Source organism: Anastrepha obliqua, chromosome 3 (genome assembly GCF_027943255.1).
Source record: "Anastrepha obliqua isolate idAnaObli1 chromosome 3, idAnaObli1_1.0, whole genome shotgun sequence".
NCBI lineage: Eukaryota > Metazoa > Arthropoda > Insecta > Diptera > Tephritidae > Anastrepha > Anastrepha obliqua.
The window spans coordinates 39329281-39401036 of NC_072894.1; the positions used below are offsets into that span (position 1 = coordinate 39329281).

Consider the following 71756-nt stretch of genomic DNA (forward strand, 5'->3'; position numbering starts at 1 on the left):
TCTCACAGGGCAAATAATTTTATGAATATTTGCTGAAAACAAGTTGAAATCAAATTATAATTTCTTTTATTTTCATGCGACTAAATGTCTTTTTTTGCCCCATTGTGATATGGATTTAATTTGTTTTCATAACACAAATGTTTTTGCTTTTTTTTTTTATTATTAATTTTTTTTGTAGAATATTGGGAGAATTTTATAAAAAAGGCCCAGGAAGGGTTCTACAAATATTGAACGTGGATTAACAATAACGCTTAAACTTACACTATAGCCTTAGCTTTAGGTGATACGAGTATTATAGTTGAATGTCATGGCAAAGCATTGTCGCGCAGAATAATAACTTAAAAAAACGTATAAATATTTACTTGTTTTAACAGTTGAACTTTTTTGTAACTTCTTGTATAGTGCTCATAGTTCTGCTCTCAATTGAGATGGTTTTGGTCTCGAAAAACATCAAAGAATGACATTCGGAAAGAATACGAAGATCAGAAATTCCAGCTAAGATCATGGCTGTAAGTTACATTTATGCACTAATAGATCTAGCAACTCGATTATGTAGATATAAAGGATGATAAGTTTAGATATATCGGATTTTAAATTGAAATGAAACAACGAAAATTCATTGATTGGACAGTCTTTATTATTTCTGTGTAGAACCATTCATCACAATTATTTTGTAAAGATAGACCATTCCAAATGTTGTCCGCAACTGCGCCGTAATTCGGCCATCCGTAAACTCCAATTATGAATGACTAACAGGAGGTATTCGGTCGGTATCCCGAGAATAAATTTAGTAATATTAGCTTCCAATGTCTCAATCGAAGCAGTTGGATTTTAAATACCTCCACATATATTATAAAAGTCCAAAGGTGTGATATCGCACGATCTTGGTGGCCAATACACTGGTGCGAGACGAGAGATAAATTTCTCACCGAAACAACGACGCAGTAAAACCATTGTTTCACGGGCTGTGTGACAAGTAGCACCGTCTTGTTGGAACCAAATGTTGTGGAGATCTCGGGCTTAAATTAATAAATTAATTAATTCGGTATCAAAAAGTCATGGCACGATAGCGTTTGCCATTCACTGTTACATTGGCGCCAGCCTCGTGTTTGAAGAAATATGGGCACATGATTCTTCCAGCCCATAGGCAGCACCGAACGTTTGTTTTCAACAGATGTACCTATGAGCTGTTCTTGAGTGGCAGAGCGTCGATTTTCGTAATACAATTGTACGATTTGTAAACGTTGTTTACAATAGGTCTGTTCATGTAAAATTTATTTAACATCTTGCCAGTAACTTAATTTCCCAAAATTCGCTCTCAAAGAGAAAAATATCAAAAAAGTGCATGAACGCAAAACCAGTAACAATTTGCAAGTTTTACGATCAGCTGATTAAATTGTTGGCGGGAAAAATCAAGAAAAATTTTTTTTTCTCGGTTGAGCTACCTCGTATTAAATTAAAAAAAAAAAATAAGTAAATAAAATGGAAAATAAAGAGGTTAAAATCTATGATTTTATTTTGTCCTGAAGAATTTCTTCCATTCCATCATCGCTGTCAGATGAAGAACATTTCATTAGCAATTGTATTGTTGTAGCAATCATAGCTTTTTTATATTTTCCTTCCTTCCTATTGCCAAATTAGTTAATAATCAAGAAGTATAAGTATAAACACACAAAAGTTACCTTAAATGCTTTCGATTTGTATTTCGGAAACTGCAGCAACGGTGACTGGAGGCTGTGGTTCAGAAGTGCACACCTCTATATCATTGGCCGATTCCTATTAAATATATGACTTCAAATAAGCTTTATAAATTTTATGAAAAATATATTTACTTACATTCTCCATTTTCACCATTTTTATTTAAATTTAAAACTTTGACTCGATTCGAATTTTCTCTCACTTGTAAATTCATACAAGTAAAAATGTATACAGTAAGAACTTCCCCTCAAAATGAAATGTAATTGATCTCTATCACTTTCTCCTACTTAGAGATTTTTTTCTATCATTTTCTGTACTTGGGTACATGAACACGAAAACTTGACAATTTATATCAATTGTTACAAATTATTTATTTCATGAATATACCTAATGAATACTGAAAAAAAATGTATTTAGTTTGACAGTAGTCACCAGTGTTGCCAATTTAGCGACTTTGTCGCTAGAAGTGACGACTTTTGCTTGAGTCTTGGCGACAAAAAAAAAGTTTTGACGACAAAATTGATTTAGCGACTTATCTGGCGACTTTTGAAGAGCAAATCAAAACCGTTTTAGATACTTTTCTGTCAACTTGATTACCCGTGAATGCCCTTTACCTTCCATACTCAGTAACAATTTACTGACTATAGATAAAATAACGCACTACCTATTGGTGTGTTATCGTCGATAAATTATCGACCTTGTTTCACACAATTGTAATGAGTAACCAAATTATTTTTACCACTGATCACATAAGAGCAATGCGGTCGGGGAATCCCCGGATTTTATTATGTTCTGTACGTGAAGCAATTGAATTGATATCGGCTCAGTTGATTGTTTACTATCCTCTAGCGTCCTTTTTAATTCATTTTAAGTAAATATACAATAAAATATGGATTTACCTCTGAAAAAAAAGCAGTACGTTCAAAAGTATCGAGATGTATGGGAAACACAGCCTGAATTCAAGGGATGGCTGAAACCAGTCTTTGGAGATTCAACTAAAGCAAGATGTCAAATATGTGTAACAGAATTTTATGCTAAACTAAGTGATGTTAAAAAACATTTAACGCTCAAAACCTATCTGCTGTTCTTGTGAATTCTTTGAAAAATCTTAAAATCCCCATCGCTAATATGGTAGGAATTTGTACTGATAATGCCTCTGTAATGGTCGAAGTAAATAATGGTCTTTTCGAACTGCTCAAGAGAGAATATGGCTTATCACATTTGGTATTGATTCGTTGCATAAGTCATTCTCTACAACTTGCGGCTTCACGCGCGTCAGTAAATACTATACCCAGACACATAGAATTTCTTGTACGGGGAACCTACAATTGGTTTTCGATTTCTCCCAAAAGGCAAGGAGAATATAAAAAAATTTATGAAACGATAAATTGCGGGAAACAGCCGCTAAAAATTTTGAAAGTCTGTGCAACTCGTTGGATTTCAATTGAACCAGCTGTACGCAGGATTCTGGAGCAATGGAAAGAACTAAAGCTACATTTTTCACTTTCAAGAGTTCAAGAAAATTGCCACACAGCTGATCTTTTGTACCAGATGTATTGTGACGACTTAAGTCAACTTTATCAGATGAGCATGAGACTGAAGAATTATTTAATTTACTAAGTGAAGACGATGAAGATGAATAGCACACATGTTTTTTGATCTGATGTGAAATTGGAATTTAAAGAATTTATCTGATCGTTACAATGATCATAATATACTTAATTGAACATTAGGCATTAGATGTACAAAAAGATTTGTTATGTATGATTTCTTAATTTTATGCTAATATATAATTTTCTTATTTTCTACATATATTCCACTTAATTGACAGGTAGGTAAGTTAACAAATAATTTATTCTTCTTTAATGTCCGATGAGTCCATTCTCTCATCATTCCATAAAACATCTTCAAAAGAGATTTCTAATTCTTCACTGGAATTATCGTCTGTTAATTCTTCGACCTCAAATAAAAACAAACTACAACGAACGTACTTAAAAATATTTCCTACAAAACATTAGAGTAACAAATTTGGTTAAATAATTAAATATATATTATCAATAGGGGAAAAATGACATGAAAAAGACACCTTTATTTATTTAACAGCTTCCGAATGAATTTTGTAAAAGTTTTATTACATTTTTCCTCAAATTTCAGTAGAGTTAGTATTACTGGTTTAATTATTATTCATCTACAAATTTTAAGTCCGCACCTGGCCTCTTGGGCACCTCTCGAATGAAATTTTGGATCCGCTCCTGATGGAGTTAGCGACTTTCTAGCGACTTTTGATGTTGGCCCTAGCGACTCAGATTTTCTGGAGTTGGCAACAGTGGTAGTCACGCGTGATCTGTCAAAAACCCCCTATTGGAAAAATTACCTCCAAACTGATCGCCCTTTGCTACAGGTTTTTTGCCTAATATTTTAATTTTTGGTTTTAAGATATTTAGTTAAGTAAAGTTTTTTATGTTTCTTTAGTAATGAAATCTATTTTGGAACACATTTTTATTAATAATGGCCGATAAATTTTGCTTTGCTGCTAGTTGACTCAATTATGTACTATAATAATAAATATAATAATAATTTCATGTAAATAATAAATAAAAATTAATACATAAGAAAATTATAGATTTGTAAAACAACAAAAAAAACATGGTTCTTCCGAATTATCGATTTTCTTAACTCAGCGATTCCAGTACCGAACGAAACCATTATATTGCAGTAGTACAGAGTAACACCTATAAAAGTGAAAGTAAACGCAACCAAAGATAGACTTCTTTCAAACACCCACGCCGCTTAAAGCAATGTTGTTTCGTCAAAATGCATTTTTAATTACGCCATTTTCAGGGTGTGACACCGACGCGTCTTCAAATAGTTGCTATAACTACGTAATAATGCTATATTTCTGTCTAAAACTTGTACACTTTGCTCTCAATTTGATATGCTTTAAAAATATTTAATTACAAATTAATTTAAAATTTTTTTAATTAATTCCTTAATTATTAAATTAATTTTTAAAATAATTAATTTTCTAAGGTCGAAATACCAGGCTGCATTCATAACAAATAATAATTTTTTTTTACATTATTCCTAAAAATTTCGATTGGATATTTAACAATAAATTAATTAATTTGTTAAAATCCTTTTGCTGTATACTACACTACTGTGTCGACCACATCGACAATTGACCGTGATATTCGTATGCATGCATATCCTTGAGATACTTTTAAACATACACAGTTATTGCACTTGGCTTACTTTTGTTGCTTGTCATAGACTCAACAACACGGCTGTTCGTTAGTGCAGTTTTTCCATTATTTCTTCTATTCTACAATTCGTTCGATAACTCACACGCACATATGCGCATATACGTGCATATAAACGAATGTACATAGATTTGCCTCCAACCGGCCATTCATGCGCTCGTCAATTGTTGCTTTCATACAACTACTTGCATTTGCCTTTGTGGGTATGCATGAATACAAATTCATGTATGTATGCGTATATATACACGCGCATATGTGCGTTTAGAGTTAGATAAAATACTTGCATGTCTGGATTTTAAATGCGTAAAGCAATGCAAATTAAAATGCAAATGCAAAATTCAAAACATACAAGTAATTGAATAAACAGTTAGCTAGACATACAAACGAGTGAATTGGTCTGCTGCAATACAATGCACGAATGCTCATTTAAAGCGGCATTCCGACTTCTCAATGTCGATCACACAACGCCCAATGTCATTGCTAGTACCACAGAAACAAGTGACATTTGTTGCTGTATTTGCATAAAACTGCATCCGTATGTGGCCAAGTGAACTCGGAGAGGCTTACGTGCATGCCCTCCAAGAAGTACCCGTATGGAAATCCATATGAGTCATTCGAATCCGTTGGACCATGTAGATTAATGGCAACGTAGGTATGTGAACTTTAATTCTGTCACCACAGTAGTGTAACGTTCGTGTAGCCTTGACCATAAACCGAACACGTAGTGGGTAAGCAAGCTGTTTTGTGCGTTGATGTTTTTGTGAAAGGAAAGTTCTATGCTAAAACGGTGGCGTATGAGTAACCATGGGAAAAACAACATACTCGGCACATATGTATGTACGTACACACACGGACAAAATTATTCACACAACCACTAATTTTTCATTCTATAAACTGTATCTTGAGAAAAAATTAATATAATCGAAAATGTTATTCTAGGAAAAACACACAAATTTATTCTTTATTTAAAACTAACTTGAACTTAACAAAATTTTCAAAACAATTTCACAAATAAAATATTAAGCTCAGTGAAATTTTAATATTTGGTAGGTATTCCTTTTTGCCTGATGACTTCATTAAGTCTATTTGGCGTACAGTTAACAAATTTTTTAGTCACATTTCGACTCAAACTTTGCCATTTCTGTTGGAGTACCTCCTTTAGTTGGGTTTTGCTAGTTACGCCTAGGCGAGTTCATCCCTCAAATGTTCGATGGGATTCAAGTCTGGAGACTGTGGTGGTGTTGGAAGAATGTGAGGGACATGAAAATAAAAATTATTTCCGACACACAGTTTTTGCGCACTTTCATGCAAGTTTTCTTTTAAAATATTAAGTAAAGTGATTTAGCTTTACGACGACATAGACATAGCGCAGCGAATAAAGTTCCAGCGGCTACGCTGGCTGGGTCATGTCGTCCGAATGGATACAAACGCTCCGGCTCTGAAAGTATTCGATGCGTAGCAAAGGAAGAGGAAGGCCTCCTCTGCGTTGGAAAGATCAGGTGGAGAAGGACTTGGCTTCACTCAAGAAACGACTGGCGTGCTTTGTTAAATTCGGCCAAAATCGCGTAAGCGGTTATTGTGTCAATTAATAAGAAGAAGATTTATCCATAATCCCGCACCATCCGTATGACCATACTTCACTGTACTTACACGACACGTTTCGAAGCCCTGTGAATTGTTTCCGGATAGACTGTTTTATTAATCTCTTCTTCTGCGTTGCTGCAATTTTTTTTATTTTTCTTATTATGTGGCGTCCATCACTGTGGGTCAATTTGCGATGTCCTCCAGTATGAGGTCAAGATTTGTTTCCCTTTTAAAACGCTTTATTATGCCATAAATAACAAAACCACTTCGATTCACCGTTTGGCCCATTTCTGCACATTTTCCCTGATTACGAGTATGCAAAATTATTTCTTTTTCAGCTTCAGTTGTTTCCGACCCATAATGTATTAATAACGCGAAAGCAAGACTTGAATTCACCAAATAAGTTGAGTTTCGAATGTTTGAATGCTCATATTCTTAACGGGACTTATTCGACAGCATATATTGCTTTGTTAGAGAAATTAAATCAGTTAAAATTTATATTCATATTCATAATTTGTGTGAATAATTTTACCCCTTAAAATATGAGGAATCGTAAGATTTTGGTTAATATTTTATTTATGGCGTAAAGTTTTGTTAAGTTTATGCTTTTTTTTATTCCTTTATTATTCCACTTGGGAACATAGGGCTTCAAAAAAACATTTAAATCTTATTCTGTTAATCGCTGTTCTCTCCCACGTTTGGTTAACTGTTTCTAGTTCTCAAAGGTTAGAACGCCTCCAAGTATTTCGTGGACGACCGGGTTGTCTGTGTCATTGTGGGTTCCATTTCAATACTGTTGCTTTTCCTGCAAATGCTTTTCCTGTCCTTTCTGAGAGTGTGCCGGTCCATCGCCATTTACGACCACTTATCACCTTTTGGATTGGATCTTGCTCGGATCCATATTTCGAATAGTGTTCGGCCAAAAAACTTTACATATTATCCGAAGGCATTTATTTGTGTAGCTTTGTAGTTTCTGCGTAATGCTTCTCTACATCAGCCACGTTTCACTGCCATATAAGAGTGTGGATTTTACGCATGAGTTGAATACTCTTGTTTTAGTTTTCTGCGATATTTGTCTATTTTTCCAAATTTTCTGTAACCGTCCAAAGGCTGACCTAGCTTTACGCCGACCGTTTTCTGCGTCTTCTTCACCTCCACCATTTGTTGAAATCATGCTCCCGAGATAGTTAGTTTTAAATAATACAATATAAATATATGCATATTTCTTAGCACACCATTCTTAATTATATTAATTTTTTCTAAGATGCAGCTCCTTGAATAAAAATTAGCTGTTGTGTGAATAATGCAAAAGTTAACGCAAAACTGTCATTTCCTCAGCAATTAGACGATACTTCTCCTGAATTCACTCAGTTGATTTAATTCAAAAAATGTCATTACCAAATATCATCGACGGTATTTTTTCGACGTTTATTCTCAAAAGTACAACGTAAAAAGAGCAAAAGAGAAAGACCAAATTAAACATGATGCAAGTATCGAGGAAAATATGTTCTAATTTCGCAAGTACTGAGTACGCAATGAAAAAAAAATTGTCGCAATTATCGAGTATGTGCAAGTATCCAGGAGCATCAGTTGTTCTACTGGTGATATCTGTTCAACGTGCCTTGGTTTCAACGAACTCCTTCGTATCGTAAATTTTGTGGGACGATGCGATAAAGTGTTGTCGATTTATGTAGATTTTAAATATTGAATTTAACAAACGTAATGCCAAATCAGTCGTGTCAAGTATTTTTAAGTCAAATTCGCCAAACGCTTTGAGGGTGTATCAGGAATATTTTCTAGTGTCAAGTAAATTTTTCAAGAAACTAAAGGTTTTTCTTATTTCTCATGACGGACATCAAAACAAACAAACAAATGATAAACTCACGCTCGAAAAATCTGCATAACTCATACACATGATACATACATACATACATACTTGCATGACTATGGTATGGTACAATATGACTTATATAACATTAATTGTAATGCTAATTTTTTCGCCAATCTCTTCTTTGTGTCTTAGCCGGAATTCATTCATTCTGAATGCCCATTTCGGCTGTTAAGAACATATGTATGTGTATTTGTATGTGTAAATACACATTTTACTTTTCATATTCGTACTAAATTCGTGAATACAAAAGTAATTTGCATACGTGAGCAGAAGCATATTTGTCTAGTGGTTCGTTTTTTTAATAAAGTGATAGCCTTGGCAATGAATTAAAATGAAGTTCAAAGCCATGTATGGAGATTCAGATGTGAACGTGATTGTGTGTAACATATGAAAGTGTAATGAAAATGTCTTAAAATTTATGTATATCTGTATTTATGTATACTCGTATATGTATGCAAGAAATAGACACCAAGAAATTGCATGAATTTCATAAAAGTTCAAAGTGTCTAAAATGTAATTGATTTCGTGTTTATAAACAATACAATCGGGCACACCCGTCACTATACCGTAAGACAATTCACTCCGCAACTTTTTTACTCAGCTGTTGGAGTTAAAAAGTGCGCATGCGTTCGTTGAATTGTGATGTCGTTAACGTGAAGTTCATGGATAATCAAATATCTCATTTTGTACTAATGGCTTCAATGTTTTGTATTTTGATTTTATTATTTTGTTAAATAAATGTTACATTATACATACGTAATTATGAGCAGAGACTTTGCTAATTGTCTGCAAATGGAACGAGCATTGGTGCTTCCGCTTTAGCTATTTTGTGCTATGTGTACGGGCATACATAAATATGTACTTGTAAGGGCCAGTTTATCAGTGCTATGTAATTTTACTAAAAATGATTGAGCGCAAGATTGGGCCTTCCCAAGTGCTGTGACGTAGGTATAGAAAATATATAAATAAAAAGAAAAGATAAGCGAAAGTGAGTGGCAGGCCATGAATATAGAATGAATCGTGCAGAGATACATCGGCACGTGTATACATTTATTTCCTGTACTGACACCAGTGAAATGCCGAATTCGCTAATATTTTTTATATTTTGTTTTTAGATTTCTTGTCTGTGCATTCTCTTTTTTATATATTTATGTAAAAATTGTCTTTTAACCGCAATTATCATAGTATTGGGTTGGCAACTAAGTAATTGCGGGTTTTTATTAGAAAATCAAAGACAATTTTTTCATGGAACTAAGTAACTTTATTCTGTAATGTATTGCCCATTTTGATCAGTGACCTTTTGCCATCTTTCAGGCAGCATCATAATCCCATGTTCATAAAACTGCTGGTTTTATTAGCAAAAAACTGAATCAGGTACGATTTGACATCATCATCATTATCGAAATTTTTACTACTCAAGATGTTTTGTAAAGATCGGAACAGAAAGAAATCAGATGGTGCAAGGTCAGGACTATATGGTGGATTTGGCAAAACATCACAACCAAGCTCCAATAATTTTTGCCGAGTGGTCAAAGATATGTGTGGCCTTGCATTGTCATGATGATTTTTCTGCAACTGCATTGTTTAATATCGTTAGTTGTTCAATGTAGACATCAGAATTGGACGATCGGTTGAATGGTAAGAGTTTAAAGTAGGTAATTCCTTTGTAATCCCACCAAACTGATAAAAAAACCTTCTTTTGATGAATATCAGCTAATGATGTTGCTTGAGTTGGTTCACCTGGCCTGTAAACAACCCATTTTTCATCGCCAGTTATCAGTCGTTTTAAAAATGGATCATTTTCATTATGTTTCTTTAGCAAATCGCAGCTGTTAATGCTTTGCATTAAATGCGTTTCTTTCAGTTCGTGAGGAACCCATTATTGAGTTTTTGAACATAGACAAGTTGTTTTAAGTGATTTTCAATACATGTATAGGGTTGTTCAATAGGTGCGCTTCAACTTTTTTCCGATAGGGAAGGCGAACGACGCAATATTTTTTATTTTTCGCTTGTCATTTGTAAACTTCATTAGTATACATTTCATCATGGAACGCTACACACTTGAGCAACGATTGCAAATCGTGCAAATTTTTTATGAAAATAATCGTTCTGTTGCTGCTACTTTAAGAGCATTACGGCCATTTTACGGTCCATTTAACAAGCCGTCCCGTTTTGGGGTTATGTGAAGTCATTGGTCTACAGTAACAAGCCGGCGACGATTTGTGAGCTCAGAGCCAATATTGAACGCGAAATTGCTGAAATTTCGGCCGATTTATGCAAAAGAGTGGTCGAAAATTGGGTTCAACGATTGGACTTCGTAAAACGTGCACGCGGTGGTCATACAAAAGAAATCGAATTTCATACTTAAATGTATATGTTCAAACTCGATAATAAAAAAAAAATTAGTTAAAAAAGTCAAACCGTTTGTGTTTATTAGGGCGTCATCAACTTCGACTGGACGACCAGAGCGTTTTTCATCTTTTAGTGAAAAATCACCAGATCGAAATTTAGCAAACAAATTTTGACACTGCCGTTCTTTTAAGGCTTCGTCACCATAAACAGCACATAACTTTTTATGAGCTTGCGATGCGGTTTTGTCTTTGCGGAAATGAAAAAAACAAAATATAACGAAAATGTTCTTTTTGATTTTCCATTTTTCAACGAACGCCAAACGAAAACTACGCAACCGATCAAAAAACTTTTTTTACTGATTGACAGCTGAATTGCCAACTATCAAATAACAAAATGTGTTTTACATTTGTACTACGTCTGCAAACCTAAAAATTCAACTGAAGCCATCTATGAGTGAAATCCGCAATTACTTAGTTGCCAATCCAATATAATACTCTGAAGTGTGCCTGCTAGTAATCACATGTGAAGTATCCTTATTTCCAATGGGTTAGTTATTGCTAGATGTTTCATTGTTACAGTTTTTTCAATACACGTATAAAATAAAAACATATGTGGGCATATATAAAAATTTTATTAATTTTTTGCTTAAATCATTTTGTTTGAATGCTCCTTTAAAATGCTTGATTATAAAATGTAAACGCACAGCTTAGTAAAATTTGAGTTGTAGACAATGAGAATTATAACTTCTAACGCCAGATGAACGGATGGAAATCTTGTCTTAACATATCAAAAGTAGACGTGGTTATTATCCTATCCCAATAAGATTTTTGCCCGATTTAAATATATATATATATATAATTGGCGCGTACACTTCTGTTAGGTGTTTGGCCGAGCTCCTCCTCCTATTTGTGGTGTGCGTCTTGATGTTGTTCCACAAATGGAGGGACCTACAGTTTTAAGCCGACTCCGAACGGCAGATATTTTTATGAGGAGCTTTTTCATGGCAGAAATACACTCGGAGGTTTGCCATTGCCTGCCGAGGGGCGACCGCTATTAGAAAAATGTTTTTCTTAGTTTTGGTGTTTCACCGAGATTCGAACCGACGTTCTCTCTGTGAATTGCGAATGGTAGTCACGCACCAATCCATTCGGCTACGGCGGCCGCCCGATTTAAATGGGGTGGGTATAAATACGTGTACCAAGTATGGGGAGTTTTATTAAGTGGTTATCGAAAAAACGAATTTACCCAAAAATAGACAAATTTGTTTTTTGAAGTGAAAACTTCTTTAGAATCGTTGGGAGTGATTTGAGAAAAAGTGAAACGAAAAAAGCGACACTCTTGGCTACGAAGCGTTATATTATATGTTGATATAAACGTAGCGACGAACTAAATAACTTTTAGGCCAGCGCCTACAGCATGGCGCGGTAGCCGAGCGACTAGCAATGTGAGCTTCCGATCCAAAATCCTTGGTTCGAATCACAAGAAAAAATTTTTTTTTATACAGTTATTTTATTTTATTTTATTTTATGATATGTTTTTGAGGAGCTTTTTTTCATGGCAGAAATACACTCGGTGTTTTGCCATTGCCTGCTGAGGGGTGAGCGCTATTAGAAAAATAGTTTTCCTTAATTTTGGTGTTTTCACCGAGATTCGAACTGACGTTCTCTCTGTGAATTTTGAATAGTAGTCACGCACCAACCCATTCGGCTACGGCGTTTGTTTAATTTTACTGATGCAAAAATGAGGGAAAATATTTGAATAAAGTTTGCTTACTGTTTACACATTTTCCAAAGGTGACGGAGAACCAAAAAAAAAGTCGATTTTCAAACAAATACGAGTGCATATGTGTAATTGTGTTAGAGTTTCGGTCACGACCCAGCAAAACCTGCGTGCATATGTGTTTGTAACATTCAAAAAAATGTAATTGTGTTAGAGTTTCGGTCACGCAGGTTTTGCTGGGGACGCTCATAATAGCAACCGCGTGTGTATTTTTATATTCGTAAATATTTTCATTTTTAAATATTTACCGCAATTATGCCGAAAAATAATGCAGAAAAGTGTTGTGAATATCGACAGAAAAAAAAATCAATAAATAGCATCACGGAATTCATTCACGAAAATTTAATAAAGTATACACCAGAAGTATCGCGGATACTTAGAAAAGATTACAATAAAGTTCCAATGATTTTAAGTGGCGATTTTAACGTAAATTTTGCATTGGACACAGCGGTTCCTTCAATTGACTTTCTCAATACAACATTCAATTTAAAAATGTGTAACAATCGCACTGAATCGACAACACGATCAAAAACAACAATTGACGCGGTATTTCAAAGATATGTTGACAACATCGAAACCAAAGCATTTGTATCATATTTTAGCTATCATAAGCCACTCGTATCATTTGTTGAAATTGAAAACATTGAGGATGAATAATAATAAAATGAAGAAAATAAAATATGAACTTTATAGCAATATTATAATGAACCTATAATTATCCCGCCCCTAATGCTGCTTTCGTCTCATTCTCTCCCAGTTTGTTTTACGGAAGGTTTCACTTCTATCGCGTCTAACCGTTAGACTGGTAGTTTTTTTTTTTTTCATTTTACTTGCGTGCTATATCTTTTTTGGGGTTAATTATTTATACCAAATATGAGTAATTTCTTTCTTTCTTGAGAAATTCTCTTATGATAGAAGAGTCAACCTACTTTGAAGCAATATGTGTACCAAGTTTCTTTGAAATAAATAATATTTTTTATTTATTATTACGAAGAAGAATGTAATAGTTATGAATTAAAATATACCATATACGAGTATTCTTACTATTTTATCCATAGAAATAGTTTTGATTCATTTGATTTCAGATATGATTTTTTCCGTAAAATCTTAGAATTTCATATAAAATTAAAACATTAAGGTGGCATAAGACTAAAAAAATCACTAATACATATAGTCCTTTTTTCCATATCTGAAAAATACTCGCAGACTCCAGAAATATAACTTTTTTTTATTTTATTGCACTGTGTAATTTACATATTTTATTTGTCAAAAATCCGATTGCATGTTTGCGACAAAAGAAAGTTTTTTTATAAAAACCGTGCACCATTCGGAACGGGCATTTTCTTCTTTGTTATGGGCGATTTTAGCCAAGCTCAACAAATCGGGCCAGTCATTTCTTTCTCGGCTAACTGATGCCAATTAGAAAGTCCAATTCCTTCTAGACTTAGCTTTTCCATTGCAGTGACTAAGATACCGCCACTACCACCCTCGGCCATCGTATCGAATACTTCCAGAGCCAGAGCGATCGTGTCCATTTATATGACTTGATCCGGCCAGCGTAGCCGCTGACACTTTTTTGGCATTGTACTTAGAAAGAAATTAGAAAGTGTTGCTCAACCTACATATTTGGAAGTTATAAGCACTACACTACTGGTAAGGTAAGGATCGATATCTTCTTAGATAGTTAGACATTTCATAGATATGATTTATCATTGCACAAATATTTTACCGGAAGACTTTTCTGTATAATAATCCAAAGGTCGACTTATCGAAAGTGGACTTTAAATTGTTACTTATTTATTATCATCGAAACATTTTACTGTTTTAATTATTAAAGTTTACAGAAATTTTAATATTTCATAAGTTCACAGGCTCGAACATACCGATGGTTTTCGAGAAAAGCGACACAACTTAAAATTAACTCAAATTCGGAGGTTTGCCGTTAAAAGCAAAAATCAACTACAGAGTTTATATATTTTTATCTGGAAAAGCGTCATAAGCGAATCTTGAAGCAATTCTGAGAGATGGCGTTAGTGTCGTTTTGTCAGGTGATCGAATTGGTGCGTCACTTATCTAGAAAACTGACGCAACTCAGTATTTTGAATTTTTGAATTATGTCACTTTTATCGAAAACCATCGATACATACCTATACCATATATTTTATAGTTAGAAGGTATAGGTGAGAAAATAAATCTTTCAAGGAAATAAATCTTAATCAAAATATACTCATACAAAATATTTACGAGGTGTGTTCAAAAAGGTGAATTTTCAAATTTCGTGGGATACGTATATTCGACTTTCGACTATTTTTTTTTATGTTTCTACACTCATCTCGAAGATATGTTTAGTTAATTTGTGAGAGGCATAAATAAGACAAGTGTTTTGCGTGTTCAGTGATTTTCTGCTATCGAATAGTTCTTTCATTAAATTTTGTGTAAAAAATGGAATTAAGTGCTCAAAAACACTGGAAATGTTGATAGTGGCGTACGGTGAGAGTACTCTGAGTCCAAAAAAATTTTTACAAGTGGCACAAGCTTTTCACAGAAGGTCGAGAAGATGTGAATTACGACGCTCGCTCTGGATGCCTCAGCACATCAAGAACCGATGAAAATGTTGAGAAAGTGAAGAAAATTGTTATGGAGAATTGTCGAATCACAATTAGAGATGTTGCTGAGGATGTCGGCATACCGGTTGGCTCATACCATGCAATCTTTTCGGAAATTTTGGGCATGAAGCGTGTGGCAGTGAAGTTCGTTCCACAATTGCTTGATCAAAAACAACGTCGCATGAGTATCGCTCAGGAATTGTTGAATGACGTCAACGAGTATACAGATTTGCTTAAAAGGGTCATAACTGGTGACGAATCGTGGGTATATGGTTATGGCATCGAAACCAAAGCTCAATCGTACCAATGGAAGAGTCTAGGAGAGCCAACAGTCGATAACACAAAATCGCCGAACACGCAAAACACTTGTCTTATTTATGTCTCTCACATACAAACTAAACATGTCTTCGAGACGAGTGTTCAAACGTACCTACGTAGCCCGCGAAATTTGAAAATTCACCTTATTTTTTTAACACACCTCGTATATATGAATACGTGCTTAAAATGTGACAAAATATCGCTCGTTCTGCGAAAGTCGAAATTGAAATTGAATAAAAAAAAAAACAATAATTAAGAAACATTCTAAGCCCAGTAATCTAGTAATTCTAGTAATTTTTTGTTTCACATAATTATGGATCACAATATAACCAGTCGTACAATATTTGCCTACGAATATGAGCTGCCACAAATATAAGCCAGGGTCTTATTACTAGAGATTTGTAATTTTTTCTTTTTAAACTTATTCGTAATTTAAATTCAATGCATTTGAACTGAGGATATGGTTGATCTTGATCTATATAATTTTTTCACAAATTGCCAACTGTTCGATACAAAAATAATTGCAGTCATTTATGTGCGTTTTTTTTAATTGACGCTTTCTTGATAGATTATATGAATGTTTGTATAAAATGTATATATGTATATATTTTACATAGGTGCATACGAATCTCCAGTGTGCATATGTACGTGTGCATATGTTTATGTTTTTGCAACTAATTGGTTCTAAATATGTCGCAGTTGATGATTAACAGACTATTAATTGTTTGCATAACCTTTCTTGTTCACGCTTCAAACAAATCAATAGCCCATGCGAACAATCTAACCTTTCGTAAGAGGTCGGTCATAAATGAATTTGTAGAGAAATGAATTATGTTAATGAATTCCAAAAATAGCAAAAACAAAAAAATAAACAAAAACTGTTTTATTATATGTATATACAAATGTATGTAAGTAAAAAGATAAATGTGATCATATGATTGTAAGAACAAATTCAAGATCAGCGAGATCATGTTTGAAGTTCTATATGTAGGTATGTAAGTAAGCCTGTGTGTAATTGATCAGTTATTTTTATTCGTACCAACATTGAAGTTACAAAAAGATTGCCACCACACAACCCTAATAGGCGTTGCGTTCACTACTCTGGGTCGCCATCCGTCAACTAAAAACTCGTGCACGAGCTAAAAGAATCAACAATTTAAGTTTCAAGTTCCCCCATCCGGTTGCTACCAGTGAACTTGTAGAATTGCTACCAGCTGATTAACTGTTGCCGCCCCTATCGTTGCTGTTTTTCGGAGTTATGCTGTTGATCTCCTCTGCCGCTGCCAACTTTGTTACTGCTGTTGCTGCCTCCTGTTCATTGACTGTTGCTTTGCTTTAAATCTGTTTTGTTTTTGTTTTTTCATTGTACAATAAGCATTTTTGCTTTTACTATTACTCGCTCAAAGCTCAAAACGTTATGCACTAGTGTATGCTATGTTTGTGTTTGTTGTTTGTGTTGTTCTTGAGTATGGTTGTTCAGTATTTGTTTTTGTTTTAATCTTTTTTATTTTTATTTCTCAAGCGCCGCGTATTCGCGCTTAACATTTTAACTGATTTAACATAAAAGATCGTTTCGTTGTTATTCTAAAATCAGTTGTAGCTCAAACGTCTGTTGTTTTGCATTCAATATAAAATTCTTTGGTGTCTATTAGTGGATGTGTTCACCCCCTGTGCAAAGGTGTCAATATTTTTTTTCGAAATAAACTTATTTTCAAAAGATGATGTAAGTCTTATAGTGGTAGTGTGTGCAAATACTAACTATGACGTAAATCTGATACGTGATAAAAAAATTCAAAATAATTCATTTGGTAAAAAAGTGAAAGGATTAGATACAATTAGAAGTTTACAGCTGATGCAGATAAAACATAAGACAATTGTTAAAAAAATTGGAATATTTAGCGTGGCTCAGTATCCCGATCAACTCCCACTTAACGCACCAAATAATTGGTATGGTTGTTGATAGAACTGATATGAAAATTCTGTTTTGGTAGTAATAATAAATATAATTGTGTTTATGTGATGTATTCTCCACAATATTTGCAAAATATAATATATATGTAAAATTTATAAATTTTCAAGAGAACGGTATTCCAACTGAAAATCGGCGTGTTTTGCCGTTTTGCCATAGTAGTTATTATATAATGGCATGGCATTAACAGTCATTCAACATGAAATTTATATCTGAAATAAAAGCTCTTATTTCTACTATATTTATGTATATATTCACTCGTCAGTGCTACCAATTACAAAATGCTATGCCGTAAAAGTAATAATGAAAACCAAAACGAATAGAACGAATTATAAATGGCGCCAGATGTCCATCAGGACTCCGTCGCTGTTGTTGCATGCGTGCAAGATTTTTGTCCGTATTTTAACTATTGAAACACAGCTATTGTGCAACGGTACCTACAGTTAGATAAATGATAATGATAAAAATGGTGGCAATGGTATTTGAAGTTGATACTTCAATTGTACATATATATATATATGTAATTGGGGCGTACTCCCTTTTTGGGTGTTTGGCTGAGCTCCTCCTCATGTTGTGCGTCTTGATGTTGTTCCACGAATGGAAGAACCTACAGTTTCAAGCCCACTCCGAAAGGCAGATATTTTATTATTTTTATGAAAAGCTTTTTCATGGTAGCAATGCACTCATAGGTTTGCCATTGTCTGCCGAGGGGCGACTGCTATTAGAAAAAACTTTTTCTTATCTTTTGGTCTTGCACCGTAAAAAGTTTAATTATGGCATTTCCTCGACATGCAATGACCAACCCTATTGTGTATGCTTCTACTGAAACTGGGGTAATCCATTTGTACGAATAAATCAATACTTACGTATGTACAAAGAAAGTTAAGTGTGCCATATTATTAGTACACACATACTTTGGCAATGAAGTCGAACGTCAAAAATGAACAAGCAAATCGGGGCTTAAGTAAACCTCGCCAAACAAAAATTTAAATTTAAGGGAACGTTTCTGTAGACCATAAAGTTTTTGAATTCTAAAGCAAATTACTTATAAATAAATTTAAAACCTTCGCGATAAGAATTCGTGTCACAGTTCTTCGAAATCCATTCAGTTTTGAGATTTAGGTGTAATATCTGAAGGTATCACGAAATATTGCGTTTTTTTGCATAGAGAGTTTTTTGCGCCGATCTATACAAGTACATTGTTAAAATATAATAAAATGAAACTAACCGCAGTCGATTGTATTAAAATAGTGGTCCAACATTTGAAGGACGTTGAGAAAAAATTTCAATTGTTTTGGTACAAATGTTTGGTAATATTTCTTATTGAAAAATATACATTAAACAAAAAGCTCAATGCCAGGACATTTTTTGAATTTACAAGCAAAGTCCCCATTTTTTGGTGGGATTTAATTTAATAGCCTCAAGTGATTAGAAGTAAACAGCGGATGTTTTTTTAGCTGCATAAGAAATGTCGATATCAATAGCTATGGTTGGACAGCTCAAAATGGCAAACTGTGTTGACATTTCTGTTCAGTAAGTTTTGGCAAGTCGTTTAACGCCACAGCAAGGCTTCCTAATTGTGAAAATTTACTTCGAAAAAAAAATCTTTTCGGGAAGTTCATAAAGCACGGCGGCATCATCGGTCCTTATTTCTTTCACCGTTACAGGGCGAGCGATATCTATTCGTGCCAACTGAATTTTTATTTCCAAACACCAATCAGCTAAACATTCACGAAATTTAATTCTAACTAGATTTATTGCAATACTCAGCCACCATTCACGCCATACGACCAAATTTATTGGGAAAAGTAGTCAAGAATTGGACTGATCGAATGGATCATGCAACTCGCAGCCACAACAGATATATGCCGGACGTCGTATTCAAAAATTAGTACCTTGTGATTAGCTACCAGATTATGATAAAAAAAAGTATTCACACAATATTTCCGTTTTGTATTATCATTTAAAGTTCTCAAGCTCTTACCTCCATTTGTGAAACAACATCAAGACGTACACCACAAATAGGAGGAGGTGCTCGGTCAAACACCCCAAACGGGTGTATGTGTATGTGCAGGGGCTGGACATAAAAAATTCCAATTTACTAGAACTTAAATTGCCTTACTTGTTTACTTGTGAGACTCTATTACACCCTAAGAAGAAGTAATTCGTAGTAATTTGTTTTCATTTTAAATTTAAAACCAAATTTAGTATTCTGTTTTCTAAAAAGTAGGCACAGCCCCCGTACGGCTCAATATGGGTGTGAGTTCATTGAAAACTAGGATATCGACACGTTTGTTAGTAATTATACTATACAAAGTTCGATGAGTAATAGAATATTTAAACTACGAGTATATGCATCCTCATTTTAAATTCAAACACACATTCATACAAACTCGCAGCTGGCATGAATAAAATCAATACAAGCATTTAAAAAGCAATACGAGCACCAGCAAAACTCAGCATAAAACAATGTTAACAAGACTCAAGCAACATTAACAAAAACTATTGTAAATATTTGAAATGTAGCTTTGAATAATACAAAATTTAATATTTAAAAATTATTAACCTAGTACGAGTATGTACCCCTTTAGTCTTGACTTCATGGACTCAGCCTATGGGGACATTCCTAAAGAATATTAATTTTGTATTGTTTTCATGAAACACAATTACAATCAAATAACAGTAGCTGAGCCTGTGCACCCTATTTTTCGGTAGATTTCCGCAAGTTAAGCACTTATCTCACTAATGGCATCTTCGATTACATGTTTTCACACTCAGATCGTATCTGGATGGTTGGCGCAACACCGGCACCTTACAAAAATAGTCTATGGTAATGCAGTCAAATCGCATATTCTAGACAGCGAATTGGCATTACCGCTTCAACTCAAGAATGATAGAACACAGAATTGTGCCACCCAGATTTCAAGATCTTTGTGAAGATTTTCGTGCCTAAGTGCTAATTTTATTTTTCGTGTAGTAATTGCTTGTAAATATAATATGGAAATCTATAAAATATTTATCAATATTCGTATCATTTTCACAATGTAAATATGTAGTATTAAATAAAATATTGTCTATAGATGGTCCGACACTCGAAGTATAACCAATTAAAAAGGCCATAAATTGAGTTTGGAAAATTACTTTTATTCAATTCAAAGTAAAAAATGTGTGCAGATAATACAAAATTAAGAATCAATTTACTTTGCTCAATATCGAATTACAAGTATTTTGGACCACTCGCGGACAATTGCTTTTTTCAGCGCCTCGAGGCTGGTGAATCATTTAGTTCGGCCCAAAATAGGCCAAAAGAGAATAATCAGAACGTTGTTTTTTAGCCTTTCTTGGTTCACTCGTGCTTTGTGAGACGGTACCGAGACCTGTTGATACATCCATAGTTTGCCTACGAAATGTTTGTCTGCCGACGTTTTCAAAGCAACCTCCAGAACACTTTGCCGATAATATTTCGCATTTACCTTGACGCCAGGCTCGATGAAAACGATTGGAAAGCGCCCGTCTGCGGTAACAGCGCACAGTGGTCCGACCAGAAGGCGTTGGCGGACAAAATTCAAAAACTCATTTAATTAAGCTGAAAATATATATTTAGGTGTTTTAAGGATCAGTGATGACGAATCTGACCTTAGTTTTAGCAACTTTTAAATTCATTGAATACTATAAATACATTTTTACTTCCGTAATTAGCTGGTGAGTTCATTTTTACATTTTTCACGACCCCAGAGAGTACCACGTGGAGGTTTACGGTAAGGTTATTCTCTCCTCATTTTTTTTGTTTTTAGATTTTTTTTATTTATTATTTTTTTTTTTTTTAATTTTTTTTTTTAATAATTTTTAATTTTTTTTTTATTTTAAATTTTTTTTTGTTTTAGTTTTTAAATTTTTTTTGGATATTTAGTTGTTTTTTTTGTTTTTAATTTTTAATTTTTTTTTTATGATTCAGAATCCTCTTGTATCTTGTAATTCTAACTTCTTTGACTCAAAACTTTTTTTTTCTGAAGAACGCAAAAAAATAAATAACTCCTTTTTTTCAAAACTATACGTCATTTTGATTTTATTATTACAAGCAATTCTCAGATGTTCGTTAATATTCTAATCGGCTTACGCCCGTTCCTCCAGTGACAGATAAAAATGTTATATTATTATATGTAATTTTATTGTATTTATATAGTGTTATATATACATATATCATATTAATATTGTAATAATATTAAAAAAAAATTTTGTTTTTTTAATAAATTTTTTTTTTTTAGTTGTCTCTTAATGCTGATGGGGTCTGTGATGTCTTTTTCTATCTTTTACACAAAATTGCATAAGCCATATGTAACGTTTTGCCTGTGGGTAAATGCACAAAAGCAACATTATTTTTAATTTGCGCAACTTTGCGCAACAGGTTTCAGTTTGAGATCATAGCTGAAATATGTGGCTACATCACTCAGGTTGATTTCAAGTGGACCGGTGTGGACCACTCGAAAAAATGATCTTTAAAAAAAAAATTTTCGAAAAATTTTGAAATTTCAAGAAAAAAAATTGGGTTTTGTACCACAAATTAAGAGAATTATTACTGTTTCCGTTAATATATTCAATTATCTTCTTTTTTTCAATATTTGGTTAACAATCAAATGCTAATATTTATTTGCAGACATGAAAATGAAACTCTTGTATGAAGTACGATTTGCATACAATTTCATGTTTAAAGTCAAAAAACTACAATGAACAATTTTTTAAATTAAGTAATATTTTCAGGAAATCTGCCTTGAATATTTAAGGGGAGATATACACCTAAAAGCCGGAAAAAAGGTCATTTTTAAGAATTTTTTTCAAAGGAAACTATTTAAATTGTATGATTGGGGTTTTATTTATCTAAAAGTACATATATTCAAAAATGTGTTAAATTTGTTTTAGCTTAAAATAATAAGAATTGTAAAGGATAATGTAGAATCCTTGGAAGTCCTTGAAAAAATCAGCCTCCGCGGTACCCAATGGCGTTTCTCCAAAAATCATCAGAAATAAGAAAACCAAAAAGATTATTAAACCAGATACTAAAATCTAGTCTTTGTCGTAGCCGATTTTGAAAATATCGATTTTTAACAAAATGGCGGACGTTTGAACATAAGTATTGATTATTGAGCTAAAAATGAGTTCTTATTTTGCCTATAGAACAAAAACTATGTAACGGAAAAAAAAAATCCTATGACATCTACTAGATAATGTTGTATAGAATAACCACAAAAAGCCTCAAGGCAATCGGTTTATTACTTTTCGAGAAATTTTGGGTACCAACTTGAAAAACGTGGTTTTGAGAAAAACACGTTTGAAAATTTGGGAATGAATGAATGCCCATAAAATCAAGTTTCACGTTCTCGGCTGTAACTAGCTTATTTATCGAAATATTACCTTGTCCTTTTCACTAGATATTCTAGAGCCCTCAAACTTTAAGAAAATGCAAAAAAAAAAAAATCGATTTTTCACGACCTTCTAGGTGTATATCTCCCCTTAAGAAAACATCTGCATTATCAAATTTTTATTTCAAAAATGTTGAAAAATTGAATTTTGTCCGGCCGCCGGACCACTGTGCAGCGGCCCAAACTATAACCAGTGGCGGGTGCTGCCTCTTGGTAGCCAATCGATGAGTAAAATTCTCTTATGAATGGTCGGTCAAATAAACCCCAACGTTTTGACAGTTTACGAATTGCTCAATATGAAAAAATGTCTGGTCAGAAAACCCAATGTTCGGAAATTGACCGCCAGCAACTTCGTCGCTCTCTCAAGTCTGTTGCTGCTTTGGTTTGAGATCATGTGCCTTTTGGATCTTTTAAGGCTTGACTTTCAGATCATTTTTCAGTATAAGGTGCATGCTACGGTCAGATATTTTCAAGTATTTCGCGATTTGATTGGCACTTCGTCTAGGATTTCGCTCAAGTCGCTTCTTCACTTTTTTTAACCATTTCACGTGACGTTGCAGTCTTTTGATGGCCGCCTTTATGACGTTTCGCGATGCTACCAGTATCATTGTCACGAGCAATGGTGCGATAAACAAATACTTTATTTACTTTAAGGTGCTCGAGCTCACGAACAAGCGCTAGTTGTGATTTTTCAGCCAAATATAATGCAATCTCACTTTTACTTTTGAAATCCATTACCGATTTTCTTTTTTCACGTTTACTCTCGGCAAAATGCTTCCGCGCGCTTATAAACATTACTCTAGACTGTCATTTAGCCAACTAACAGACAGCTGATGCCCGTGCATCAGCCGCGCGAATGGTCTGAAATTGTTTACACTTCGAATGCCGGACCCTGTACAGAAAATATCATCCAAATCACTGAAGTCGCGTCCGAGAATCAGAGTATATTCGCACCGCGACTTAAGAAGATTTTTTATAGTCACTCTTTAATTAAATCATTATAATTTTTCGCTACTTGCTCCGGCGTGCAAGACATGCGAACGAAGCTTGGTGCACATGCTGCTCTTGTTCTAAAATATATTAGTTTTGAAAATGAGCAAAGGCGTGCTCTAACCATGCCCACCTTCTCTATGATGGTTACTTTCCGAAATGCAGAAATATCAATGCTATATAAAATAACTTTGCTAAAAATCTGTTGTACATGATATCAGTAATCATTGAGAAGTAGTTGCATATTTTTTAAATTGTCCCTCTCTAACGCATAAGCAATATTTTTTCAAAACTTAGTGAAACAGAAAAACAGGTTTGACTGTACTTATGGATGAATAAAACTATGAATAAAATGACGGAAATATTTCTAGCATTTATATTTAATTTTAACCATATTAGCACATTCATTTTTTATTTAGTTAATATAAAATACAATTTATTTTACTTTTCAGCAACATCCACTTAATTCTGCTTTGTGTGTGCCTATGCGTGGTCTCATGCAGCGGTCAAATTTATTTCCACCAATCAACACCGTTGGCATATCAACCGCTTCATTATCCACGATACACTTCCCCACAGCCGGATTTTAAGCCAATCTCTGAGCCAAATCAGGAAGGCTACGCTCATCCTTCAGTTGTAGCCAATGCGGAGCGAGAAGCTCAGTTGCCAGCGGAGCTATCGAAGAGTCGCCGTTTCTATAGTAATCCCCATATCGCAGCTGCCCTCGCTAAAGAGTCACTCTTGACTCCCAAGGAAATGCCTGTACTCGATCGGGAAGCTGAGAAAATTGATCGTAATGAAATTTATAAAATATTTCACAATGCCGGATGGGTGAAGCGAAGATAAGGATAGTTGAGCATTTTTCAGTAACATAAAAGAATTTTTCGTGCTTAGTTTGATTTGTTTATTTGTTGTTTATGTCTTGCCAATCCACCTCATCTAACCATATATTTTGATATACTATATGAACATATGTTTGTTCGTAGCTTTAAATTGTTAAAAAATATTTATTGTTATGTAAATTAAGTATTATGTGTTGTAAATAAAAATTTTTTAATAAACATTTCTGTATCATCTCTAAAACAGTTCCTATTCAATAGCTGGCACAAATTTTTGTTTTTGTAGAAGTGAATAACTTAACTTATTTACGTCGCTAAATAATTGCGTGTGTTAAAAATTGTGTTGGAAAATAAGTTCATCAAGTAAACTAGCTAGACCAATTTTTAATATTAACATCAAAGTGTTCATTCATCATTCATCAGAATCTATACTACAGAAGAGTTTTACTCTTTCTTGCCTTAAATTGAATTGATGTTTTTGCATTGACCGAAATAAAAATCAGAAGATCAGGCCTGGTAAATATTGCGGTTTTTTTCGTAGTTTATACCCAAAAAGTAGTGACGATGCTAAACAGAGGTAAGCAGATAGAAGTGGCACTCAGACTCTAAACAAAAAGTGGTAACTCGGCTATCCATTTTTTATGTTGACTTCGGAATTTTTAGAAAATCCTAAAGCCGAAAAATTCTCAGGCAAAAAAACCGTTTAACTTTTAGTTGTTTAAAAACCATATTTCATTTAAATTTCAATTTTATAAACAAAATATTATCGTCCATGAAGATATCTGGTGCTATCTGAATTACCTGGTCTTTAATAAAATACATGAAAACAGTATTCAACAAGTAAGGAAGCGCTAAATTCGGTCCAGACTAACTTTATATACTCGCACACATTTTAGTAAAATTTAATTCGGACTGGCTGTTAATTTTTAGAATAAAAGAAACTCTTGGGCAATGCGAGTTATTGCTTGTAACATCAAATCAGACGGGCATTTAGTCTTAACATATAAATAAAGGTTTCTATCAAGGTTTCATGTACCAAGTGTGAGCGAGTTTTGTTAAGTCGTTATCAAAATACAGGCATTTACCCAAAAGAAGGCATGACCCTACTCATATTTTTAATTTTACTTGCAAATCCAAGTATTTACAAATCGGAGTAATTCTCTCTCGCTTCCTTTCTAGCTGGTGTAGCTTTTGACGACTTACCTTACATGCAACCGTTATGTAAAAAAAATAATATTATTCTTTACTCCTACTCAGGCATACGTAGGTGAAACAATGGACAGCAGTGCGTATGAGTGATTAGTAAAATTACCATCGAAAATGCAAGCAAGAAAATTATGTGACTTCGACCGTTCCTTCAACCTTAACTTTTCAGAATTAGAACTCGCTAATGACGAGATAAATATGTTAAGAATAAATAGGGGTATCGAGTGATGCTAGCAAGAGGAGAATATTATTTAAAGAAGGACTGCTTTGCTCATGGACAACTAACTCTGGGCTGGGTTTCAACTTTGGCTCCTAAGGCTGTTTATACTCGTACTTTGAATGCAGCAACTATATTCTGAAATACTTTTTTAATTGTTATTTAAACAGTTTAAAATTGTGCTTATAAAAATATTAATTTAAACAGTTTAACATACAGTCACTCTTAGAAGAAATCGTAAAGGGAAAACTAAATAAAAAAGGAGAAACTGTCTTCAGGAGAAAGGGTTCTGTAAATGATCGAAAGTGAAGTTGCGTGAGTTAGCTGATATCATATAGATATCAAAAGAACGTGTTTGTTTTATATTGCATGAGCATTTGTTTATGAGAAAGCTCTGTTCAAAGCGGGTGCCGCCGGTAGGAAATTTCGCTCAAATAAAGAAGTTATGGCTGAAACAAAGGCCAACTTTGAGGCAAAAGATAAATCGCTCTACAAAAGAAGTATTGAAATGTTATAGCGGCGCTGAAATGATGATTGCGTTGCTCTTGATGGAAATTACGTTGAGGAATGAAGTTAATTTTACAAAAAAAAACGTGTTTTCTTTGTTAGGCTCGGAACTTTTCAGCCCAAGTTACTTTGTTTTTTGCTCTTGTTACTCGCCAGACAACTTCTTTTGTCTCCGTCTCTATGTTGGAGAAAGTTGCGAATGCTACCAGCATCATACTTTTGTTTTATATGGAGTCGCTATCTTTAAGATGGCAGTATTCATTACGCTTTCTAACGCCAAACATAGGAAGTGGCACGAAGGCTGGCCTCCTTGCTTAACACATCGTTTGTCGATCGGCTCGCAGAGGTTTATCCCAATTTGGACGGCGTTGATAGGCATGTTACAGCTCATCGTACTTATCCGATTAGGTAGAAGTTTGATAAGAAATTTAGACATGGCAACTTATTTTCGTGTTGTCAAAAGTGGCTTTAAATCGCTCAAACGGTGACGGTTTTTTAAGTTTTTTTTTTTTGAATATTTTCCAAGATTTCATATCATTATGAAAATCTAGTCCATGGTAGATTTTCTAGATCTGAGGTTTAATCTATTAGTGGTAGGCACCTTAATGACGAAGAAGTTTAAGGGGTTATATACCTTGTGTTGGACTAAAAAATCGACAATTTTTTATGGCATATTCTAAAAGAATCTGAACGGTTCACTTTTTATAAATATTTGGATAGTTCGCTGGATTTAATTTTTTTTTTAATTTTTCAACTCCTCAAAAATCGTTATTTCGGTGCAAAGCGTTTTTCATATCGAAACACATTTTTTTTGGGTAAATAAACTGTTCAGATTCATTAAAAACAATTTTTCTACAATAATAATTTAATTGTTTTGATTTCAGTTGAGCAGCTCATGCGCTACCGTGATCAACACAAGCCTCTTTTCCTTCGGCGTTTCGGGGGAGGGGCGATATCAACAATAAATAATAACATTTTTTAAAATAAAAACACCAAAATGTATTCTTCGGGAGTTACCCTTCAGTATGATATATGCCTCATTTGAATAAAAGTTCTAAAACATATTTAAAAAAAATTATGACAATCGTCCATTTTTTCGGGCTCACAAGGTATATAACCCCTTAAAGCAATAAACTGCATGATTATCTTTCTTATGAATTGGACAAAGCACACATAGATTTCTATCAACGGATATGTATACATTTAGCCTAATCGCTGCTTTGGGCAGCTCAGATGGTATACCATTGGATGCTTGTTGATTTGACGTGGCATTTTTACAGTTCTTACTTTGTCTTAGTCAAGCGGGGGGTCGTGGACTTCTTCTATAAATTTTGGTGTGGGTGGACATTCTTAAAAACAGTCATTAACACCATCACTCAAAAATGTGTTCTGTTACCAGAATTCCGTACTGTCTTTATAGAGAGGAGCATTGGTCTTGCAACTACTTGCTTTACTCATTTCTGATAGAATGCTCGGGCTGTAGCATCTTAAACTCTTCGTACAAACGCCTTTCTGTCTCCCTTTTTCTGTTTTGAAACGATACAGTTGTGCGATTCGTCGATATGAAGTCAGTGCATAAAATAAACAAAGCTTTGTCTGCAAATGTATTTGTGCACGATTTACAGGTATTGCATCATTACTGGCTTTCCACTTAATTTCACTTATTCTTCTTCGTTTTGCATGCTTAGCTCCAAACTATGTTATGCATACTTCAATTAAATTATAAATCAAACACCCTTTTTAAACAATCGTTTGAGCATTAAGCATTTTATTCGTCAACTTAAACATGAAGTTCATGTACTTAAATGAGGAAAGCGCATACACGCTGTCTGGAAATCATTAGTGTAGTTTACCCCATCAACCTTAGTGGAATCGGTTAAAATTGCATCTTATTTCTAAAGTATTGTAAAAAATTAATATTACGTGTGTTTATGCTCCTAAATGTAATACCCTTAATATCCTTAATTAATGGCAACAACAAACGCTACAATAACAACAACAATTAGCCACATTATTGTTTCTTCTCTCTTAAGCTCGCGCACGTTGACGCTTTTGCTGATACGTCGGTTCCACTTCGGCTGTGTCTTCGTGCACAGGAATTGCATCGGGCAAGGCGTAAACTAGATTGCCGTGCGATGCTCCGGATGCATGATGATACATAACTGGCACACGCAAAGCACCGTTAGGAGCAAAGTAGGGCGCCTTGTTGTACGCCGACGCTGGTGACGCCGGCTCATGAACTTGTATTTGATGATAATTTGTGATGGGTTCGTGCTCAACTACTTCGCGTACCGTCTGAAAAGGATGGTTGACAACAATGCGGCGTTTGTGGAATGTCTCACTGGTAGCGGAGGCATCGTTGGGCGCTGGGTTAGCGGCAATAACACGTGAACCTGGCTGTGTTGCTTCTTTAACATTTGTATCAACGTTCTCCGCTTGAATATTAGAACTTTCTGGTTTGACGTTTTCCTGGCCATTTGCATTTGAATTGCTAGTGTCTATTAAGCGGAGAGATTTAACTGGTTCTCTGTCACGTTGTTCTTCAGCATACTGTGAGTTGTCCTCATTTTGTGGATTGCTTTCATAACGAGCACTCACTTTTTCTGTGGCTTGAACGCAGTCCGGTTGTATTACGACATTCTCTGAGCGTAACACATCTTGTTCCTGATTATCACTTTGGATGGCCGCGGGTTCGGCATTTACTTGTTCTACTTGATCGTCAACGGTTTGTTTTGCTGCTGTTTGTCGAGAATATGTTGTGCGGCTCTGTTCCCTAGGAGGATGGATTGAAGACATAACTCTGATTGGTTCGTCAGCTTCTTGTGGTCCATTTGGAACTCGTAATTGAATATGTGCCAGTGGTCGCAGTTCCGATCTAACATCTTCTTTGAGTGCTACTACTTTTGGGGACTCCTTTTCATCAGACTCTGATTTATTTTGTGCAACTAGACGGGCATTTGACTCAGGACCACGATTATAGTGTATTGTGACAGTTCTTTCCGGTACATTCCCTTTTGTTTTTTGATTAAATTCTACATCTGCGGTAAGCCGTGCAGATTCTTTAGGATCAAAGCGCATATGTGAGTAAGGTGCACTATACTCCACTGATGCATCCACATCGGCATCGGGGTCATAGCGTAATTGACTGTAAGAGCGTTGCTGTGAAACTGATTGAGGCTGCCGACGTTCATTTTGTATATAACGCTGTTGTGTCGCCACTGGTCGTCTCACAGGTACCGCGTATACCACTACGCCGTCACGTTGTTGATCCAAGAATGGTTTGACCTCACGTACCTGAGCAGTCTCCTCTTCTAAGCGGACTGGCTGTTGCTTTGGTGACGGTGCTTGTTTGCGTTGCTCCTGTACGAGTAGTGGGCGCTCTTGAAAACGACTAGGTGCCAGATAAATATTGTGTTGAGATGGTGGGATGTTAATGGTGTGCTCGTGTTTTATGATTTGCATGCGCGGCTCAGCAGTAATACGCTCACTCTTCCTCGGCTCCTCTTGCAAACGTGCGGGTTTTAAATCTTTGTTAACTGAGCTATAAAAGTTGCCAGTTATATATTCACCTTTATAGTCATCGTCGTCAAATTCAGGTGCATTATTATTTAAAGACTGTTCTTCGTTCTTCGAAAACGCGGATCGATATGTCTCATCCTTGTTCTTTACTTCAACACGAGCTGGGCGCTGATAAATACTCTCTTCACGTCTAAACGAGTTGGGAGAGAAACTCCTATTAGGTGTTTGACGTTGATTTCCGTGAGTATCAGCGGGAATGTAGAGATCTTTAGCGCGTGGCTTTTGTTCACGTAGCGCATTGTCAGTTGTGGCTAGATGTTGTGCTTCCTCTCCATACTGTTTCCGCAGGTTAGCTTCCACAAAATCTCGCTTGGCGTTTTGGTTATTTGTTGGAGTAGAAGTAACAGTAGAACCAATGTGCGTACTGCCAACAACTGGTGCAGATTGTTTTCTAGAAGGAGATGCATATACTTGATTGGAGCTTGATCGTACACCGTTGTTATAAGAACCTGCACTGGATGATTCAGTCTCAATATCTGCATCACTATTTAAATTATATTGCGCAGCAATTGCGGGATGAGGGTGGCCAAGGGGAAGCACGGTTTCGCCCCTTGGTATTTTTGCAACTGGATGTTCCAACTCCACAACTATGGTTCCAGCAGGCTTAATCACAACACGTTCTTCGATGTCATAGAATTCCTTTTGTATAGCCGGATGACGAACCTCAAATTTTTTTGCTTTAAGCGCGGGTTGAGCGATTTGTATAGTTTTTGTAACCATTGGGCGTTGATAAATAGGTGGAGAAGGTAAATAGCCACCATTCGGGTGGTACTCGTGTTCTTGGCTACCATAGAAACCATCATAACCACCTGCGGGCTCGTCTACAGATGGCGGATATTGATTAAGAAAACCGCCTGCATCTGCATGACCATAATTATAGCTTGGCTGGTCATAATCCGGTTTGCTGTAGCTCGTTCCAATATCGAAATTTGGTTGATCATAACTGCCACCTCCAGCTACTCTATAGGTCACGCCATGACCACCAGAGCCAGCACCCGCAAAACTAGCACCAAACGAACCACCAACACCTAATTTACCACCATCACTTCCACCGCTAATTACAGCAGTATCAGTTTTTGAGGAGAGAGATGGCACAACGGATGAAGAAGGATGCGAAACAGCTGGTGACGAAGCATGCACTGCAACGGGGGTTGGTACTGCAGCTGGTGCCGCAACTGTAGCAGGTGATATTTGAATCTTGGCATCTGGAGCCGACTTCGAGTGCTCCTCCACTGGCGCTGACGATGATGAGGTTACAGCAGCGGGAAGAGCAACTTGTCTTTCGAAGGTATGTTGTTGTTGTTCAGGTTGCGCACCGGCAGCAATAATACGCGCGGGGCTAGAGGAAGATGATGACGAAGAAGAGTACTCATAACGCGCCGAAGGGGAATGATCGGCAGTCTCAAATACCTGGAGGGTTAAAATGGGAGAATGTGTTAAAAAAAATATATAAAATAGAACGATTTCTTTAATCTTTGACTTCTATAGGCAGCCGCCATAGCCGAATGAGCTCGTGTGTGTCTAACATTCGACAGGACTCTGATTCGAAACCCTCTTTGAGAGGGAAACTGGGAGCGAAATTCAATCAAATCTTTGTTCTCTTACCGTTTCTACAGTCGGGCCACTATGATAGTTTTGTATATAACGCTCGAACTCCTGGTTCTGTTTTTCCTGAGCATTCGCTTGCCGAAATTGACTCTGGCGATTCGACTGCCGTATACGTCCATAAAACCGCTGTTGCTGCTTTGATGGCTCCGCGTTCTGTTGAATCTGCTGAGCTGGTTTCGAATTATTATCGAAACTCGAAACTTCTTGTTTTTGTTCGCTACTCATCTGAACATTTCCATTATTATCACTTTCCTCAGCCACGCGCAACCTGGCAATACGTTCATCAACGTTCGTTTTCTTCGCTGGGCCCGCTTTCAGCTCCTCAGGTGCGGTGCCCTCCAAATAAGTGACATCGGCAGGATTTGTGGCCGGTTGTTGAGCAATCGAAATATTAACATGAGTAGCTGCGAGCGCTGTGACAACGCACAGCAGCAGCACAAAAAGAATTTTCATCGCGGGTATCCTTTATAGAGGCAAGTTAAATTATTTTAATTTTTCTTTTTCGAAGTCGTGTCCGTTCACAACCGTTGACCGATATGTTACTGATTCGTACTGCTGGTCGCAGCTTAGTGAACTTCGAGTGATTGGATTGGCGCTATTTTATACGGCATGCATTCGGATGAGCTAGTGAAGTGCGTTGCTGATTAGCAGTTAGCAGTGTTGCGGTGCCTTGTACACCAAACGCTTACAAAAAGCTATGTGCGAACTCTTTTTGGGCATTTTCGACGTGTAAATACACAAATTCGTATGGAATTCAATTTAAATCGATTTTTAGAAAAACAAATGCATGTGCATACATATGTACATATATATTTATTAGCAATTGTCCATCACATAGTTGTTTTCAAAAGTCAATCAATTGGCTCTTTTTGTTATGGAAGTTACTTTATCTATCAACACAACAACGGAATGATACCGCATTCACCGGCCGGCAATTGCACGACCCTCATGTACCGAGCATGTAAGCATACAAGCAGCTGTAAAATATCGAATTCCAACACCCCGTTCAAGGGGATGATGAACAACGCACCACACACGATCACTACTGCCAATATTTATTATAAACCAATTTGTCGTTAGCATTGTTTCAATCATTTTGTTGCTTTGTGTATTTGCTGTGAATCGTCTATAGTCATGCGCATCGTGTTCGTGAAGAAATGCATTGCTTTTAACCCAGTTATTCATTTGAGGCGCTCGCTAAGTGTGTCAGCAAATCAGAATGTCACCTTAGGCGCTACACAAGGAATCTCTAACGCTCCGAATATTTGCTCATCAAACCAAGTGTCTGGACACTTACTCGTTGCGGTGTTATATTGTAGCGTCGCTTGTGCATTTGATTTGTGATGTACAATACAATACGCATGCGCCACCTACTTTGCTGACACGCTTGCTGTAGTGGACCACATACAATGCTTCATAAATTCTAAAAACTATTTTCGGCTTTTATTCGCTTGTCAATGTTGTTAGCGCCTTAATTGTGGCAGAAGAAGCGTGAACAATTACAAAAAGGGTAAAAAGCGACGCGTTGCGGCAACACATTTGTGACTGCAGCTATGCTCTCAGAAATGGTCAAGACGCACATTTGGCTAATTGTCGGAAGGTCAATTTTTTGTTGATGTAGAGTATTTGTGTTTTTATTTTTTTATCATAAACTTGGGAATATCCAAATTGGCAATCGCCAAGCGACAAGTTGTATAATGCATTGAACTAGAACTAGATGGCGTGCGAACTTGTATATTTACATGTACATATATAAATATGTATATATTTTGTCTTGAGATAACGTAGCCAAATGTAGCTACTAAACAATGACGATGAAAACGTTTTATTTCAGTTTCATACATATTTATTTATTACCACCTCCAATAGGCAACCTAACCGACATTTTTCATTTTTTGAAACAGTGCTGAAATTGTTTTCTATCAGCTCCTTCAGAACGCATGCGGCTTTCAAATCTTTTTCTTGTTAATACTGGATGAACCTAAGCAAAGTAATAGAAGCCACACGGGATGCTATACTTGGCTAGAATCTTCTGAAAGTGTTACGCAAAGATAGCGGTGGAAAAAAAAGAGTTTTCTTAAATCAATATTCTATTATATAAAAGGGCTTTTGTTGCAAAGGGTATTTCAAAAGTGACGCTTAGTAGTGAATAATTTTTAAACGGTGATTTTTTTATGTCGTCTTTGACATTTGCCAAGTAGGCAGATGTACAATTTGAATCATCGATACTTACACGATAGAATTGCAGCCCACAGATCAGCAACGCAGAAATTTCGTGAATTGGTTATTTGAATATGATTCTAGTTTTTGACGCAAAATCATCTGTAGTAATAATTTTCAGTTTAGTATTTGTCAACAAACAAACAAAAAAAAAACGCCTTCGAGTAATTCCAGAAAAATCATTACATCCACCAAAGTGTACTGTTTGGTGTGGTTTATGGGCTGATGAATTAATTCGCCCGTTTTTCTTCGAAGATGCTGCTAGTGTGAATAAACATGGCTATAAACAGCTGATTGAAAATTTTTTATGGCCTGAGCTTGAAGAAATATACAAAGGCTATCTTTATTTTCAACATAATGGAGCCACAAGTCACACAACACGGGAAAGCATTGCATTATTGCAATCTAAGTTTCCCGGCCGACAAATTTCACGTAATGCTGACATAAATCCATCCTAGATCATGCGATGTAACACTAGTAGACTACTTTTTGGGGAGCCAACAACAATTCGAGAGCTGAAACCCAGACGTTTACATGTTTTAAAACAACATCTTCTATTGGCGCGATAACAGCTTACGCGAGTTTCTCAAGCTATGCGGCGCTAACATCCAGGCGCGTCTAAGTAACGGGTGATTTTTTAGCTATTCTCTTTTTAAACAGTTGGTTTAAACAGCTGACGCACGTTTCGTGTTTTGTTTCACTGTCAAACATCTTTAGTTTGGTCTATAATTTATCCGAGAATCGTCTTACAAACGAACAACGCTTGCAAATGATTGAATTTTATTATACAAATGCGTGTTCTATTAAGAAAGTTTTTCGCGCGCTTCTTCCATTTTATGGTCAGTTTAATCGACCCACTGAAGCGGCTATTCGAGCTATTGTGACGAAATTTAGAACCAAATTTACATTATTGGACATCAAACCACCAACACGCTTTCGTAGAGTGCGAACTGAAGAAAATATCGCAGCTGTATCGGCCAGTGTTAATGATGACCATCAATTATCGATTCGTCGCAGTTCGCAGCAATTGGGCCTCTGTTACTCAACAACGTGGAAAATTTTGCGAAAGTATTTAGGTGTGAAACCTTTCAAAATACAGCTGGTGCAAGAAATGAAGCCGAACAACCTACCGTAACGCAGAATTTTTGGTGAATGAGCTCTTGGAAAGTTGGCCGAAGACCCACTTTTTTATCGAAAAATTGTGTTCAGCGACGAAGCTCATTTTTGGATCAATGGGTACGTAAATAAGCAGAATTGCCGATTTTGGAGTGAAGATCAGCCAGAAGAATTGTAAGAGCTACCAATGTATCCAGAAAAGGTCACAGTTTGGTGCGGTTTATGGGCTGGAGGTATCATTGGACCGTACTTCTTCAAAGATCTTGCGAATCGTAACGTAACTGTGAATGGTGAGCGCTACCGTGAAATGATATCCAACTTTTTTTTTGCCCAAAATGCAAGAGCTTGACTTGCAAAACATGTGGTTTCAGCAAGACGGTGCCAAATGCCATACAGCACGCGTAACAATGGACTTGTTGAGAGACGATTTCGGTGAACATTTTATTTCACGTTCGGGACCTGTCAATTGGCCACCCAGATCGTGCGATATAACGCCTTTAGATTATTTTTTGTGGCGCTATGTTAAAGCTCATGTCTATTCAGACCAGCCTGCTTCAATTGATGCGTTGGAAGACAACATTAAAGCATTTTTATGTGAGATACCGGCCGAAACATTGGAAAGAGTATGCCAAAATTGGACTAAGCGGATGGACCATAATCTTCAAACAATAAATTATATGGACTGTACTATCGATTTAAATAAAAATTTCATGCATTTTTCTGAATTTTACGTGTGTTTTTTTTTTTTAAACTTTCCCATAGCTCTTTTTTGATTATAAACTAAAATAAAAAAATTGCGGCTGCACTGTTTTTGATCGATTAATCATTTTTTTGGAGGGCATGGTAGAATTCCTGGTGAAATAAAAAGAGCAATAGGAAAGAACACCACCTAACTGAACGTGTGAGCGTCTAATATTTTCTAAAAGGATCGAAGTGCAGAAATATAAAAAATATTTACCGTCTTTAATTATTAAAGGGGCAATTATATGTATAAATAATTGGCGTTTACACCCTTTTTGAGTGTTTGGCCGAGCTCTTTTATAAAAGCGTCAGTCGCACACCTCGTATTCTGTAGATATTGGCAGTTAGAGATTTATCCTATTGCAGATAAAGGCAGATCGTACACGCTCATATGCATGGGGATTACTTGACAACGAAGCGGTACTATCATGGGAAAGCTGAGAAGCGAAGAGCTAAGTCTAAGGCGTTTTCGCCTCGCCACTTCTTTGCTTGCTATCTCTGGGCTCTGCTTACGTGACAAAAAATGTGCATGTGAAACCAACAACAAAGTTATCGAGCAAGATTCGCTGCTAGCGAGTATGGTTATACCTCATAAAACCGGTATATCTCATTATTTTCCCAAACAAATGTAATTTTTAGCTGGTCTTTTCCAGCGCTACTAAGATATGTTTATTCGCTTCAACTACTCGCCACTTGCTCACTCTTGGCAAAACGAAAAGGCAAATAATTCTTTTCGTTTTTAACGTAAACAAAATTCAGTCGTTTGCATTAAAATTTAGAATTTAGTGCACTGACTTCGCCCTATGAATATTTACGAAGGCAAGAAAGTCAGCGTCTGCAAACGATGTACGCCTTCATGCCAGCAAAATAAACGATTTTCATTAATCTCTTTCAGCCTTAGTAATTCGTTAGTTTAGTAATTTCGTTAAAGAAACGAAAACGATTCATTATATTTATTGAGTATCTCTGATTGAAGCCAAGGCGCATTCATTGAAGATGGCAACATGAGACCAACAACAATATTTTGTACGTTTGATTGCTAAATCAAAGTATTGGAAAAGTAGAAAAAATGAATTCTGGGCTGACAGCCACATGGACACGGCGATTTGCCGATACCACCATTAATAGATTTCACCTTGATTGAAGCTGTCTATTTGAGAATTTGAAAAAGGTAGTGTTTATTTTAAAAATTCGAATATTTTCACGATATTTCACAAATCATTCAAAAATGGAAGATATGTAAAAAACGAAATCCTATAAATGGACCCGTAATATTGGTGCTTTAGGCAAAGTTTTCGATTCAATTTATTGCATATATCAATCAATATATGCAAATGCTTATGCACTTCGCCACACTTTTTAAGTGGTTTTAGTGTTACTATTATATTTGTGTATTTAAATTTATGGTTTCGCAAATGTGCCAAAAATACACAAAATTAAAAGTGCCCATATAAAAAACTACAGTTTTTGTATTTATTCCTCATAATAAATTACATTCAGTGATGCGAAAGGTTAATGTTTATCACCGCATGTACATTCATATTAATGTAAATGCAAGTGCGTGTCTATTGTTTTGGCTTAAGCTGCGTGGCGCAAGCCAAGTCAGAGCTCACACCATCAGTACACTATCACTATGGCCATTTTGTAAATGTGTTTTGCATTTAAAATAGAGCAGACCGTTGCGTGACCGAACCCACAGTGAAACACTGTTATTTTGTTTACTTCTCTTTAAAGTTTATTTATATTTGAAATTTTACAAAACAAAAGTGAATGACAAACTTTTTAAAATTACTAAGACAATAATTATATATAGAGTAGGCATAACGCACTGTACCACAGATACCATTTCCATGTCCATGCAAGTAAAGTTGTGCTGAACAACCGTAACTAAATGGTTCTTAACCAAATTTCGATATCAACATAACTTATAAATGTAGATGTGTACATAACTTGTATACAATTGTGAATAAAAATTTGTAGATATATAATTTTTTATTAGTTTTAATAACTTCGAATCGATTCGAAATAAAACTTAGAGCAACTTTTCAATATCTTTCGAAATATCTATTGGGTCAGTTGTGGGAGCGTAACGGTTTACTGGTATACCATCTTTGTCCACAAGAAATTTTGTGAAATTCCATTTGATAGCACTACCCAAAGTTCCGGTTTGCTTGTGCTTCAAGTATTGGTAGAGTGGAGCGGCTCCAGAACCGTTTACGTCAACCTAAAAGAAAAAAAAAAACATGATTATTATCTTTATTCATAATGAATTTCATTGTACGCAAGAATGTAAGGGAATAAGCAAAACTTTTTTTAGCAGAATTCAATGTAGAGATAAATAAATGTGATTTTTTGTATCCTTATCTTTAGTCCTATTTTTGTCTCTATTAGTTTCCTTAACTATATACATAAGTATATTAGAGATTAAGGGGGAACACCACTGTGAACGCGTGAAAATTAAGTGATTTTCATACATTTTTTTTATAAGTGGGGATGATTATTTGAGGATCGTACAAATTATAATTTGTTTAACATATATTCAACTATGCTGACACAAATTTTTATTAAAAAATATGAAAAATTACAATTGTTATTAATATTAATGCAATGACGTCATAAAAAACTGATGCACTCTGGTGACCACGATACAGCGGAGAAAACTCAACTGAAAGCAAAAAACCAAAAAAAAATTCTTAATCTATACATCAAGGGCTATCGTCGTACGTGGCGGTTTTTTTATTTATTTTTTTTTTTTTTTTGAGAAAATGGTACAGATTTGAAAAATGAGTTTGTGTTTTTACCCTTTTTTTTGTTTTCGAAAGGCTTGAAAAACGTTGTAACTCACTACCTGCACTTATTGGTATAACTTCGTCAATTTTCAAGATTTTAAGTTAACATTTTTTTGAATATATCTATTTTAAGAAAATGCAAAAAAAAAATCAATTTTTTTGAAAAATTACAGAGGTGTTCCCCCTTAATATATTGTCAGACATGGCGTAACGAATTTTGAACCTATCAGTTAGTATTTGAGTTTGTTCTGATATCAACACAGCCTTCACTCATACTGCTTCGTTGCTATCAGAACAACAACTGAGTGGACGAGTATTTCAAAAAACGACAATTTTCCAAAAAGTTGGAATCGCGATATCTCTGTTATAAATGAAATTCGGTGCAAATGATGTATCCAAAAAAAGCAATATCACGCAAGTAGAATTTGGGCAAAAAGCAGTGCTACGCCTACTTTTGGATATGTGCGTGTACATATCTCAATAATAACTTAATAAAACTCGCCCAAACTTAGTACACACATGCCTCCACTTCGTTTAGATTCGACATATATATTATTGAGATCGGATACAAACTACGCCCACTTTTTATATGCTAAGTGTGAATTCCGTGCCGTCCTTCTGTTGTTTCAAACTATCGGGTCTTTTTGAAGAAGAGTTTGAGAACTAAAAATCATAATACAACAGAAAAATAGAGAAATGAGAATACAACAGATAATATTGTTAGAATGATTTTTTTTTATTAAAACGTGGTGGAAAATTTCATGGTCCATTCGATCAGTCCAACTTTTAACTACTTATTCCAATAAATCTGGCCGTATGGCGTCAATGGCGGCTTGGCTACTGCAATAAATCTATTGTTAAGCATATAGCACGCGGCAGGTTGCATCGCTCCGTTGTAACGAAAACTCGTCGCTGTTTAACTGATTAATTTTAGGAAACAAAAACGCGGTCATCATGGCTTGATAACACTTGCCATTCACCGTAACGGCAGCTCCTTTCTCAATTCGAAAGAAATAAGGACCGATGATGCCGCCAGTGCAGTGTAATTTGTGACCGTCGTTTAACAAAGCGCGCCAGTCGTTTCTTTCTCGTAATAACCGGCGCCAGTTGGGCACACCAAGTGAAGCCAAGTCCTTCTCCACCTGATCTTTCCAACGCAGAGGAGGCCTCTGCTACCACCAGCTGGTACCGCATCGAATACTTTCAAAGCCGGAGCGTTTGTATCCATTCGGACGACATGACCCAGCCAGCGTAGCCGCTGGATCTTTATTCGCTGCGCTATGTCTATGTCGTCGTAAAGCTCATACAGCTCATCGTTCCATCGTCTGCGATATTCGCCGTTGCCAACGTGCAAAGGTCCAAAAATCTTACGCAGAATCTTTCTCTCGAACACTCCAAGCGTCTCTTCATCGGATGTTGTCATCGTCCAAGCTTCTGCGCCATACGTTAGGACGGGCATGATGAGAGTCTTGTAGAGTGAGTGTTAGTTTTGTTCGTCGAAAGAAGACTTTACTGCTCAGTTGCCTACTTAGTCCAAAGTAGCACTTGTTGGTAAGAGAGATTCTACGTTGGATTTCAAGGCTGACATTGTTATCGGTGTTAATGCTGGTTCCTAAATAAACGAAGTCTTTTACAACCTCGAAATTATAACTGTCAACAGTGACGTGGCAAGAGGTACTTCGTTTTGTCCTCGTTCACCACCAGACCCATTCGCTTTGCCTCTTTATCCAGTTTGGAGAAGGCAGAACTAACAGCGCGGTTGTTAAGGCCGATGATGTCAATATCAATAATATCGGCTCGGAGAGGTCCTTCCCAATTCTGACGGCGCTACTGGTGTTGAGCAACGTCATCTTACATAGCCGTATTCGTTTTGCGGGGATACCAAATTCAGACATCGCGGCATACAGGTAACTCCTTTCCGTACTGTCGAATGCAGCTTTGAAGTCGACGAAAAGATGGTGTGTGTCGATTCTCCTTTCCAAGATTTGGCGTATTGTGATTAAACGACGTTCTGGTATTAAACGATTCATGATGACTTGCCAAACCTTACTTAACAGAAATGTCAGCATAGTTTGCCATTCTCAGGTGTCAAACTATAGTTATCGATGCCCATAGTTCCCATGCAGCTAAAAAGACACTCGATATAGCTCGAGAAAAATTTTAAATATTTTGGCGAAGCCCAGTCACTGTTCAAAATAAGCTAAATCAGTCAATAACCACGCCCACCTCCCACATGATATTAATTTTCAAAAAAGACTGAAATCTGATATCTTTTTATTAACGAAGCAAAATTATTAAATTTTCGCAAAAGGGATAAAAAAATAAAAAATCTACGCGAGTACATTTTCTTTGATGGAGAAATGCGAAACCGACACTTCTTAACCTGCTATGCATTGTTTTAATCTGTATCAAAGTGAATAAGGTGTTTTTGCATCGAATACTTAAAAAATTATTCAGTTATTACTTTCATCAGATAAGTTAAAAAGAAATTTGAGTGAACTCACCTTCTGAAATACATCACCAATGTTGGCCTTGGCATCACGCAAGTGGCAAACCATTGCCTCACCATCGGCTTCTGGCATTTGTGAATTGAACTGATTGCATGGGAAATTCAAAATGCGCAGACCCTTCGACTCGTATTTCTCCAATAGTTCGGTCAATTTGGCATAGTTATTCTTGGTCAATCCACATTTCGAAGCGATGTTTACGACCAACACTACATTTCCCTTATATTTTTCCAAAGAAACGTCGTTACCATATGTGTCCTTGACAGTAAAGTCATAAATTGACTTAGCGTTTTTAGCGTCCTGGCCTGACATGTTGTTGCTATCGACCTGAAATGACCGTTAATGTGAGAGTAGAAATTATAGTCGACCGCCCTAAAGCAGGGGTAAAACAAAACTGTTCTAAGAATTAGGTATAACAATACAAATCAGCATTCAAATGTTAACAGCGAATCATTTATACGCACAAACACATAAATAAAAGTTAATATAGATGTCAATTGATGCATGTGCTTACATACATTCATATATCCACATATACATACTAATAGGAGTTAATAAATTATAAAGTATAATATAATTGGAAAATCAATCTAATCGGCTGGGTTGTTGATGGTTGGCTTAGCCGGCTGAACAGGTGTTAGCAAGAACATTACATATGTAGGTGTTTTTGAACGCAAATACGTACGTTTCTACGCAAATAGTAGTAAAAAGTTCACACGTACATAAGTTCATATGTATGTATGTATGCATTTTGTACTTTCGAGAAAAGCTTCCAACATGCAAATCACATTTTTGGGAGTGATTACTCACATCGTCGGCTTGTGAACCCTGTCCGCCGGTAGATGATGACGGTGCAAGTTGCGAAGCAGCGGCGCAACTAGCTCCAGAAAACGGCAACAACACTACACACAGTCGCTTACTGCTTAGCAAATTGCATGTGTTGAATGATGGTAGCTGAGCGGCTGGTGGCTGGGTTAAACAAATCTGTCTGTAACAACGTTGCGCTTGACGCTGTTGCTGTTGAAGTCTCAGGTACGGCAACGACTTGAGAGAATTGACGCTGCCATTAGCGGTTAATTTTCCAAGTTTTTGGAAGTTATTATAAAGCATTGCAACTGTAATTGCAAAAAAATACTTTTTAGTAATATCATTTTAGCAGGTTGCATTGCTATTGTAGTTCAGTTGCTTATAACGCAGCCTTTGGCTAAGTTACTTAACAGAAACAAAATATTTTGGTAAGATCAATTTTAAAATTTAAATTTGATTCCTCTAGTCCGTTATTTTCTTGTAAATGCATTTTCGTCACTATTTCGCCTAATGTAGCTCTGGATGTAAATAAATATGTGCTATGGTGGTATAACTTTGGCACAAAAATGTATCGGAATGAATTTACTAATTCAACTACAATTAATATAAAATTGTATTATAGAAAATTTAGAAGGTAGTGAAACATTGATGCCCAGTGTGGCGTAATTATCATGCATGTACTGGCCGGCCTAAACGAATGGGTTGGTGCGTGACTACCATTCGGAGTTCTGAGAGAGAATGTAGGTTTCGAATCTCGGTGAAACACCAAAATGAAGAAAAAAGTTTTTTCTAATAGCGGTCGCCCCTCGGCAAGCAATGGCAAAACCTCCGAGTGTATATCTGCCATGAAGAACCTCCTCATAAAAAAAATATCTGCCGTTCGGAGTCGGCTTAAAACTGTAGGTTCCTCCATTTGTGGAACAACAATAAGACGCACGCCTCAAATAGGAGGAGGAGCTCGGCCAAACACAAAAAGGGAGTACGCGCCAGTTATATATATATACTAATAAGTACTTTTATATGAAAATTATATTTTGTACTTCTGGCATAGGTAAGTAAACAACACTAGTTTACAAATTTTGGGTGACTCGAATACATCTGCAAATAAAATTATTTTTTAGTTAAATTTGGGTATCTAAACACGGAAATGATTTCCATTTGTTGAAGAAAGCGTCTGCTTTTTCACTGTATAACAAAAACCTTATAAAGCAATTAATAAATTTCAAAAAGTTCCTCTCAAAATTTTGAGTATACAATTTTATAACCCATTTTATTATGATATCTTTTTATTTGACTTCCGAACATGTGCTTTCTAGGGAAGAAAATTGTCAGCATCGTAAGCAAAACAAAAAACACGGTGTTTGAGCGACTTAATTAAATGAAATACACCGCACTAAAATTAAATAAAATTTACCTTTGATGACCGTAGATTGTGTTTGGGTCGAGCAGGTAATAAACCTGATAACTATCAAAGGGTAACTGTTCCAAGAAGTGCAATTTTATGCAACTTGCGCACCCAGAAAAATTTTTTGCAACTTTCTTTAAGGAACAATCACAAAAAACAAATTACCATTGTATTGTGTCAGCAATTTAATTAACCTTTTTTTATTATCAAATGAGTACCTTTTTTATCTCTTAGCTAAATCAAAATATTGATTATTATTATTTATCTTTTTTTTGGCAATTCGCGACAGCTCTTGCGCAGCAGCAGTAGCAGCCATATGAAATGATTTAGTGCTATTCTATTTGTCGTTCTTTCGCAGATAAAGCCGCAGTAAAGTCAAACTTTTAAGCTTGCTTTGGCTGCACGTTTGAAATCATACAGTTGAAGCCACTGCGCGAAAAACTTATTTATGCTTTGCTGTGGCTTCGGCTATTGAAACGTGCGCAGCATAACATAGTATGCATTTTTACGGTTTTCCATACTGGTAAATCATGCGAACTAGCAAGTGTTTAGGTATGCTGCAAAATCATTAGTAATTTTAAACATTAACAACAATTAGAATACAAACTAAAATTAAGAATTATTTTCTGTTAAGCGCAATGAAAATAATGGAAAATTGAATATCTCTTACATAAGACCTGATTTTATGATCTTAGCCGAAAAAAACGCTCTTTAGTTGCCTGTTTTGTGTTTAATGTATTTCTTATAAAATCCCTATTACTTATTATCATAGAGTGGAAACGCTTTCGGTAAATCGTCTTGAATTTGCATTCAGCATTAGCCGCCGTAGCCGAATGGTTAGTGCGTTACGTGAAGTACGTAAGTTCGAATCTCCGTACATGAAACAACAAAGTGATAGAAAGTTTTTTCTGATAGCGGTCGCCAATCGGCAGGCAGGCAAACGTCCGAATGTATTTCTGTCATTTAAAAGTTCCTCTTAAAAACCATTTACTGTTCGGAGTCAACTTAAAAATGTAGGTCGAAACCGATACGTTCCATAGCTCGTTCTTCTTCGTTTCCACGACAGTCGGTTCTACGTTACCGAAACGACCCGGATTTATATCCGGCCAAGGACTGTCAATTCAGCAGCATTCCCCGTATGTAAGTATGGGGAATGTTTATGCTGTTACAACAACATAGCTCTTTCTTAATTTTATATAAAGTTTTGCATAAAATTGAGACAATCGAATGATTAGAAACATTTGTAATAAAGCTAATATAAACTTGAAGATAATCTACAATACAATAAACATACTAAAATTGTTTAAAATAAGAAATTTATTCTCATCGGATTCAAATTTTATTAGTCGATAAATAACTTCTATGAAAATTTTTCTCTACACTTTCGTGTATTTGTCTAAACATACGCATGCATATTTTGGTTATTTGTACGCTTCTATATTTTATTTGATATTTGGGTGTTATCCTTTAATAATAGTATTATAATACATATAAGTAGAGTGGCAAAATGGAATGGAATTTTAGTTTTATGTGGCACGCATATACTATGTAAATACCCACACTATGCAGACGCGGAACGTATCTTACACAATACGAAAACTATAGTATGGATTTATTTGAAAGATTACAATAACTCTATCGTGGTGTTCTAAAATACCATCGGAATTCCACTTATCCCATTGAACTAATTTGCAACTCATATCTAGAACGTATTTGGCAGTCCTATCGAAATTGAGAAGTTCGAATCAAACACAAACCCTATTCGAACTGCCATCAGTTGTTTTATCTTTATACAAGATATTATATTGTGACCCGTTTGTAACATTTTAACGAGCATTGTTGTGTGTTCCCGTTCTTACAACCAATTGCATAATTTATAAATATATAATAACGGGAACACTTTATACTTCCACTTCTTTATATTAAATGCGAAACGAAAATTTCAAGAAAACGTACTAATTACGATAACAAATATCTCATCATATTTATTTAAGCGCAAATATCCGAATTTCGAAAAATAGACCACCAAACACGCTGAACAATCGAATTCGAACATTGTTTCCGATAAATCGAAATCAATAGGACACGTTTATGTAATTACGATTCGATTCAATTTCTATTTCGGATCTAAATCGGATTTCAGAACACCTCGTATATCTAGTACTTGTTTACCGTCAGGCATGCTCCGCAAATCGTAAGGTTTGACGTCGATGCGATTTGCAAAATATTTGTAATTAAATTAAAAAAAAAATCAAATCGACACTGTTACAAACACATCATTTACGTCATATTCAACGATTTAGTGACAAAGTTTTGCCCTTTGGTTAAGACAAGTCCGTAATATGTTTTATAATTCGGGCTGGCTTCAAATCCTACAATTTGCGGAACATGCCTGTATATTTTTATTTACTTGTACGTGGTGGTGGTAGTAGTAATAGGTCCCGAGTGCGGTGACAAGTGCTCCGATAAAAAAATGCACCAAACTAGCCATGGAAAATCTGAAACACTAAATATTCCCGTCTGTGAAACGGAAATAGTGTATATACAATAAAAGCACGAAATTTAGGTTTGCAGCTTATTGGAAAACCAATGATTACCCTATAAACAGAAACACATATATTTATAGATATTTATATTTGCAAAAAAAATTATGTATGCAATTTTTTAATCGCCCAGTACAAGGTTCACAATCCACTATAGTTTGAGTAATTTCATGGAAAAAATCGGGACAGTTCTTGTGTATACGAAATGTATAAAAACAATAAATGAATCAATTAAATAAGTAATTTAAAATAATTATACATTGCTTACTTATATTTTTTTAGCTGTAATAAATAAATATGAATACAACCGGCACAAAGAAAATAATATGCTTGTCACTAATTACTAAACTCTTTAGCGTTGTCATTGTTCCATCAGCTGATTGTAAGTTCCACACAGGACTGTAACTTATTGAACGCAGTTATTAGGTGCTTTCACTCGCTTAAACAAAATTCTGTAGCCGTTGCTGTAAGAAATCAAGAAATTTTGTAGAATATAGTAACGTCACTCATTGACTAGCTTGACAACTTGGTCAAGAAGAGTCATAGAAACGGGCTGTTAATTTCCTTCAAAGAGAAACATGTTTTATGAAAAACTTGCAGTTTTCACGATCAGCTGATAATTTGTTAACATTGAAAACTAAAAGTGAAACAATAAAAATGGAAAATGCAAAAAACTGGGTATAGTATAATATGTTCTTCAGGCAAATGCTTAGAGTTCAAAGTAAATTTACTTACTTTTTCCAAATATATATTCTTTATAATTACTTTTTCCAATGCTACATACCATCTTCTGATTGGCATAAATTGCAGTTAGATGCTCTTGATCAGCTGTTTTCTTTGTTGACAAAGTGGTGATGGAGATTTTTTTACGATTAAAAAGAAATCAAATAAAATAATAAATAATAGTTAAATCTTGAGCTCGCATACACAAGGGTCCCGATTATCCAAATTCAAAATAGGTTAAAATTACTACAAATGCTGATAATTCCCGTACTTCAAAAGTTATCAGTTCCCATTATTCTTGACTTTCCTTTTACTTTGTCTTACAATGACAATTTGAAGGTATCCTTCCAGGTACAAAAACAAAATAAAAGGTTCCACGCACGGAGCGACCCGGATTTATACTCGGCCAAGGACTGTCACTCCAGCCGCATTCCCCAACATTTATAGGGAATATTTATGCTGCTACAACAACAACAACTACCTTTAAAATATATCGTGGGTCGTATACACTTTTGTGGAATGTATTGATTGTCAAAGAAAAATTTTCCGTCATATAGACGAAATATTGTTTCCGAAAGGAAAATTTATTTCTGTATCATTCCAGCCAGGTCGCGCCTATAATATTATAAATAAATAAACACAAGCTGGTATGGAAATTGTTGGTTAAAAAATATTTAAAATGTCAGCGGATATTATAGTCGAGCGGTATCAATAACCCAGGCAAAGCATCCTAACTTTCACAGTACCAACATTTTATACCCGGATTGGGGGAACGCTAGACTTTACGCTTGTGCAAAAGTTATCCGATATAAGGTGTGTTTTAGCATATATATATTGGTAATAAAAAAAGTATAACTATAATAAATGTGGGCTCTAGAGGTGTGGCAGCAATAATCTCAATTTGGGAGTTGAATGCCAGTACATGAATTATACAATAACAAATCATATTTATTTTTTAGGTTTATTTTGGTCTTAAATCGGCGCATCAACGGTGTATAAATTGATATTTAAAAACGTACCAAGTGTGCGTTTGGGTTTGGGAAGTTCGGTAGTGCCACACGGATTTGGCAAATGATGTTGTCTTCAATAAATAATTCCTTCGAACAGGATACGCATGATGTCGATGGGATCTGCGATGGACCGGATTTGGACTTCATTTATGCTGATATAGATACGTATCAAAACGAAATAGCAGAACTATACAGTTATACGGAATTTAATGAACTCCAACAAAATGTGAAAGCCTTTGAAGATCAAATGGAAATGTATGATTTGCCACCAAATTGGCAGAAACAGGATACCTCATCTCAGCGCAGTATCATAATGAAATTAATCGATCAACTCGAAGTTTCGAATCGTGCATTTCGAATGCAGGCCGCGCGCTGCATTCTGTATTTGGCACAAGGATGTTGGGCAGAAGTTCAATCTGACGAAGAGCAACATAACATCACTCGGGACAATGTAATAGTGCTATATGAATTGGGCGTATTTTCTTCTTTCATAGATTTGCTTAATATGGAAATAGAGAGCGCTTGTTCTCCCGACATCGTAGCAGTTAAAATAACCAATGTAACTTTGGTAGACTCAACCGATTTGCGCGTAATTCTTTCGGTATTGTACATAATTACGGAAACAATTCGAGATGAAAGGGACAAAGAGAGTGAGGATTATAAAAAAATTGCAGACGCTTTTATACAAGAAATAAATAGCCCTCTCCCTGATGGAGAATTGCTTGCTGTTAAACTTTTAGGAATGATAACACGTTTTTGTAGTGGTGCCGCACCTCACTTTCCCATGAAGAAAGTTGTTCTTCTATTATGGAAAATAACATTGCTAGGGCTAGGCGGTATGGAAACACTAAAAAATCTAAAAAATGACTATCGCATCAAAGCTGGGCTTGATCCAGTTACTGAAGATACACTGGAAGTAACAAAAAATATGCGTGCTAGCTCACCGCCAGCCACTGCTACTGATATATTGGATAATCAAAATCCAAAACGGAATGCATTTCGGTAAGTTGAAGCGAAAATACTTTGTTAAAAAAATTATATTCCCAAATTACAGACGTTCCTTGATGAAGCAACGTTTTCTAGATGAACAAGAGCAAATGGACATGGAGCTAACACCGGGTAATGAAAGTGCTCCTACAGGTAACAATGGTGGTAATGGTAACCAAGAGGAAGATATCTCTCAGTTTTATCGTCAATTTGAGGATCCTTCTGCAAACACAGCTAACCCTAATAATGAGTCAAGCTTCTCGCAACCACCACCTGTCCTACCTGTACAAGCTACAACTCGTTTGCCGTGGACTCCGAAAGTGCGTCAGAAGGACATTGACCAATTTCTAGATATATCGCGCAACAAATTTATCGGCTACTCATTGATCGATGATCACGAGAGTCTCGCTGGACTCCCACAACCTATACATGAGGGCGTCCAGACTTTACGCCGACACATGTACGTTAGTCTAGCCGATGTCCAAATAAAAAAAGAGGAGGATATTGCACGAAATCCAATCTCTACACAAGAAGACGAAATCCCTTCCAATCCCGCCGAAGTACTATATCAGGCCATTTTGCCAAATTTACCACAATACATGATAGCATTGCTGAAAGTTTTATTGGCAGCATCGCCCACGTCCAAATCGAAAACGGAAAGCATTAATATAATGGCTGATGTATTACCCAAGAAAATGCCAATAACAGATTCGCAAAAGCTCACAGTCGACATGAGTCGGCATAAGGAAATCATTGTTAAAGCGGTATCTGCAATTATATTGCTTTATTTGAAGCATTTCAAAATTAATCACATATATCAGTTCGAATTCATGTCGCAGCATCTGGTATTCGCCAACTGTATTCCGCTGGTGCTTAAGTTCTTCAATCAAACTATAACCGAATATGTGGGCATGAAAAACACCATACCGCTTTTGGATTTTCCTTCCTGTGTAATTGGGGAGCAGCCAGATCTTTCAGGTGAAAGTTTCGTTTATAGCGGTGAAGTCTCTGATAAGCCATACTATTCGTGGCGTAATGTCTTCTCCTGCATCAATCTTTTGCGTATACTTAATAAGTTAATAAAATGGAAGCACTCGCGAGTTATGATGTTAGTCGTTTTCAAGTCGGCGCCCATACTCAAAAAAACACTGAAAGTGCGTCATGCTATGATGCAGTTATATGTCTTGAAGCTACTTAAAATGCAGACAAAATATTTGGGACGTCAATGGCGTAAATCTAATATGAAGACAATGAGTGCCATTTATGCAAAAGTCCGTCATCGCCTTAACGATGACTGGGCGTTTGGAAACGACTTGGAATCGCGTCCATGGGATTTTCAGGCGGAAGAATGTACACTTCGTGCTTGCGTGGACCGTTTTAATTTGCGACGCTATCCAGAAGCTACACAAAAATGTGGCGCAGGTGGAAACAATGGAAATTCCGCTAACTCAGACAATTCATCTGGCAATATAGGAGGTGGTGTAGGGAGTGGCAGTAATATAGGGGCAGGTACTGATGCTAATGGTTTTGGCGGAGGCGGTACTGGTGGTGGAGGTAGTGGGCATGCTCAGTTAAATGATTATGGTGTTGAAGGGGGATTTCCAAGCGATGAAATCCTCTCGCACTCAGATTTTGCATTCTTTGGACACTCGGGTTGGTGGGATCGCAAAGTGGAATTGACCGACTATTTCAAAGAAAACTACTCGATATGGCTGGAGGAAGAAGTTTACAACAATCAAATTGACTGGGATGCGCTGTAGGCGGCATAAAGCGAATTTGAAGGCACTATGTTTAAGCAGCCAGCAAAACAGAAACTAAAATTATTGACAAGTTCATAAAGCTAAATTATAAATTTCAATCATTATACACATAAAAACATAAGTATGTATGTGCACGCATAAATCGAATACTTAAAAAGATAAATTATTTACACATAACAATCGTGTACAATCTGTTACTCCAAAACGCATTTTAGGAATCACAGCCGTAAAAATAACAGATATACTCGTAATATCAAAATAATTCCTAGTTTTTAATATACTCGGTACAAATAAATTGGAAAAACCATAGCGTCTACTATTGGAGATGCAACATCTCCCATTACCATGTCTTGTTACCGAGTAGTTTTTTTCGCGCAGCGATTATTAAAATTTGCGCGAGGCACGCATATAAAATTAAATTAATGGATTATACATACAACCATACTATTGTAAACTTTTAGTACTAAAAACTTACAAGAAAACGTCGCCCCACTCTTTATAACACTGAAAACCCTTCATATAGAAGATCCTAAATATGCATCCGTAATGTCATAAACTGAAATCGAGCGCCGTTGTATATGTACTTTACCCAATGCATACAAAATTAGTAAAAGAAAAAATAAATTAAACAAAAATCAATAAATAAAACATTTACCCAATACGCGCACTGTAGCAAAGCTGTATAACTAATACCAATAAAATGGCACGATAAATAACAGTTTTTTAATGCGAAAAATCGAATTTAATAGGCTATTCAACGCAAGGCATGTAGTGAAATTTGACATTGTAAAGGCTTTCTACATCCCTTTCTCTTTGCAAATTTAGTGGCATTCGTGTGATCCGACGATTCTTGAATTTAACTGACGTATTAGGTTCTGCAAATAAAACGGTTTGTATATATGTATACATGAAGGTGGTCCTTAAGAAAATCAAATTATCATTTTTTTTCTAAAACTATCTTTTTTTACACATAAAATAAATTCTATAGTCGAAATTTTGGCAGCGATGTGTTAAATATACATAGTATTAAATTTTGTTTATTTTCATTTAGTTTTCTTTTTTGAAGTTTCTATAGAGGAGTCAGAACTTTGCCTCTGTGCGCCTTAACTGCCTCCAATCGGGTATAGAATTCATAAATGATATCTTCGACTATTGTAGTATCGAAGTATCGGTTGAGTCCAAACTGTATTCCCACATTTAAGGCCCATCCTAATACGTACATATACCTATCCAATACTATATTGGAGTCCTTTGAATGGTGCGAAATAGTCTCGTTTAAAAAGAAATATTTTGAAGACATCGTCATTTTCTTATACCATTTATGTTTTTTTTTTTTTTATTTTCTAGTTTATTTTCATAATTATAATTAATTCTCATTAATAAAAATGATTTAATATTTTTGTACGCATATTTACAGTGTGAGCACAAGGTACGAATTGTTCATCTTAAATATACAAATATAATATGTATGCATATTTTATGAATAGTAGACTCAAATCGACTTCAACTTTAGTACATCTAAAGAAACTGGGTATGATTTCTGCAACATTTTACAATACGAAATTTCAGTGCATTCCAAAAATAATAAATTAAAATTAATATTAGAAAAAGCTTAACAATGGTAATTCCTATTAACCATTAATTTTTTTTTTTAGTATTCCTTCCACCAGCTTACTATTGTTCCATGGGACAAGATTTCGTCGGGTTACCTGTAATGCCGACCGCTAAGCGTGCATTTCCATCACCACAACTCTCAATGCCCATGGCACCACTTGTCAAGCAACTCGGCATACCGAGTAGCTTTTGTGGTGGCGGGCAGGCTACATCGCAGCGTTCCTCAAAGTGGTTAGCTATCTTTTGCAGCACGAATTTAAAAATGCGTTCTTTACTCAATTCACCATTTAGGAATGTTACATCTTGTTTATCGCGTATTTCGTTAAAATTTTTCTCATAGAGTGGCCATACGCATATTTCAAAATATCCAGTCACATCCGGTGGGTCATAACTGCGTTTCTGGCGTCGTTCATAACATTTTTCATACGGCAAATGAAAATGAAATTTTATATTGCACATCTTCAATACCTTCGGCTCATTAAAGATGGTGAAGCCTTCTATAATGAGCAAGTTGAATTTGTTGTCTCGCAGATGTGAATTGATGCGCATTATGTGCGAAGGATGTGCAACAGTTGCATTTGTTTGCATATGCATATGGTGATGTTGTTGCAGGCCATTCTGGTGCGGATGTAGGTTGTGTTGCATTAAACTGCATTGATTCAATTTATAGTGATTTGGATGGAAAAATTGTTGTGTAACTGGTTGAGCGTAGTGCTCAAAATTAGTAGACATGGACATTTCGTTAATAAAGTCGATATTCTCCATTGGATCATTAGCCAAATAACGTCCCTTCATGGCCCATTTTATGTCAGAGAGCATTTGCTTCATATTCAGCGAGCTTAGTAATTCAAAATTGATGACGTTTAATTTATCATTCCACTTGTGGCGTAAATCATCAACTGGCAGGAAGTAATCATCTTGCGAAATTAACTGTACATCACCCATTATGTAGGGTGAATTCCAAAGTGGTCCACCGCGCAGCTGTTGAAAGTAGTCGCGTAGCCGGTGTGCCAGCGTTGTCTTGCCGCCACAGGTTACACCCGAAATACCTATTACCAGCCAATGCGGCATGCTGACACCAATTCCAATTTCGCACTTGCACTGTTTAAGTTGGAAAGATTTACTACAAGTATTAGCCGAAAAGTAGATGTTTAATAGAAACTGATCACAAGCGGTGTGCCAAAGTGAGATAACCTTATGAACTTCGCTACAAACTTTTGATGTTACTTTTTATTTATACTTGCTTACGTAAAATTATTGACAGGACGCACGTTTTTAAATAGTTTTTCGCTCCCAAATATATGCCCAAAGGTGATATAATGTATAGACCGATGTGCCACCAAGAAAAATCACGCCGAATACTGCCGGGAATATGAAAGCATATTCAAGTGGTGGAAATAACGAGTGTATTAAGTTACCTATAAACATGAAAAGTATTTAAATAAATATTGTAATATGAAATCATTCTTCACATGCATAGAAGACACATTTTGATAAATAACACATATTAGTAGGCACTAAAGATTGAATTGAATAACATCCGTATGTTTTTTTATATAAATACTTTTGAACTAATCAAAATTAATCAGACAGCCGTATGACGGTCTGATTGGAATACAATGGAACCAGCCAAGTTCTCAGTAAACACAATAAAATCGGAGTTTTCCACTTGACCGCTCTCACCATCATCAATCAGCATGAACGGCAATATGGACACCCAAAAGAAATAGTAGATAAATAATGTGAGTGCAACGACGACCACAATTTTTCCAACCTGCGAATTCGAAGCCATCGGCAACCGTATTGTTGATGCGTCACAATTGAAATGTGCGTGTTATATTTTTACTTTATTGTTAGTGGGTGGATGGAGAAGGGTTGGTGTATGTACAGCTGTTCGAAGAGACTTGCAATTGTGCACATACGGTGATATAAACAACGACGTTAAAGTCTTACGAATCTTAGCATCGCCAGCAAAATATTTATACAGATTATCACATTATATCTTTCAATTCCAAGTTCACTTTTAATAAAAAAACAAATCAAAGTTCATTGGTGCAACAAAATTATTTCAATAAAATTTAACCCTCACACTAAATAGCCCTGCACACTGAAGAGTTTATCGGCCGACTGTTTGTCGGTCTTCTGTAACCACATGAAGGTGCGCACACCATATCAACTTAATCGTAGCCGACTAAATAGTTGGATATGCAGCTCGATTGCGATCCAACTCAAAAGTGTGTGTGCCTTTGTGTGCCAAAATATGCGAGATTTATTCTATATTTGCTTCTACTCACATCCGTTTATTCTTCCTATTCTTTTCGTTTGTCTATTTTCTGCACTGACGTCACAGTACGTGTATTCTATCATTCACAAATGGGGGGGACCTACAGTTTTGAGCTGACTCCGAACGGCAGATATTTTTATGAGGAGCTTTTTCATGGCAGAAATACACTCGGAGGTTATCCATTGCCTGCCGAGGGGTGACCGCTATTAGAAAAATGTTTTTTGTTATTTTTGGTGTTTCACCGAGATTCGAACCAACGTTCTCTCTATGAATTCCGAATGGTAATCACGCACCAAACATTCGGCTACGGCGGCTCAATAGAGTATACATTACTGGTGCAAAGTTTATTTCAAGGCGAATTCATAGAAGGTGACTTCGGTGACCAGCATTATTTATTTGAGTATAGAGTAAATTTTTAAATCACCAGCATTCCAACTTAACTGATGAGCAATGAGAAACAGCAATATTAGAAACGTATGAAAATCAATAAAAAATAAAGGACCTATATATATACTCCAGGATACTAAATGTACAGGATACCTATGTACTGGGGGCTCCAGAGACCAGCCCCAAGGCATTGGCATTACACACTGGTATGGTTTTATCTAAAAAAAACTGAATGCAATCCCAGATTGGGAAGTTTAATCAAACAAATTTTATGAGAAATCCTCTCAAAGGCTTTAGAAAAATTCCTATAGTCAGTACATGCCATTTGAAAGGTAGAAAAGAAATAATCGGAAACCGAGAGATTATTTATAGTATAAAACTATGCTGAGTAATACAAATGAATTGTTTATGGTTGAAAAAAAAAACAGTTTAATTATGATAATAAATTGTAGCAACTTTGAAACAAATACCTTTGATATGGGCCTATAATTTGTAACATCGGTTTTATTATCCTTTTTTGAACGTTGGGGTATTAGTTTGTTTCCAATCATTAATAACGACACCAGTGAATGTCAATTCAAATGAGGACACACAAATATTTGAAATATCAACGTCAAGACGCAAAATTCGTTACGAAGATTTCAGCTAAAAGATTTGCAGCTGCGGAAATTGAGTTAGGTTTTTTATTATTATAAAATACGTAAATTGAATGAGATTGCGGTTTAACTGCCTTTTACTTTTTTTACTGCTTTGTATTCATATATTGAAAAAAAGGGTAGACTTACCTTTAAGTCTTAAGTGTAATTAAAAACAGCTAATATTTATGATTGGCATTAATCATATCATATATCACATATATCATATATCTGACTATTTTACATTCATTGTAATAGAATGAAATTTCATAATTCTAACTCCCAATTTGTAGATGCACAACGACTAAAAGTCTTAAAAACGGCTGTGCAAAAAAATTTTTCATCGTTACAAAATAACAGAAATACAACTTTAAATCCTTGGAAGGAGTTTATGCCCTCGAATAAAAAGATTTGTGGAAAATATTCCCGATTCTTTCCTGCACAAGAGATAAATAAAGATATTAAATAAAAAGTAAGCAATCTTTATAATTAAATTTCCACTTTCTTCGTCATGATTCGTGATCTTACTGATTTTTTTTTTGCCAAATATAAGTGCTCCTCATTTGCGCAGTGCACTAAAATCTACTACTTTACATTAAATTGAATTATTTATCTTACTCCTAATAAATTCTTAAATGCTATATATCTAGTTTCGTTTTTTTATATGTATGTCCGCCGAAGTGGAAAATTGACTAATACGGTTAGACCGGATAAAACGATAATTAAAAATTATTACTGATTTTTAAGAATTCAGCACATTAATTGATTTTTTTCAAAAATGTATTTCTTAATCTCCTTGCTGGTTTTTCGGATTGCCCAGATACCCTTTATTGTGACTTACATATCTCTACGTTCATCTTTGCTATTCCACTTGAGTACTTTTTTAAGCTATCTGTTACTACTTCAATTCGTTTTTTCGAACTCTTACAGAATCTCAAAGTGTTTAAATATTGTTTTTGTTGTCGATATTTATGTATATATTTGTTTATCGTTAATTACTTCGCACTTCTTATAAATTTATCATTGCTCTTATCTAATCTAGCTGGTAGTATTGTAGTCATAGACTAAATAACTTTGAATTGAATTTTAAAATAATTCATATATTAATCTAATACATTTCACCATTCTTCTTTAAAAAACAGTAAGCTACTTGAAGTCTCTGATTTATCTACGGGTACATTAGCTTGCAACAAATTCGAGAGAATCTGCTGAATGCTATTGAGTAACTCCATCTTTTCTCTATGTCGCCGCTCCTTTCCTTCTTCTTTTATTTGGGCTATTTCTAACAGAGTGTCCTGCAGCGTAGTCTTTTTCTCCACTTCCTTCCTTTGCAACGAATTCGAGAGAAGCTGTTGAAAGTTATTGAGCGACTCCATCCTCTCCCGATGCCTCCACTCGCTCGATTCTTTTTTTCTTTGAGCTATTTTGAAGAGCGTCTCCTCTACATTTACATTTTTCATCCCCACCTCCTGACTACTCAAATGCACCTCCGGTTCAATGAAGTCGTCAAAAGCACTAGTATCTTCGGGATCATTTTCGTAGTCCACCCTTTGTATCTTCACCCCTGATGTATGGCTATTTTCCGGCACAGTTTTTTTTCTTTTCAGAACAGTTTTGTATCTCTCTTCGCATTGTTTCGCAGTTTTGCCTTTTATTTCTTTAGAAATCTTTTCCCACATTTCTTTTTTGTTGCGAAGGTTTTTCATCGGGCCAATTTCAGGACAGTAGCTGGCGTATTTGTCGAACAGAAGGCGCGTCTCACTTTCTGACCATACTGTAACAGAAGCCTGCCGTCAAATATTTGCGACGTTGACAGTTGTACTACCAGATATACTTACTTACTATTCGCTTAAGTAACACGTTTTCATTTGATGATTGCTCCATTTCAATATTTTGTGTAAACTTTGATTTGTATATAAAATAATAGATTCCGTGGTACAATCAGATAAAAACTTTTACAATAGTAAATAGAAAGCAAACAGCTGATTATTGACAGAGCTCGTGAAGTACAGAACCAAAGGAGTGGCCAGCATCAAAATGTTATTCGGCTCTGAGAGAATTTGAAGGAAGCAATTGATTTTTGATTTACTGACGTAACATATGTTATAGCTGTGGGCAATGCAAATTGAGTACCTTAGGTGGCGTTACAGTTAACATATATATAAGAAAAAATTATAAAAAACATAATAAATAAAATTATTTATAGGTATAGGTATTAAGAAGTTTAATGAAAGAGTGTTGAAAAGAAGGAAAGTCAATCCCAGTAGATTTGTAAATAGTATTGAATTCGATTAGAGCACTCATGAGGAATGCGTTCCTTACATACAGACTACTTATAAAGCCAATATAGAAAAAATCTGAATTACGAAGCGCTCTAAGCGGGGTATTAAGATAGTTTCGCTGCGGAAGGGCGTGGCAATCCACAACACTTTGAGTAGTATCAAACACGATAGATAAAGGAAAATGGATCGCTGAGACTGCAGATATTTCAAATTGATAACCACACATCTAGATTAGTGTGCGGGAGCTATTGTTATAATAGACGCTTTCACGGGGTTCTTTGTTTTTTTTACTTAAAAATCACAAATTTTAAAATACCAAGAACTTCACTGAATATTCACTCAGTAAAACTATTTATGCATAACATACGTTTAATAGCACTTCAAACAACTTTGATGTCGTAGATATTTTGGAAATAGGCCTGTTATTAGCAAAATCATTCTTAGTGACAGCCTTGAGTAGAGGTGTGATAGATACAACTTTCCACGCATCTATAAATCCCCAAATTCATGCGATTTATTAAAAATAAATAAAAAGGAGTACGCAAGGGGTGGACATTTCTTGAGGAAACAAGATAAAAAGCATCATTGTCCGCAAGCGAATACAATACTACGCAGGGAGTAGTAGAGGACAGGACATTTTGGGCTTAACGTAACGTCAGAAAGCCTTTGGGTTCGACTTAATAACCGACTCTAAATTACTTAAGTGTTGAAACTTTTTGGAACAGTTGTGAACACGAAAATGGTAGTACCCTTAAGAAAATATTTTAAAGTCATTTATTTTTTCCTATAAGTCTTAAAAAAGAAAATTTTAATGCAAAATATCTACGAAGGGTTAAGGAATTTCAGTTGTGTAGAGTTTATTTGATTAAATCCGGCAATTACTTAACGGGTCTTTATTGGTGTCGTTACGTTTTTAAGTGCAACATTGAAATAGCAATACCATCAGGTTTTTAATGTTATATAAGTAATATTAATAAAATTTTGCCTAGTTTTAGACAAAAGTACGTTTTTTATTATTTATTTATATTTTTTTTTACATGTTGGCGCGTAAATTTTTTAAAATGGATCTACCAGTAGGATATTGACCCTAAACACACTAGACTAGTCGGAAGGTCAATAATTGGTTGGCACAAAGAAAATTGAGGTTATGCAATGGTTCGGTCCGCCGACCCCAATCCTATTGAAAATATGTGTGAAACTCTTAAAAAGTCTATAAATCCAGGTCGTTCCGGTAACATAGTACCGACTGTATTCATAACGTAATTGTGTGAGAGTAACGCGAGGCACACGAGGCACACAAGACAGCTCAAATTCTTCGTCTGCAATGGGTGGTGGTATGACTTTAATATTCTGGGCAGGATTTAAATCCGGATCTTTCCGAACCGTCTGTTGGGGGCACGTCGACTTATTCGATAATTAACTACACATTTTTCCCAAAAAATTCTTTAAAATTAAGCAGTATTATTACGATACTAATAACATTGATTTAAAAATAATTGATGATTTTTTGACACAAGAACGCAAGAACCATCCAATGTACTAAATATTTGTGGAAATATACACATATATGATACACACATATATATAAGTATATTAAAGGGGGGGAGGGGGGGAGGGATAGGGTCACAAAATCGAAATTTTTTTTCTTCACTCATCTTATAGTAAATAATTTCAAGAATGTTGTGTCAAAATTTTAAGTGGATCGGAGCAGAACTCTCAAAGTTATAGCCTTTGTAGGCACTCTACCTCGAATGCGGAGCATCGATAATTCTTCAGAGTCATTTTTTCAAACGCGTTTTTCCCGAAACGACTTCTTAAAAGTCGGTGCCAATCACAACTCCGAAACTATTCAACCGATTCTTTTCAAATTTGGCACACGTTTTCTAAATCAAAAATACCTCCCCCCCCCACTGTTTTTTTTTATTTTTTTTTTTTTAAGGTTGTTTTTCACTTACAAACTTTTCGCCAAAAATGCTCGTTTTACGTTTTTTTGCCACCAAAACTGCAAAAATGAAAAAAAAAAAAAATTTATTAATGGGGGGGGGGGGGGGGGATCATTACGTCATACTTTAACTGAAAAATTCGACTTTTTTAGTTTCAGATGATTCTACGACGAATGCCGATTGGCACCGCAGAGCACCTCTCGAAAAACATATCTCCAAAAAAACTCTGTCATGGGCTTATTTGTCAATATTTTATTATTCCAGTAGGATAATGACCCTAAACACACTAGACTAGTCGGAAGGTCAATAATTGGTTGGCACAAAGAAAATTGAGGTTATGCAATGGTTCAGTCCGCCGACCCCAATCCTATTGAAAATATGTGTGAAACTCTTAAAAAGTCTATAGGTCTACAGGTCCGAATGTCAAACCGAGTAACAATCAACAACTTAGGGAAGTTGTTAAGGATGCGTGGCTGAAGATTCCGAAGCAGCGATGTGAGCAATTGGTAGCAAAATTCAAGTATATATTAGTTACAACTTTGTATCTGCAAACTTTGTCAATGCAGTTGTTCTTTCATTTTTTACAAACTTGGTCAGAATGCCTCAATTATATAACCACTACATTTTATTGTTAATCTTGAATTTCTATATTTTCTTATAAAAAGTTTTGTTTTTCGTTATAACTAGAACTGATTTAAATATGTGTTCAGTTAAAGAATATAATAATATTTCAAAATAATAATAAAAACTTTCTAATCATATAATAGATGAAAAATTTGTTTCAAAATCTAATATTTTTTGATACCATTTTATTTATTTTTTCCTGTTAGCAACTTCATGTACATATTTATCCCTATATGTTTTCGCATTTGCTAGTGAAGACTATTAAAAAACTTATTTCTCAAATTCTTTAAGTTTTTCGTATACCAAGGAATATTGTGGTACTTCTTACTTACACGTGATGCATTTTTGCAAGAAGATTTCAAGCATCTTTGTTTAATAAGACCAAAATATGAAGACATATTTATTCCAGCAAACTTGCAGGTTTTTGAAAGTATCATTCCCAATGCAGTCAGTTCTATGTTACCGGAATGACCCAGATTTATATCCGGGACTTGCGGACTTGTGACACTAGCAACATTCGCCGTACATACATATGTGGGAATGTTTATGCTGTTACAACAACAACATCAACATTTTTGAAATTGCAATTCCTAGCAAATATCTAATAAGAGGTAAATTATGATTATTGGGGTCTCTATGGACTAGATGCACAATCCACGAGCAGTAACGACGCTGGACAGCAATTATGAGATCATAATTTTTTCAGAAATTTCGAGACAATATTTCGCCCAAATGCATCACTACAATCTGTAGAAGCAACTATTTGCTAATTCTCAAAATATTTTGAATACATTTATTGGCTTTGGGAATAAATTTCCAACCTTTCTTAGCCAACGTTACGAATTATTTAATAATACATGATATGATGTGAAGTATGTGCCATTGGAAGTTTACACAAGTTTACTTTATTATTCAGGCGGCATACGAATTGTTCTGACGAAAATTTTAAGTTCTTTTGACTTGATCCATTCATTGAGCCGGTTTGCGATGCGATCGTAAGAAGTGAACCGGTCTCCAATAAGGGCTGACTGCATTGATCGGAACAGATGGTAATTCGAAAGTGCAATGTCTAGGGAATACGGCGGGTGGGGCAAGATTACCCAATTAAGTCCCTCTAAATATTTCTGGACCGATTTAACAACGTGCGGCCTGGCGTTGTCATGCAGCAAAATCAGTTTGTCATGTCTACCGTCTCATTCCGGCCACTTTTCTTTGTGAGCTCGATTCAAACACATTAGCTGCAGTCGGTAACGACCGCCAGTGCTGATTTCAGATGGTTTACAGAGTTCATAACAGATGACACCTTTCAGATTTCACCAGACCATACGGCACAACATAATCTTTAAAGCAAGAATATTTTTTTCCGCTGTCGATAGACCTGGTTCACTTGACAGGCTCCAACTTTTCGACGTTTAGGGTTATCATAATAGATCAATTTTTCATCGCCAGTGAAGATGCGATGCAGAAAACCTTTCCTTTTCAGTCGTGCAAGAAGCATCTCATACGTCATCGAACGTCTCTCGATATCCATCTCCTTCAATTGAAGTGGCACCCAGTTACCTGCTTTTTAGACCATTCCCATCGCGTGCAAACGTTAACCGACGCTTGATCTGTCAACAACCAACTCTTTAGACATATGTATAATATAATCAAAGGTTCGTCATGCGCCGATAATTAGTTGAGCATCTTCGAATTTTTTCGGTGCCCCTTCGCGATCTTTATCACTCATGTCGAAATTGGCTATTTGGAAGTGTCGAAACCACTCTTTACAAGTTGTATTTGATAGATGATTACCGTCAATATTGATCAATATATGACACGTTTCAGCTGCACCTTTCTTTAAAAGTATGACTTCCCGCAGACGCTGTTTTTTTCGGGCACAGACATTTTTGACGTCAGATGAAAAAGGATATTTACGCTTTAAACGAATGTCAACTACTGCGATCGATACCTCATATATGTATACACCTTAAAACCACCAGTATATTACTAGAGCAACACACAAAACTAGTATCAGCAGCCACACCTTTTTTACTAAGGCGGAAACTTATTCCCATACCCAATAATTTGTATCCAAGTTATTTATGTATTTACTTTTATTAATAGCCAAAAGTTCATGGAAGTTCAAAGATTTCTCCAAAGCCATATTGGATTTGCCATTTTGAATTTTCAAAATTTTATTTGAAATTTGTTAAGGGCGAACCCAAGAACCTCTAAATACCAACTTTTATAGGAATTGCACAATTTTTTAAATCCGCAGACTTCACATTCACGCAAATTTTACTCCAGATTTGTGTAAAATTTGTGATATTAAATATAGAATAAATTATATAAACCTGCCATTTAAAACACTGGCTATAGTTGGTCTAATGGAACAAAATGTCCGATACTCTTTTGGTGCAAGTACATATATATATATAGAGTAGGGTAGGGTCACAAAATCGAAATTATTTTTCTTCACTCATCTTATAGTAAATAATTTCAAGAATGTTGTGTCAAAATTTTAAGTGGATCGGAGCAGAACTCTCAAAGTTATAGCCTTTGTAGGCACTCTACCTCGAATGCGGAGCATCGATAATTCTTCAGAGTCATTTTTTCAAACGCGTTTTTCCCGAAACGACTTCTTAAAAGTCGGTGCCAATCACAACTCCGAAACTATTCAACCGATTGTTTTCAAATTTGGCACACGTTTTCTAAATCAAAAATACCTCCCCCCCCCACTGTTTTTTTTTTTATTTTTTTTTTAAGGTTGTTTTTCACTTACAAATATGGCGAAATTTTTCGCCAAAAATGCTCGTTTTACGTTTTTTTGCCACCAAAACTACAAAAATGAAAAAAAAAATTTTATTCATGTGGGGGGAGCATTACGTCATACTTTAACTGAAAAATTCGACTTTTTTAGTTTCAGATGATTCTACGCCGAATGCCGATTGGCACCGCAGAGCACCTCTCGAAAAACATATCTCCAAAAAAACTCTGTCATGGGCTTATTTGTCAATATTTTATTATTCATATTTTTTAAAAACTTATTGAAAAGATGTACAATAACATGCAACTGATTTTATTAAAGTATCTTAAGCCATATTTCTGTAAAAAATTAAAAAAAAAGGGTTTTTTTTAGCGCTAAACCCTACCACCCCCTTAAGGCAAATGCATGTTTGGAGTAAGAAAATAGAATAAGAAATAAATCTAAATTTGAAATAAAATTGTAAGCGCGCCGTTGTTTATTTTCCACGGTTTGCTTTATGTATTGTATGTATTTATTTATTTATTTTTTTAAATATTTAATCGCTTTTCGGTTTTGAATTTTTACAAACAACGTTTTCTTAATAGTAAACGAGTATGTAATTTAATAGAAGATACGTGCGTGACTCCTCGTATACATCTTTTGAGTGAAATGAAGGCGAATATCAGTTATCTATGTAATTTACCTGCTGATTTTGATTGGATCATAAAAAAGAGACTGCCAATGTTTTAAGTAGGAAAATATAACCAAGTAAAAAATTCTTTTAAGCATTGGGAAAAATGTAAAAATTGAGTAAGTAGAAAAGTACAAATATTAGACCCTGCATATACTGTATGCATACATATAATTGGCGGCTTCGCAAGCAACAAAAGTGAAAAAGATGCTGATGCCATGATTTTTTTATTCAATAAATATTGGCTAGATAAATTCCCTTTTTAACTTACAATACTTGCTATAATTTTTTTTCTTTTTGTTTTTTTGCAAAAAACTGTAGAGAAAATACAGCAAACAAGCATAATATCGTGGCAAAAACAATAAAAAGAAAAATTAAATAAAATCAAGTAAGGAAGGGAAAATTCGGTCCGAAACGAACTTTGTATACCCGCGTATATCTTAGACAAGAGATACAGCGTGGTGCTGCCATAGGCTCAACTGTGATTAAACTCAGAAAATGAGCCCAGCAAACACTGTTTTCGCATTTTCACGGATGGCTTCAGAACCGAGCATGGCTCCGGCTGTGGGGTTTACGTGGAATCCAACGGGACAAAACTGTACATTGCTCTTGTAATGCATGCATCTGTGTTTCAAGCTTATGTGTATGTATGCTGTTCAAGAAGCGATGAACTTTGTTGTGGAAAACAGATGGAGAGGCAGATCTATGTTGTCTATGATGTCTTAGACAGCCACCCAACCACTTCAAGGGTAGTCGAGTCCTGTAAATCCAGGTTGAACTATGCCGGTAGACATAATAACCTGATGCTAAAATGGGTTCCCGGACACGTTGGTATCGCGGGAAACGCGCCAGACTGGGCTCTGAGGCCAAATTTTCCGGCCCGGAGCCGGTTCTGCCACTCCCTTCTGCAGCCATCAAAGCCACGGTTAGCAAACGGGTTACTCTAACTCACAAGCGAGCTTGGCAGGCTGAGAGAGAAGCTGCAGATGGACAAAACTGATGTTACCTGTCATGTCCGACCGACTGTCGCAGTTCCTCCTGTCACCAAGCAGAGGGGACTGTAGGAGGCTGGTTGGACTGATGACGGGCGACTTTCTATGGGCAAAGTACATGGAAAAGGTGGGCATCTCAGACAGTGCACTTTGCCCAGCATATGGAGAGGAGGATGAGGCGGCGAACAACTTTCTTTGCGTCTGCCCCGCCTTCACTCGAATCAGCCTTGAGGTCTTCGGCACTGATGTGTTAAGAATCGACCACCTTGGCTCCTTGACACCATAAGATCTACTCAGATTTCTTCGGAGGTCGAGTAGATTTAAAGAAAGTTAAAAATAGAAACCCGAGTGCAGTACAATGGACTTAATTGTGTCTGAGTGTTGACTTGCTAGTCTGTACCGACAAAAAAAAATATATATCTTAGAACAATTTATATAACGGCGTTCATTTGTGGGCGTGACGCCGCGCATTTTTCCAAATTTTACATTATTCGTATTAAATTTTTGGGTTCATTACTTGCATTAAATTGAAAATCAACGTTTTAAGGCAGGTGAGTGTCGCTATGAACGGAATGCGTCCATTTTCAATACCAAATTACCTTGGACATAGAGTAATTTCTATACCAAAACTCATTAATTTATATTAATTTTTGACCGAGTTATCGTGTGAACGCACGAACGGACGGAGAAAAATGGTAATATCGATCCATCCCATTATTCTGAGCATTTTGATACATATATGCTTATAAGTATATATGTATATATAAGTATATATGTATATATAAGTATATATGTATATATATATCTATCTTGATTATACGGTTACATACAACCGTTAAGCGCACCAAATTATAATACCCTAGTGCACAAGTATGTGCGGGTATAACAATGGATACAAAGAGTTTGGCAATTATGAGTAGCAGTTGCTTCATACATTAAAAACAGATAAAATCGAATAAAAGTAGTTATTTGTGTGCTTTGCTGGAATGCTGCAGCTACCTCGATCACTGTTGCTAGGCATTCACCGGCTCGTTCTACGAAGCAGCTTTTTTCATTCATCCCGCATTCTTCTGCGTTTCATTCAATAAAGTTTACGCCTCCGTATTGCTAAGAAATTACGTACGAGCAACGAGTTTCAAAGGCCTAGAGCGATTAATAGAGTTTTGCAATTTTTTTTTTCACTGATACTTATTTGGAATTCTTCTACTAGCGGGTTGATGGGCTTATAAAAGCTTCCGCAGTAGCAAAAAATATAAGCTTTGAGACCATTTATTTCGTTTCGTTTACTCATTCATTGTTTGCAATGAATTTTTGATTAATTTACAGCAACAAAAAGTGCGTAATGTGGTGCGTTGACCTGTGGGATGAGCATTCAAATTACAAGTGTTAAAAATCTACAATATTACAAATACAATGAGGATTTAGAGCATTTATTTGGAACATATGAGGCGGCTATGTCATGCGTTTTTTTTAGAATATGTTGACAAATTATGAAACCGGCAAAATGTACTGATTTTTTTTTTTTTCCAGTTCCACGAAATATTTGGTGATTGACTATACATATGCTTATGTTTCTGGGCGACTAATGGAATACAAAGACTCTCATGCTAACTTTGTCAGATCATCACCAATACAAATAGTTGAAATATAACAACAACTGCTTAGATTTATACAAGTACAAATAAACTTCATATCTAAGAACGCAATATGTAAGAATGACACACTGTCTATGGTTTTCTTAAAGTACATTTGTTTACAGAATAAGAGTGCACTGAAAGGCATTCAAAAACGCCGTCGGCGAAAGGATGAAAAAAATTGTGGAATTCCATAGTGAGTCAAACAGTGAATGCAAACGTGTCTTGCAGTTAATTATTGGCTGTCGGAATTAGAGGCTACTACTATAATGCACGTGGCACAAAGTAGTGTACTTATACATATATACGATTATTTCTAAAAAGTATTCCTCAATGACATTAAATATAAGAAATAGCTTTAAAAAAATTTATACAGAAATTTACAGATAATCACGTAGATCATTACAAAGCAATACGAAAAGTAAACAAATACTTCTAAGCTATGAAAAAAAAATATTTTTTTGCGTTTTCTTGTGAAAAGCGATTATTCGAAAATAAAATGCATGAAAAATGTATTCACTTAACGTATAAATTAGTAAAGGGCCCTGCAAAGTCAACTTTCCTTTTTAAATTTTTCAAAAAATACTTATTTTGGATGCTAAATCACAAATAAAAAAGTTATAAAAAGGAAAAAAGATAAACTATTTTCTATTCTAGCAGTGAAATCCGCACCACATAAACTTTAAATGTAGGGCTAGACTGTATGGCGACTGACCCGGCCTTTTGTATACGCACCAAAAATGTCTCTTGAATCAAAAAAACATTTTTTATATTGATCTGAAAAGGTACAACTTTGCAGTCGTAACGTCAATCATAGCAGCTGCCGTACCTGATGACCACAGATAAGTTTTAGTAAACCTCATAGTCTTTAAGGGGTTACATACGTCCAGAATATTCAAAAAATCGGCTTTGTTTTATTTATTATTATTTTTTATAGTTTTAGGCGTATTTTTGTGGAAGTCGATTGTAAAAATTCCCATAGATCTAAAGTTATGGTAGAAAATGTAACTGCTCATTTGAGGCAGGTGGCCGTTACTTTCGAAGACTTTAAGCCTGTTGGTTCTTTTGTTATTCTAAAGTATGTATAGGGACATCTATAAAACATTATGAGAGTATGTGTAGGGTCGATATGCTAAGGGTTATGAAATTAAAGGTTAGTTGTTTCTGATCATTCGCATAATCAAGGCTTTGAAAGCAAAAAAAGAGGCCAGAACATCTCGTCGACTGGAAAAAAATAAACAACAACAATTGCTTACTGATCAGGATATCATACATTATCAAGCTGGAACGGGAGATTAGACGTAAGTTAACAAAATAAATTAAAAAATTAATTTTAAGTTATTGTTTAAATGCGCGCGACCTCGACCGAAATGCACTTGGAGTTTTAAAATCGTTTTTCTCGAAACTACTTTTTCCGGCACGGTCTGCACGATAACTCATACAGTTTTTATTATTGCTTAATCCGTTTTGTTTTTTTAATATTCGCAAGTGTTTTTTCTATAGTCTGTCGAGCAGGATTTTTGATATTTTTATTAAAAAATTTTATAAACATAAATAAAGTGTGACATTTATGACGTAAAACGCATACTTTTTCTTAAAAAGCCGTAAATTGCAAAATTTTTCCAAATTCAAAAATCCGGCTCGTTAGACTATAACTACAACTTCATTTTACAAGAATTTGTTTACTTTTTACAGATCCATCAACATTTCACGCAGAAATTATGCAGAACGTGGAGCCACCTTTTTTCCATTGAACTTTGGGTCACGTGATTTTTTATATACTAATTTTTGTAAAGAAAAATTAAAAAAAAAGTTTTTTATAAAGTTTAAGTACTAATAAACAATGTATAGTTTTTTTATATTTACTTCTATTGTTATCCCTTCTAAAAACAGTTTTTCTCTCAGCGCACTTTTGGTGCTGCTGGACGTACATACTATATTTAACCCCTTAAAGGATTGTAAACAGTCTAAGTAATTTGCATTTTTTTAGAGTTTTGCTGTGCTTTACTGTCACTCTAATCTTGCTGTCTGTTGTTGCTAATGACATTGTATATTCGTCCTAGTAACAAGTAACTCATAACTTTGTAGACGCGCAAATTTTGGTAATATTCAATTTGGGCTGACCGTTAATTTTTGCAAACAAAAAAATTTTTGGCGAGTCATTAACGAAATACACACACACATATTTACAGAAAATTTGGCGTCACACAGAAATTTTACTTGCCTTTTAATTCTTTTTTGGTGTCATTATTTGTACCAAATTTGCGTTTATAAGAGATACGCACCCAACTCTCTGTTTATACGGTAGATACGTTTCTTAGAAAGACGTGCAACAAGAATCGTGTAAAAAAATATATGCGACATATGGTAAGCTTGGGGATAGGTTCCACAACTTTAAAAAATCGTGTAAGATGAAAAAACTCTAAATATTTTCCCAAAAACCATGCAAAAGAAGTATTGACGAAATCGATGTTGCATAAGTATTTATTAAAAAAAAAAAAAACAATTCATTCTTATTACAAAAAAATGTTAATTAGTGTAAAGTGTAGTGAAATTAGGAAAAAAAAATTTTGCAACTAATCATCGCTACTTGATAACAAGCGTGTGTACTGGACTAAAAATGCCATACGACAGATACTAAGCCATATACTCGTATGTGCAGCCCATCTGTCGGGTTTTATTAAAATTATTAACGGCATCTGTTGGTTTTTTCGTTGTAACAAAGTATGTTATTAGACATTATTTTTTGCTTTCTCGAGTTGTTTATACAAGATTGCGCAAAATTAATCATCTAATTTTGCTTTTCAATCATTTTTTGTATTGAATAAAAAAATAATAATTTGGAGTGTTGGAAATCTTTATTTGACCTTTACATGAACCATTGTCTGTCTGTTTGTGTCTAGTTCACAAGTGTCAAATATGACTGTCGTACGTTGCAAAAATTATAAATTTGCCGATAGGGTGATTAATTTTGCGCCACTTCCTATTAAAAACTCGAGAAAGCAAACGGCTAATAAAATTTGTTACAACGAAAGAACAGACAAAAGCCGTTAATAATGTGAATAAAGCCCGACAGGTGGTACAATACCTATTATCCAGCTACACGCAACCTAAAGATTACGACCAACTAAAATTTTAATGCACTGTTGGACTTGGTTAGTTCTATAATGGATTGCCCTTACGAGACAAATTTTTACATAATAAGACATTCTTTTAGGAATTATTGAGACTCGTGCTGGAACGAAAAATTCGTGCAAACAATTTATTAGTGAACCGTGTTTTTTCAAAATCGAAGAGAGTGGGGTGTTTTTTTTTTTTAAGAATTACTGCTACATGCAAGTGGGTGTGGTTAATAACCATCTTCAATACCAAACAACATTGAACAAAGCATAATATGTGTGGCAATTTTCATTGAAATATTAGTTTGGGGAAAAATAAGGCCATTATATTCTCGGTATATGGATGGTAGTAGATATCTCGTAAGTATCGATCAAAAAATTTAAAGTTTATGCTCGTTGTCAATGTGATATTTCACACTGAAAAAAATCTGTTGCTGTTTTTTGTTTATTTCATTCAGTTGTGAGTTACAGGATGTTAACAGTGGAAGTCAAGATAGAATAGAAGAGAAAAGTCGGTACAGAAAAAGTGTTTTTCTTTGATAAAGGCGACAATGCAAGCCAGACCGCTGAAATGGTGAACGGTGTTTATGGCACCGATAATACAGCAGCTAATTACAGCAATTTTTGTCATTTTCATGGCAGCCGGTTTTACGTTGCCGAAATGACTCTGGGTTGTCCCAACCAAGGGCCGCCGCCCCAGTAAACTAGCCCTGTCTAGTGTGCCGTACCGTACCCCAGCAATTTTGGTCTAGTCGATTCCGTTCAGGCATTTTTGATGTTAACGAAAATGCCGATAATGTCGGTAAAATCACAGAAATAATCGAAGTTGAGCGGCATGTTAGTAGTCGTAGCGTCGCCCAAGAGCTAAAGATTGACCATAAATCAGTTGTAACCATTTGCTCAAAAATTGTATGCAAAAATGATAGATTTCTTTTTCCCCAAATAATATATTAGCTTTTGCTCAGTAAAACCATCCTTAGTAGATTTTAGTTATTTCTTTTCGAACCATTTTAGTGAATTGTAAATTGTCTACTGGAAGCGCTGTTGAAAGCGCTCAAGCAAACCTCCGCTAAAACAAACTCGAACTCGAAATACCCTTTATAAATAAATATTTACACATTTATAAAAATGCGCAGCAAAAACGAAATTGAAGTTTTATTTTTTACGGTCCCACAAAAACTATAATATTAAAATGTAAGTACATTACGGTGATGACTAAGTGGAACGATGTTAGGTAATGGTCATTAAAATCAACACTGCATCGTATATTTAAATAAAATTAGATACATATTTACATACATAAGTATGCCCCAGTTTTTTACAATTTTTTGTAAATTTGGTTAACACAGTCACTTACCAAATATACTTTTCGATTCTCATTTCAACCTTGGCAAAAGTGTGTATACTCGTACATAAATGCCGCAGTGAATATAAAATAAGTTTCTTCGGAAAAGTGTAAGCCGCACGTCCCCTTAATATGTGGCCTTATAAATTTGATGTGATTGATACACATAAAGGGCCGTGCTCTTTCCGAGGGTTGCCTAGTTGATCTGACTCATAAGTATATCGAAGTTGTATTTGATTAATAAAATAAGTAGTAATAATAGTTCGGCGCAGACATCCTTGACGGTTGCTCAAGCCGAGCTTTTCTTCCAATGCATATGTATGTATGTATATGGGGTGTGGCGACAAATAGCCAAGCATTGCCCGCTTAATGAAAAGCGCTATTAAAAAATGTTTCTATTAACTTAATTTAATTTAAGTTAGGTTAAATTATGGCTTTACACACACGCGAAACTCATTAAAAATTGCTGATTGTATGTCTGTACATAGGTATATACTGTAGCAATTGAAGAAGATGGTGCAACTCTTCCTCGCGGGACAACTCAAAAAAATTACTTCAATCTGGACACTAAAGTTTGTTTTATTTAAACTTTAAATATACTTACAACATTTTGGGGAAAAATTGTACCTAATATACGGGTGCAAGTACAAATAACGCCATAAATTTAGTTTGGGAAATTACTTTTATTCAATTAAAATTAAAAAATGTGTGAAAATAATACAAAATTCAGAATCAATTTACTTTTACTCGATATGACCACCTTTTGTCTTGACTATGGCCTTGAGACGGTCCAGAAACGAGTCGTAGCTACCCGAATGTGAATTTTGGCGCACATGGATTTTTTCAGCGCCTCGAGACTAGTGAATCTTTTAGTTCGAACTTTGCTCCCCAAAATGGTCCAAAGAGAATAATCCATCGGATTCGCGTCTGGTAAATTGGTTCACTCGAGTTTTGTAAGATGGTACCGAGTCCTCTTAAAACGTCCATGGACTGCCACCGAAATGTTTGTCTGCCCACGGCTTCAAAGCAACCTCCAGAACACTTTCCCTA

At 35.4% G+C, this 71756-nt stretch overlaps 7 protein-coding genes across 13 annotated transcripts; 2 read left to right on the top strand and 5 right to left on the bottom strand.

Annotated features, from left to right (window-relative positions):
* The first annotated feature begins 17096 nt into the window (after nt 1–17096).
* Nucleotides 17097–24925, top strand: LOC129242552 (uncharacterized). The gene is made up of 2 exons (XM_054879248.1): nt 17097–17211; nt 24317–24925. The coding sequence occupies exons 1-2, from the start codon at nt 17207–17209 to the stop codon at nt 24708–24710; spliced, it is 399 nt and encodes a 132-aa protein (XP_054735223.1). The 5' UTR covers nt 17097–17206; the 3' UTR covers nt 24711–24925.
* Nucleotides 24926–28370: 3445 nt separating this feature from the next.
* On the bottom strand, nt 28371–32273 carry LOC129242480 (uncharacterized). The gene is made up of 2 exons (XM_054879143.1): nt 31818–32273; nt 28371–31622 (listed from the first exon to the last, which is right to left on the bottom strand). The coding sequence occupies exons 1-2, from the start codon at nt 32271–32273 to the stop codon at nt 28662–28664; spliced, it is 3417 nt and encodes a 1138-aa protein (XP_054735118.1). The 3' UTR covers nt 28371–28661.
* Nucleotides 32274–37605: 5332 nt separating this feature from the next.
* LOC129241502 (uncharacterized) lies at nt 37606–46314 on the bottom strand. 3 transcript variants are annotated; one of them, XM_054877862.1, is made up of 4 exons: nt 46217–46314; nt 42004–42308; nt 41191–41520; nt 37606–38121 (listed from the first exon to the last, which is right to left on the bottom strand). In XM_054877862.1, exons 2-4 carry the CDS (start codon nt 42301–42303, stop codon nt 37930–37932), a joined length of 822 nt encoding a protein of 273 aa, XP_054733837.1. In that variant the 5' UTR covers nt 42304–42308; nt 46217–46314; the 3' UTR covers nt 37606–37929. The 3 variants fall into 3 exon arrangements, with proteins under 3 accessions (XP_054733837.1, XP_054733838.1, XP_054733839.1); XM_054877863.1 differs by lacking the exons at nt 42004–42308; nt 46217–46314 and adding an exon at nt 45816–46010 and having other exon boundaries at nt 37608–38121; XM_054877864.1 differs by lacking the exon at nt 42004–42308 and having other exon boundaries at nt 37611–38121.
* An 888-nt stretch (nt 46315–47202) lies between these two features.
* On the top strand, nt 47203–51351 carry LOC129240238 (striatin-interacting protein 1 homolog). Its single transcript, XM_054875910.1, has 3 exons — nt 47203–47484; nt 47631–48683; nt 48736–51351. Exons 2-3 carry the CDS (start codon nt 47743–47745, stop codon nt 50426–50428), a joined length of 2634 nt encoding a protein of 877 aa, XP_054731885.1. The 5' UTR covers nt 47203–47484; nt 47631–47742; the 3' UTR covers nt 50429–51351.
* A 417-nt stretch (nt 51352–51768) lies between these two features.
* LOC129240239 (nicotinamide riboside kinase 1) lies at nt 51769–53206 on the bottom strand. The gene has a single exon (XM_054875911.1). The coding sequence runs from the start codon at nt 53111–53113 to the stop codon at nt 52103–52105; it is 1011 nt and encodes a 336-aa protein (XP_054731886.1). The 5' UTR covers nt 53114–53206; the 3' UTR covers nt 51769–52102.
* A 1-nt stretch (nt 53207) lies between these two features.
* On the bottom strand, nt 53208–54287 carry LOC129240241 (uncharacterized). Of its 2 annotated transcripts, XM_054875912.1 has the most exons (3): nt 54132–54287; nt 53726–54062; nt 53208–53460 (listed from the first exon to the last, which is right to left on the bottom strand). In XM_054875912.1, the coding sequence occupies exons 2-3, from the start codon at nt 53832–53834 to the stop codon at nt 53318–53320; spliced, it is 252 nt and encodes an 83-aa protein (XP_054731887.1). In that variant the 5' UTR covers nt 53835–54062; nt 54132–54287; the 3' UTR covers nt 53208–53317. The 2 variants fall into 2 exon arrangements, 1 of the variants encoding a protein (XP_054731887.1); XR_008582051.1 differs by having other exon boundaries at nt 53346–53460; nt 53817–54287.
* Nucleotides 54288–55572: 1285 nt separating this feature from the next.
* Nucleotides 55573–57316, bottom strand: LOC129241053 (uncharacterized). 4 transcript variants are annotated; one of them, XM_054877194.1, is made up of 2 exons: nt 57191–57316; nt 55573–57122 (listed from the first exon to the last, which is right to left on the bottom strand). In XM_054877194.1, the coding sequence occupies exon 2, from the start codon at nt 57052–57054 to the stop codon at nt 56467–56469; it is 588 nt and encodes a 195-aa protein (XP_054733169.1). In that variant the 5' UTR covers nt 57055–57122; nt 57191–57316; the 3' UTR covers nt 55573–56466. The 4 variants fall into 4 exon arrangements, with proteins under 4 accessions (XP_054733169.1, XP_054733166.1, XP_054733168.1 ...); XM_054877191.1 differs by having other exon boundaries at nt 55573–57135; XM_054877193.1 differs by having other exon boundaries at nt 57187–57316.
* Between the last annotated feature and the right edge of the window lie 14440 nt (nt 57317–71756).

What these genes read in the sequence shown, in the direction of transcription:
- LOC129242480 (XM_054879143.1), bottom strand. Translation starts at nt 32,273, where the DNA reads ATGAAAATTCTTTTTGTGCTGCTGCTGTGCGTTGTCACAGCGCTCGCA. An exon ending in GTGGCCCGACTGTAGAAACG is followed by an intron (nt 31,623 to 31,817) that starts GTAAGAGAACAA and finishes TTAACCCTCCAG; the next exon opens with GTATTTGAGACTGCCGATCA.
- LOC129241502 (XM_054877862.1), bottom strand. Translation starts at nt 42,303, where the DNA reads ATGCTTTATAATAACTTCCAAAAACTTGGAAAATTAACCGCTAATGGC. An exon ending in AGGGTTCACAAGCCGACGAT is followed by an intron (nt 41,521 to 42,003) that starts GTGAGTAATCAC and finishes CGGTCATTTCAG; the next exon opens with GTCGATAGCAACAACATGTC. An exon ending in TTGGTGATGTATTTCAGAAG is followed by an intron (nt 38,122 to 41,190) that starts GTGAGTTCACTC and finishes TTTTTCTTTTAG; the next exon opens with GTTGACGTAAACGGTTCTGG.
- LOC129240238 (XM_054875910.1), top strand. Translation starts at nt 47,743, where the DNA reads ATGATGTTGTCTTCAATAAATAATTCCTTCGAACAGGATACGCATGAT. An exon ending in CCAAAACGGAATGCATTTCG is followed by an intron (nt 48,684 to 48,735) that starts GTAAGTTGAAGC and finishes CCCAAATTACAG; the next exon opens with ACGTTCCTTGATGAAGCAAC.
- LOC129240239 (XM_054875911.1), bottom strand. Translation starts at nt 53,113, where the DNA reads ATGCCGCATTGGCTGGTAATAGGTATTTCGGGTGTAACCTGTGGCGGC.
- LOC129240241 (XM_054875912.1), bottom strand. Translation starts at nt 53,834, where the DNA reads ATGGCTTCGAATTCGCAGGTTGGAAAAATTGTGGTCGTCGTTGCACTC. An exon ending in GTTCATGCTGATTGATGATG is followed by an intron (nt 53,461 to 53,725) that starts GTGAGAGCGGTC and finishes TCATGTTTATAG; the next exon opens with GTAACTTAATACACTCGTTA.
- LOC129241053 (XM_054877191.1), bottom strand. Translation starts at nt 57,232, where the DNA reads ATGGAGCAATCATCAAATGAAAACGTGTTACTTAAGCGAATA. An exon ending in ACGTGTTACTTAAGCGAATA is followed by an intron (nt 57,136 to 57,190) that starts GTAAGTAAGTAT and finishes ATTTGACGGCAG; the next exon opens with GCTTCTGTTACAGTATGGTC.